This window comes from Lycium barbarum, chromosome 10 (genome assembly GCF_019175385.1).
Source record: "Lycium barbarum isolate Lr01 chromosome 10, ASM1917538v2, whole genome shotgun sequence".
Taxonomy (NCBI): domain Eukaryota; kingdom Viridiplantae; phylum Streptophyta; class Magnoliopsida; order Solanales; family Solanaceae; genus Lycium; species Lycium barbarum.
In genome coordinates this window covers 91,531,359-91,592,306 of record NC_083346.1, presented here as the reverse complement: position 1 = coordinate 91,592,306, position 60,948 = coordinate 91,531,359, and the positions used below count along the sequence as shown (strand labels likewise).

At 37.5% G+C, this 60,948-nt stretch overlaps 1 protein-coding gene and 2 long non-coding RNA genes across 3 annotated transcripts in view; all 3 read left to right on the top strand.

The window, feature by feature from the left end:
• The first annotated feature begins 6,274 nt into the window (after positions 1 to 6,274).
• On the top strand, positions 6,275 to 12,847 carry LOC132615738 (uncharacterized). Its single transcript, XR_009572814.1, has 5 exons — positions 6,275 to 6,451; positions 6,554 to 6,672; positions 11,991 to 12,090; positions 12,279 to 12,375; positions 12,518 to 12,847. It is a non-coding gene; the product is annotated as an uncharacterized LOC132615738 (long non-coding RNA).
• An 8,503-nt stretch (positions 12,848 to 21,350) lies between these two features.
• LOC132615787 (uncharacterized) lies at positions 21,351 to 24,639 on the top strand. Its single transcript, XR_009572842.1, has 2 exons — positions 21,351 to 21,945; positions 24,436 to 24,639. It is a non-coding gene; the product is annotated as an uncharacterized LOC132615787 (long non-coding RNA).
• Positions 24,640 to 55,092: 30,453 nt separating this feature from the next.
• The window catches only part of LOC132613116 (uncharacterized), a 21,618-nt gene continuing 15,762 nt past the window's right edge, over positions 55,093 to 60,948 (top strand). Inside the window, exons 1-3 of the mRNA XM_060327167.1 lie at positions 55,093 to 55,177; positions 55,238 to 55,422; positions 55,874 to 55,987. Coding sequence (XP_060183150.1) covers positions 55,093 to 55,177; positions 55,238 to 55,422; positions 55,874 to 55,987 — 384 coding nt within the window. The remainder of the gene's footprint in view (positions 55,178 to 55,237; positions 55,423 to 55,873; positions 55,988 to 60,948) is intronic.

Below are 60,948 nucleotides of genomic sequence, written 5' to 3'. Positions count from 1 at the left end.
TGTTGATTTACCACTTCGAACGTCCCCATTATCGAACCAGAACACCTCTAACAATTCGCGCGATTATCCCTTTCATTCAATCAACTCAACTGAGTAGCAACACAATAGCAGGAACTAGCCAAAACTAACACAACAGGTAAAAAGCTCTCAACCCTAATCCAACATTAGATGCAACATCCCATAATCCCTTGAGTACTAAAACTTTACACTCGTCCAACACTATAGTCATTTTTATGAATCACCCACTGGCTCACGACATAGCCAAACATACCAACTCAACACTGAACCCTTATGTCTATCCTACCATGTATGACCACAATATAACTCTCAAATCAACTAGCTCTTGATTCTATCAAAACATGGCATGGCATATCAATTTTTCCCTTTTTGATAGTGATAAACTTATAGACAAAGTTCGCCTTGAGAACTAGATTCCTACTTCTTCCCCTTGCGGATCAGTCCTTCACTTGCCCAGCTTGCAGTCCTCTTTCCCTTTATCACGGTTCCTCTTATCTTTCGCGCATGTCTCTCTCACATATATCAATTATATTCTTGAGACTGTGAGATGTATGGAGAGGCTATATTGAGGACCAGATTTCTCGCTCTCTCTGATTTCACCAAGTTTGACAATCATCAAAACATACATATAGTTATTTTCCCCCTTTTTAATGATGACAAACTATCTCTCTCATATCAATCTTTCTCCCTTTCCCACCCCTTTGTTTTCTTCCCCCCTTTGGCATCATTGAAAAGAGTAATAAAAGTAGCATAAGCCAAAAAGAAGTTCAGTAGCATTAACTTATGGCCACTAGGGCAACACAACATAAGCAAGAATAGTAACAAGAAGTATTAAGATCATTGCACGAATTAGAGTAATTGCCCAAATTAGATTAAGCATGTTAAAAACATAGTAGTCTTAGTCAGTAAAAAATATGATGCTTAAACTGCCATGAGTGCCATAGTCATTGAGCGATAGAATACAAAGGGTCAGATATTTAGGGGGACTAGGAGGGGCTCAAGAACTAAGGATTAATAGGTGTCTTTAGCTAAGAGTCAGCTTCCTTTGCAGCACCACTGAGACTTAGTCCCTTTACCTTCTTGAGAATTTTCATTTCTCCATGATTTTCACATCATCCTCAATGTAATATCGTACACAACGGGCAACCAAATGTGCATAATAGGCTGATGGATTCATGGAGACCGAACGTGTGCTCCTTGCATATGTAGCATAGCCAGATCGTAGCTGCACCAGATCCAGTCTCATCAACTAGTACATGGTAATCAGATAGATGGCTAGTACCTTGGGTTTTAGCGTGGCTATACCAGTAAACATTAGGCTCCATAAGGTGGCACATCTTGGTATCTATCACAGTATCTGGCAAGGTGTTTCCATCCTTGTCTGTCATGTTAGGATCGTTGTGATTCGTAGGGAGCAGATGTGCATGATGTCTCTTCTGCACTACCACAAGGATTACTCGTGACAGATACCTTTCTTCCAATGGATTGCATCCATTTCTTCCCTAATAGGTTCCTTCCCCCTTCATTTGTTTCGTCATAAGATCCTTCTGAGTTCCTTCATCATTTTTTTCCTTCATGGCCTCTTCAAACCCCTTAAAAATTGCAGTTTCACTTTCTATGATATTAGATCTGTTTCGCTCCCCCTCATTTAGAGTCATCAAGGAGAATGTCTACACAGGGCTCATAGAGTCCTGTATCTGTTCTAGAATAATCGATAGAAGTGGGACTCACCAGAGTCAGACTATCTTTGGGATCAGGTAGTGATATGGTGGGGTTTGGATTCTGGCGGGTGAGAAAGGACGATTCAGATTTTAGATATGGTCAAAATTTTTTTGGCAAGATCTGAAGAGGAATGGTTTTATTTTGAGGTACGAGGAGGTTCAGAATGGACAGGCATTTAAAGGGCTCAAATCGAAATAGGAAGCGAAAGAGTCTTAATGACATGGCATTCTAGATAGTTCTAGACATATTAAGCACTGAAGAGACTACTAACCTGAGTCATGGACACCAGGTCCCTTGAAAATTTTGCAGATGAAGTAAGAGCTCTGAGATGGCAATGTCACTTATGCTTGCGCTGTCCAGACCCTGCCAAGTGTGTGTACCTGTAACAGTACAAGAGTGAGTTAGATGCTTCCAAAAACACCTTTTAACCTTGTACATTTCCTCTTAACATAGCTAAGCCTGAAGAAGTTTGAGGAAGGGTAACACGTTGAGCTCGATCAGACCCATCTCCTATAGATTGCTCCCTGCTTAGTGCCTTGGTGAAGATGTCTGCTACCTGGTCCTCTATTTTGTAGAATAAGCTTTCAGCAAGTAGAGTGATAGAGGGACCAAGTTCCTCTATGCCTTCTGGAGATTCTGCTGCTTCTTCTGTTATTGCAGGGACCAGGTTTCTCTGTGCCACAGCTTCAGTTCATTGGGGGGATGTCTTACCAATTTTTCCCACAGCCAAGAATGTGACCTTTCTTGCCATTTCAACAAGACACACTCCCTCCTTAGTAGGCCTTGAGTGAGAGGAAACCATCCACTCTTTCAGTTATATGCCTTGAACAGTCACTATCCAAGTAAGCATTATTAAAGTAATTTTTGACTGCCTCATCTCACTTCAGCCTTTTTCCTTTTCCGGAAACTAGGTCGGCCAACTCTTGGCTTCTTCTTAATCGTTTGACCAGTCCCAGATCCACCCCCGCAACTTTTCATATGAACATAAGGTCCATCACAAATGATGTCCCACAGCTTAGATCCTCAGCCATGAAAATTTATGCCTTCTGCCCTTCCACCATCCATGATATCCTTTGTTGGATCTTGGTGGTCTTGTGTTAGATTCTCCTTTCTCTAGGCTTGGTAAACTAGCCATGATGAAGATCCTCTCTAGGTGTTAACCTTTTAGAAAGAACCCATTCTGATACCAATTGTTACAGGCTGTGCGTCCACCAATAGTATGAGGGACCTGGTCGTGTACTAGTCCCCTTATGCAATGCAGTACGAGAATTAACACAAGATTTTTACGTGAAAAACTCCTTGCTTAAGGGATTAAAAACCACGACCTACCCCTGTAGTATTTCAACTCCACTAATCGAGCAACTCAGTTTACAACTCTATCGTAAGCTAGGAATAACTCTCATAATCCCTAACCCTTACAATAACGCTTATGCAAACCTCACACTTGACTACCCCTAGCAAAGCTCACTAATACACCTAGACTTACCCCAGCCTAGTGTACCACTCAAAGACACCCTTTGAGAATTCACCACAGTGACTAACTCTAGCCACACACTAATACAACTAAGCTAACTATAGCCTAGTGTACCACTCAAGAGCTTATGGAAACAACCTTGAGATTTTTAGACACCTATAAACAACTTCTTTCCATGGAAGAGTAGGTTTACAATTTAAGCACAAACGAACAAAGACTCAACAACCTAAAGACCTAAAACATCTTCAGTTCTAGACCTAGTCTTTCGGGTTGTTGTGACATTATTCTTGAGGAACACCTTGAAAGGTGGAGACTTGAACTTTGGATGGAGCAATTTTCGGATTGTGCAAGAATGAATCTTCTCTTGGAAGATAATGTCTTTATATGCACGAAGAGAGAGTAGAGATGACCACTCATGAGATCTGGACCGTTAATCAGTCGGCCTTGATGAGGTACTGTTGTACAACTGCATTGTACTTTTCAGCCACTCACTTTACAGTTGTGGATTTGGACTTTCAGCTTCAGTGACTAGTACTTTTATCTGGAGGAACCTGATTCCTCATCTGTTCTTCGAACATGTTGTAAGTACTGGATACACTGTCAGTAGCTCTACAACTACATTATTGGCTGAGCAGGCTGGAGACCTGATCCCATCTTGTCTTTCTAAATCAACATATATGTTCTCTCATATATGAGCAATTCCTGCAGGCATCTGCTCCTTCAAGGAGCATGTTAGACAAGCAGCATATGAGATATTATAAGGTTAACTAAGTTCAGAAAGATGAACCTAATTGTATCTGGTTCCTTAGGGTTTGTCATGTCATCAAAACATATCATTCCTTATCAATTTCCCCCTTTTTGATAATGACAAAGCGACATCCTTTGTATTCCCCCTAAGGACCAGATCCCTTACCCAGATACCTCATTTGTTCCCCCTGAGACTCATACCTCGTAGTATTCTGGTTCTTTGAGTAAGGTTTGTCAAATCATCAAAACATGTCATGACATATCAATAATGATTTTATTCAATTGATTTCTATAATTGTCATAGGCTATTATTCACTATTCAAAATAAATCAAATCACGTATCCTTTAAACCACAAACAAATCCAACTGTTCTTTTTTTAAGGTAAACAGTTGTTTCCAATGTATTTGTGACTAATCAAGACAAAATCATCGTGATCATCCATGTGATGTTTTGTATCATGTCTTTGGTGATGATTTAACTTTTGTTTGCTTTGGAAATTCTGTCATGTTGTTGATGATGTGCAAACTGCAAATGATGTGTAGAAATCATCCCTTAGCACAATAATTATTCAGTAGTTAAAACATTTCTTATGTTACCCCTTTACATGTGATTATAAAGAAGGCCAAGGCTACTAAACGATGTATTCCCTCCGTATCTCAATTTATTTAAGACTCTTTTCTTTCTAGTCAATCCGAAAAAGAATGACACATCTCTATATTTGGTAACAATTTAACGTACACTTACAAGGTTACCCTTAATGATATAATTTATAGCCATAAAAATACCTATAGTTTATTTTAGACCACAAGTTTCAAAAGTTATTCATTCTTGAACTCCTGCCCAATCAAACATGTTCACATAAATGTTGAAAATCTTATAGAAAATACTCGATGACGAACACTTGTGGGAAATTCTTCAAAGCTTGAGCCCATGCCAAAGACATTGTCCTTAAGGATATTTCACGTGTATCAACAATCTTTTCTAGTATAAAACTAAGAGCCAGAATCTAACAAAGATTTATCTTAAAGAAAACTCAGTATTACAAAAAGAGAAGAGGTATTTTTTCTATGTATTTCACTATACCCATGATGAACGCATAATATATATGAGTACTATGCTTCGAATCTGGTGTCACGTAGACTATGAAATAGACCTAGATAAAAAAAAATTAAGCTTACAAAATAGTTGGTGAACTTAATGACTTCTATGAACCAAGAATTCTTTTGTAAGCCTAGAGTCTTATTCTATCACATTATGCTTGTACAATCTTTATCGTTATTAAAGTTTTACGCTGAAAGGCCATGCGCGTGTCCTGGTATTCATTAGTGATCTGTCACAATTTCATAGGAGCGGCACCACTCCACAGTGATATAGGTCCAATCATCAAGTGTATTCTGCAAAGCAATACACCACCTATAAAGTATATGAATTGGATTAAGAGTTTAACTCAGCCTCACTTTGCCTTACAGCATTGCACTATATTCATACACCATAGAAAGAGACATAATTTAATAGTGCACTTTTGATGCAACTAATGACTTGTTATTACTCATATGAACCTAATTCATGGGATATCCAATCATATAGGTTGGGTTACCATCATTGTTGATCTTCTCAAATTGACAAAAGTCACATCCCCCTCAATGTTTCTTTTAGTCTTGTGAATCGGCCAAATTCACCTCTGACTTCACACAATTATAAAAAGTATCACATCTCACAATAACTGCTCTTATCACAATGTTTCTCAAACAAATATTTTCTATAATCTTCCAGTCACAAGATTTATCTTTTGCAATGTCTATTACACTTGACAATCACAATTGTTTTTCTTACTGACAACAACCACAATTGATCGACACATAAGTGTCAGTTTGATTCCTAATGGAATACTCATCAAGAGGTTTCGTAACCACTCAACCTCATTGTCAGCCAATTCTAATGCCATACACTCACATTTGAAGGTAGATTCACCATGCGAAGCTCTCCGCTTGTACGCAATGGCGAAGCAAGAATTTTCACATAGGGGGATAAAAAATATGAAGAAGTAAGTATACTAAGAAACCAAAGGGGTTCAACATCTACTATATATGTAAGAAAATAATTTTAACTATATATATAAAATGTTATTTTTCACCGAGGGATTCGGATAACCCCTGGAGCTTACATAAGTGTGCCCCTGCCTGTACGTAACAAGAAGAATAAAGGAAAACTAAATTAAAAAAAAAAAAAGAATAAAAATTTATATTTATCGTTTTAGTTTTTCTAGGAGATAAAAAGACTCCACTTTGGAATGTAGCTCTAATGTCATTGATTAATTAAAAAATTAATTGCGACTTGACTCATCATTACTGCAGTGGTAGATGAGGGGACTTAATCTCAATGCCTTTTAGTTTCCAAGAGCAAAAGTGTGTACCAAAGAAGCACAGCAATCGGCGATGGAACCTAATAAGTTCTTCAAGATTATGTTATCTCCTCGTCCCTTCAAATTAGTAAGTTCCATTTCTCTATTCATCCATGCAATGCATTTTCATCTTCTTGCTTTACTGGTGCTTTATCTCTATCAAGATTTTTAATTCCCCTTTTTGATGTAGGTCTTCGTCTTTTTTACTCTTGTTGCAACTGTGCAAAGCTTCGCATTGTGAATCCCATGATGTATCGTGCCCTAGCTCTCTTCCATTGAAGTTTTATTGATTTCCACCTACTGATTCCAGTAAGCAAATAACTTCCGACCTCAATGTGCTGTTGTATGACCTGTATTCTGTGAAAAATGCCTTTCTTTGTTGTAGATCTTGTTGTATTGTGTTTATGTGGTATTGTATCTTGCTTGTTTAGCTCTTCCGGTGATCCTGTGTGTTTGTATGTTGTTGATTTCCATTGTTCCTCATTCTTGTGCTATGTTGGTGCTTTCTACTTGTGCATGTATTTACTCTCAGCATCAATTTATGGTTCTGATCCTTAGATAAGGAATTTGTGTCTTGTCACTATTGAGTACCTTCTTCTTGTAAATATCTAGTTCTTGGAAGCTTTGGCACTGAAAAAACCCTTACCAAGGGCTTGATTTTCCAAAGCACCCGCTAATTGACTCTCTTCTCTCAAAATAAGTGTGAAAGTGACATTCATGTTGCTGCTAATTCTGCAAAACTTCATAGCTTCTAATATTGTTATTATCTCTGCTTCAGTGTTGGTTGTATTACCTATGTCCTCTACTTGTGCATGAACTAAGTCCTCTTCTGAATTCATTAAGCAAAAGTCATAAGTACTTCTTCCTGGGTTTCCTCTTGAAGCTTTATCAGTGTTGCAAATTAGCCAACCTGATGGAGGGAGCCTCCATAGAACTTTAGTGACCAGCTTTATCTGTGCTCTTCCTCCTTCTAGCATCTGTATCAATTCATCCCATCTATTAAGTACATTTCTAATTGAGGGATGCCTTATCGAAACCAATATCGTTATGGTAGCAAACACCTGATATATGACTCTTCCAACTGATCTTTTTTTTTTTTTGATTAAGCACCGGGTGTCCGGGTCTCTTTGAGCCCCGACTAATCCCGGGGGTGCACAGGCCCTTGGCAAGGAGTTTCCCGCAAGTGCACCACGGGTAATTCAGGGTTTTACCCCAGTCCGATGGCCCTCAGAAATTGTTTGCACCCAATGGGTTTCGAACTTGAGACCTTGAAAGGGAGCACCCCAAGGCTCAAGCCAATTACCACCAGGCCAACCCCTGAGGGTTCTTCCAACTGATCTTTTCTCTCCATGTTTTATGCAATTCCATCTCTTCCACAATTTCTAGGGGATAATAGCAGGGACTACTTGATAGATTTGTTTCAATCTCCCTGTTACTGGTGTTTTCCACCATTTCACTATCAATTGATGTAGTTGTAGGCCCTCCAAATTAATATCTGCAAAAGAACAAAAATAGGATCAAGTCCTTTTAGCGGTAAAAGAGGTGGTAAACAAATGCTAAATTGTCTCCTCCTTAGGATTTGAACAACGACAACATCTGGACACCATGTTTTATTTAGTTCTCCTGAAATATCATCGAATGGCAACTTATATTTCTAATATCTCCATAAAAGAATGATATTTGTATGTGTCCATCTGCTGACCTCTCAACCTCACAAACTCCTAGGCTGATTTTACTGAGTACTCCCCTTAGTATCCAATAACCACCATGACTTGTCTATCCCTTCTCCCACATAGGAGGTGTTACTGTACTTGTAGCATGCTGAATAATGTCCTCAAGTAGTATTTCTATTAGTCTATTAGTGTTCCATCTCCCTTCCTCCACTAATTCATGAACATTTTGTATACTCTCATCATATCCTCCTTCAGATATTGCATAATAAAGGGCCTCCAATCCTGTCCAATTTTTTTTTTTTTTTAATTTTATTTTTTTAAAACTGAGAATTTCACATCCTGGTTTGTCACCATATTTGATATTCTATCAAATCCCTTGCTTGTAACATCTTCTTCCAAGTTTGAGAACCATACCTCCATTGTACTACCATCATTCTCCTTCTTACAATATTTGTTTATGAGAAATTCACTGTATAAAGAAGGTTTTATTCTAACGTTCCACCACAACTTATAATATAAGGCTAATGAAACATCATGAAGTGACCTGAAACCAAGACCCCTTCCTTTGTTGGCACACAATAGGTGAGGCCATGAAGCCCAATGCCTACTCTTTCCTCCAATACTATTTCTCTAAAATAAATTGAGCAAATATCCTATACATCTGCTTGATGACACAATCAGGTGGATTCACTGCTGAAAGCATATGAATTGTCATACTCTGCAAAACATGTTTAATAAGAACAACTCTTCCCCCAAATGACAACATGTTGCCCTTCCAACTCTACAGTCTGTTCATTATCTTGACTAATATAGCATTGAAAAGTCCTTTCTTCTGCTATGATGGATTGGACACCCTAAGTAGATAAAAGGAAAGTCTTTTCTAGCAATATCAGTAGCAATTTCCATAGTAATGCTGACATTACCTAGAACATTTTTATGCATGTATATTGAACTCTTCTCTCTATTAATCTTCTGGCCTGATATTTTTTCATACTTCCTAAATATCTCCATGATTAACTGTAATGAAAAAACATCTGCTGAGGAGAAAATAATTATGTCATCAACATAGGCTAGATGATTCACCTTAGGACTCCACTTAGGCATCTCAAACCCCTTGAACTGTGGCACTTGATGTAATGCATTTAGGTTCCTTGTCAGCACTTCAGCAGTTAGAATAAATAGAGTAGGGGATAAGCGATCACATTGCTTTACTCTCCTTGAAGATTGAAAGAAACTTTGTTATTGCCCATTAATCAAGACTGAATACCAATTATTGCTGATAATTCTGAAAACCATATCTATTAATCTTTCTAAAAACCCCAATTTCCTCAACACCTTGGTTAGGAATAACCAAGATACCATGCCATATGCTTTAGCCATATCTAGTTTCATAACTACATTGGCTGTCTTAGTTCTCAGTCTTATATCTGAAATAATCTCTTGGGTGGGCAATACATTCTCAACTATACTCCTCCCTTTCACAAAACCAGCTTGGTTTAGTGAAATAATATCTGATAACCCATCCACCAGTCTTTCACGAATTAATCTTGAGAAAATTTTGTTCACAAAATTACTCAAAATAATTGGTCTCATATTTGAAAATGTACTGATCACATCTTTCTTTAGTAATAAGACCAAGTTAGTATGTGTAAAGAATTTAAGGAGCTCAGCACCATAGATAAAGGCTCTTACCATGTTAGTGACATCTTTTGCTATGATTTCCCAGCATGTTTGGTAAAACAAGCCAGTGAAACCATCTGGTCCTCCTATGCTTTCTCTATTTAGACTGAAAACCACCTTTTTTACCTCTTCTTTGGTTGGCATATCAGCAAAAGTTATTCTGTTCCTATGTTATCATCCTTGGCACATGATCCGATATTTCAAAATCATTAGGATTCTCTTCTTTAGTGAACTGCTCCCTGTAGAATTTGATAGCTTCTTCAAATATCTTTTCATTTGTTTCTACCCAGTTTCCATTGTGGTCTTGAATTCTTTTCAGTTATAGTCTTTTTCTTCTTCCTTGCACATATGTATGGAAAGATTTTGTGTTTCTTTCCCCAACCTGGAACCATCGCATTCCAGCCTTCTGCTTCCAAAACTCCTCTTCCAAATGTAAGTATCAATTCAAGTCTGCTTGCACTCTATGTAAACCTCTCTCTTTTTTCTGGTGTAGGTTGCAACTCAAACTGAATTTCATGTACTTTAATCATATCCTCAAATGTCTCTATCTCTTGAAATATGTTTCCAAAGTATCTTTGCTCCACTGTATTAAGACAACTTTCACCTTTTTCATTTTGTGATGGAAAATGATGAAAGGATTTGCCGTGAAGTCTGTTATCCATTGTGCTCCAACTATGTCCAAGAAGGCCTCATGTTTCACCTATAAATTGAGAATTTTAAAAGGTTTCTTAACTGGCACAGATTCCCCTAAGTAAGATATCAATAATAAAGCATGATCAGAACATGTTCTGATTAAATGTGTGATATCTATACCAGGATATCTATTTTGTAATGCTTGATTGCCCAAACATCTATCCAAACTTTTAAAAATGCAATCCTCCCCACTTTGTCCATTCCACCATGTGTATTTGCTTCATTTGAAACCCAAGTTTAACACTCCACAGTTTTGAGTACATCCTCTAAAATATTGTATTTCATTTATTGTTATAGTTAACCCCCCATATTTCTCCTCATCTGAAGTAATAACATTGAAATCCCTATCATCCATGGTTGAACCATTATTGTAGCCATATCTTCCAAAGATTCCCATAATTCCCTCCTTTCTACTTGAGTGCATTTTGCGTAGATCAATGTTACCACCATTTCTTCCTGATTGCCCAGCGTTTTCAACTTGAGAGTTAATTGTTGTGGATGATCTATAATTATATTTACTTCAAACATTTCATCCAAAAGCCTAGATCTTTCCAGATATGTTTACTACATCAGTTTGTAATCCAATTCTCCTCATGTATGTTTCAATTTTGTTAGCATTCTGAAAAGGTTCCAGCAATCCTATAAAACCAAACTGATACTTTTGATGCATTTTTATCAATCTTGTAAAGCTTCCATTGTATTAACAGATCTAATGTTCCATGTGAGCATTCATCATAGATTATTAGATTTATTAATAGTTCTTGTTTGAGCTGCTGGGGGAGCACTAGTATCCCTCATGTTTTTCTTTTTGCCCCTTCTTACGCCTTTCTTTCGATGATAGATCTCCAACTTTGACCGTTGCCTTCAAATTTTGATCTATTGACTGAACATCTAGATCCTTTGCCCCTGTTTTCCCTAGTACCTTCTCTTGAGTTCTTTCTTCAGTAGGAACTAGTTGTCCTGTGTTCGGATCTGTGCTGACCACTTGTAATGCTTTCTTTTTGTTGGTAGGACATGTATCTGTCTCATTGCTTTGATCTCCTGTATTGACTCTTTTTTCTCTTTGTATATCTGCTTCTGCTGTTGAGCTACTTCCTTGTTTGGGACTACAGTAGTACCTCCTTTTCCTCTTTGATCATCTGTTTCTACTTGCTTCTCCTGAGTGTTTCCCATATCAGCTTGTTGTTTCTGCATTGATGAGATCCATTTTAATTCCCTTGGTGCTGCATATCTTCTTCATCAACTTGTGTCTCCTTGAGTGTCTTTACAGTTGTATCTTTGGATTGCTGGTTGTTCTGTAACTCAGTGTCATTGTATGCTTTATTTTTTTCTTCTTTGTTTGCTTCTTGAACTGAATTGTTGCTGCATCTATCTTCTATTTCCACCATTGACTTATTTTTGGATGGGTTGTTCTCATTGTTTACATTAAACTTGACTGAGCTGTTCTCCGTTCTTTGTTTGATACCTCCACTTTATCTACTTGACTACTTGATGATTCACTTCTGTCAAAGTTCTTTCTATTGTTGCTAACTTGCTTCTCCCCATTCTTCTCCTCCCTTTGTATCTCCTTTCTTTTTGCAGATCTAGCATTATTACTCTCATCCTTCTTATCAGTGTTGTCTTCAGCACCCAGGATGGCAAACGCATTTCGTGTATGGACTGTATTTCTAGCTCCTGACTAGTATGATCATCTACTTCTCTCTGTATTACTTCACTTTTTTCCTTGATGTATTTATTTTTCCTTCTTTTCATCCACTCCTGCTTGGCTTGTATATTTCCCACCACTTTTCCACTACTTAAAGTTCTTCTTTGATTTGCAGCGGTACCCATCTGATTTATGTTCTTCATCTCACTACTTTCTTTTTTCAGTTTTTCCCTATATTGCTTTTCTAACTCTGGATTCAAAGCTCTGTACTCATCTTCTCTATGGCCTTGTAACTTGCAATGTTTTGCAATATTTGGAAAGGTGATCCTCCTCTGATATTTCCCACCACTTTTGATGCGCTTTAATTGCAGTTTGCCTGTCTCATCATCCTCCTCTGATATATGGATCCTTTGTGGATGTTTTGATAATAAATCTACTTTCACCTTTACCTTGGCACAACTAGGTCTTTCCCTGTTTGCAGTGGTCAAATCAATTGTCAAGGGCCTTCCTACTACTGATGCCATTGAAAAAATAGCATCCCTTGCAGAGAAGTTTGGAGACAATTAAGGGAAACTTACCCATGCTACTGCTATTGATGTTTCTTCATCCGACTTGAACCAATGGTACCAAATCAATGGTCGCATCTGACAATATCTAGCATGAATTTTTATGTAATATTCATCTTAACATAATCTTCCAACAAAGTGTGCTAAATCAATATATGTTTATCTTCAATTAATCCAATTGTACACGGACCTTTAATTGAACATTGATCAGGTATAGCTTTTCTTGAGTTCCTTAATGTCAATTATATCATAAGAAAACCTACCCAAATAGCATATTGTAAATTCTCTTAAATGATTACTTGTTTGACCTCCGAAGATTTTCATGTCACATGTTGTTCACCATGTAAATACAGCACTGGTTTGGGTGTTACCAGTTGTATTATAGCATTCACATTAGGTTTCAAAAGATTGCAGGTGGAACAATCCTAGTAGGAGGATGTCGACCGGCCGGATTGGCCATGGTGGCCGGTGAAAGGCTAGGTTTTGCATAGTTTTTGTTCGGCTAGGGTTTTTCTCTAAAGAGTGTTTGTAGGTTTTTCCCTAACTCCAAATCACGACTTCTTTGGAAGAAAATCAAAAATTATACTACATGATATACAAGTGATAAAAAATTCAAGTTGTTTTAGGTTATGATTCCTCGTATAGCATAAGAACACCCCCCCCCCCCCCCCCAACACACACACACTTATCCGTCTCTTGTGAAAATGTTTAGCAGAATTATCCTTAGAATTGTTTTTTATTTCAATTTTAGGTAGGTTATTCCCGTCCTCCTAAGAACTGCATCAACATTTTCAGTATTGTGGCACCATAAACAGGCTGAAATATGAATTTTAACGACCATTTCATAACTAAGGAACATGAATCCATTGTTATATATATACTTACAATGACCAATTTTTTCAATCATTAAAGCCAATTTTTAGCTCAACATTAGTGATGGGATAATATCCTATCCTTAAAAAGCATAACCATCGATGTAAAAATAATTAATCAGTGGCGGAGCCAGAATTTTCACTTTGGGGATTTAAAAATATGAAGAAGTAAATACACGAAGAAGCCAAGGGGGTTAGAACATTTATTATATATACATAAAAAAATAGTTTTAACCTTGTATATAAAGTGTTATTTTTCATATCTGAACCTCTTGGAGCCTACTTAAATCCGGTCTTGCCTGTACGTTACAGGGAGAAGAAAAAGAAAAGAGAATTAAAAAAAAGAATAAACATTTATATTTCACGGTTTTAGTTTTTCTAGGAAATAAAAAGACTCCACTTAGGAATGTAGCTTTAATGTCATGGATTAATTAAAAAAATAAATTGTGACTCGACTCATCATTACTGCATTGGCAGATGAGGGGATATAGAGCCCGTTTGGATTGGCTTATAAGTTAGCTTATAAGCTGTTTTCAACTTTTTTGAGTGTTTGGCTGGTCAGCTTAAAGTCATTTTGTGCTTAAAATAAGCTCAAAAAAATAATTGGGCCCATTTGACTTAGCTTATCTAAAGCAGCTTATAAGCTGAAAACAGCTTATAAGCCAAAAAAAATAAGTTAGACTACCCCAACTTATTTTTTTTAGCTTATAAGCTGCAAACAGCTTATAGGCATAAGCCCATCCAAACAGGCTCATAATCTCAATGCCGTCTAGTTTTCAAGAGCAAAACTGTGTACCAAAGAAGAAGAGCAATCAGCGATGGAACCTGATCAGTTCTTCAAGATTATCTTATCTCCTCATCCCTCCAAATTAGTGAGTTCTTTTTCTCTATTCAGCCATGCAATACATTTTCATCTTCTTGCTTTACTAGTGCTTTATCTCTATCAAGATTTTAATAACCCTTTTTGATTTGTAAAAAATGACTTATGAGGTCCCTATTATTTCATTTTTTGGAAAAAGTTAAATGGGATCGATACATTTTCCATTTTTATGTCTGGATTTAACTTATATTCACTGACTGACACTGGGATGAAAATTTATTTACTATTATAACAAGTTCACTTGTCGTACAATTCATTTGTCTTTTTCTTTTTTTTCATGTTACTAAATTCTCTTGTTGTGAGCAATTACATGTAATTTATGTTGTTCGGACTCTTAAAAAATGTTGAAGTGATCAGACTTTGTAAAATATAAAAAAATGGTATTGTAATATATCCTCGGTCAAATACCTAGATAGCCTCTTAAACTTGGCATGATTTGTAAGTACAACACTCTAACTTAACTAGTCTTTAACTTAACTAGTCAGATCCCCTGAATGGGATGGCAATGATGCGGATGCGGTGCCGTTTTGTCTTAACCCGCAACATTACAACCCGCCCCGCCCCGCAAAAATATTATTATTTATTTAACTGATCTTCATGCCACAACATCCACATCAAGGGTGAACACATAACCACTTTTGGATTTTATTTCATCTGAATCAGAGATCCAGTTTGCATCACTGTATCCTCTAATACAGTGGAAAATCGACTACATTCAATCTCATAATTGTGGTACCTTTAAATCATATTTTCTAAAATTAGAAATATTTTGACCATCAATGACTTCTTTCCAAAAGAATGCATGAGAGAAGAAATATCATTAGAAAGTATTTTGGACTCATTTTCAACAAGATCAGTAGAAAACTCATGATCATTTTTTTTTTCTCCTCAAATATTTATTTTAAAAAACATTTTGAATAACAAGATCAAGTGAAATATTATAAAAAAAAAATAAAAAAAAAAAAGAAAAAGAAAAATACTCTCGACATATCTCTAGTAAGACAATGTGACCCCCACACTTTCAAAAAATTTAAGGTAGGGGGATAATATTTCACAACTCATAAGAAGTATTACCAATTTCTCATAAAGCATTTCATTTTTTAAACGGAAAAGGGCCAAATATACCCCTGTACTATCAAAAAAGGGCTGAATATACCCCTCGTTATACTTTGGGTCCAATTATACCCCTACCGTCATACTTTAGACACAAATATACCCCTCTACCGTTAAAATTGACCAAAGTTACACATGTTATTAATATTTTAATGAATTAAATACATGTGGCATGCCACCTCACTAGTCAAATCCAATTTTACCCCTCCACTCCCAATCTTGTTCTGCCCCACCTCCCCCTCTATTCCCTAAGGCTCTGATGTTCCTTGATTTTGGTCGGCCTCCCCTAAGGTCCGGGGTTGGCTTCGGGTTCAAATCTTAAGAAGCCCAATAAAACAAGTTGCCATGAAATTTATGAGGGGAGGCCATGGAAGTTAATTTTGAGAACTAAAGCTCCTTCTGAAGTTGCTTGTTTTGGATCAATTGCTGCTAACGATGCTTGTCTTACCCAGACACTCTCCAAAAGAGGGGTTTTCATTATATACTAGGTGTTTCTTCTGTGAGAAGGCATTGGAAACAATTAACACCTACTACTACTACTACTACTACTACTACTACTACTATTACAACACCGTGGTTGGTCCTGGTAGATTCGGATAATGTTTTTCAAACATTTTTGGAGTTCAATTGGTGATGCCTCCTAAGGATGTGAAGAGTTTGCTCGTATGTTGAGTTGGACAGAGAGTTGGAAAAGAGCTGAGACCGATATTGCACCCCTTCCTCCGCGAAATTCGTCCACTTTAGTAGAATTATTGGAAGAAAATTTGAGTTTGTGAAAGTGGTTCAATGGTGGCAGTAGTAAAGGGGAGGTGGGGTGGAAGAAGATAGGGAGTGGAGGGGTAAAATTGGGTTTGGTTAGTGAGGTGGCATGCCACATATATTTAATTTATTAAAATATTAATGCTATGTGGAACTTTGGTCAATTTTAACGGTGAAAGGATATATTTGTACCTAAAGTATGACGGTAGGGGTATAATTGGACCCAAAGTATAACGAGGGGTATATTTGACCCTTTTTCGATAGTACAGGGGTATATTTGGCCCTTTTCCGTTTTATAAATACAAGCTAATAATGTAGCTTCACCCAAACGATTATGTATAGTTCCTCACACTATGTCATCATCAATAAATATTTTAAGAAAGCAATATGAATATGAGAAAAGTAAGTATCAATAACATTTTCGTCATTTATTTTAAAAAATAGTAGGCACAAATGAACTATGGTTACGATATCCATTGCTCACAAAGATATTAATTTAGTTGGCATAACCTTATCATATTCAATTAGCCTTCACTCCATTTTTTTTTTTCAAATGTGAGTTTAAGAAGAACTTTTTCTTTCTAAGGACTACTCAAGTTTTTGAATCACCAAGATAAATAAATCATTCTTCTTCTTCTTCTTCAACTTGGTGTAAGATGCACAATTAATTTTGTTAGCACAAATATGCTTAATAGCAGCAAAGTCGTTTAACACCCAATGTCTCACATTAGCCAGAAGATTCCTTGAGAAATGACCACAACAATTTTGTTATTTGCTTAATCAAATTTATTTTTACTTAGTGGGATTATCATTTCTCCGAATCTTCGTCTACATTAAGGAATATGATGATTTAGTTGCCAGACACAAAACACTAATTATTCCCACTGAACATTTAATAGTTAGCGTTTTCAAGATGAATCAAAAACATAAATACTAATATAGTACCCTCTTGCACGTCACCACAATTTAGAAAAGGGTGCATATGTCCCTCTTGTTACAACTAATTGTATCACAATTTCAAACTTCATCGAGTAAAGATGTCTAAATTTGAAGTTACCAAAAATCAAGACTTTCAGATCTTCTATTTATTAAAAAAACTTCTAGTCTCTTCCTTCAATTTGCCGTTAGTAAGACTAAAGAGTTTCTTCAAGATACTGGCATGGTGGAGCTCAAAACCATTGAAAGACAAAATACATGGACTAACAATACTATACACCGCAGGATTGATTGGATGATTGTTAATGCGAGTTGGATGTAGAAATGGCCATACCTGGACTTGTCAAGGATCTTATGTTTTCAGACCATTGCCCTATGTGCCTCAAGATGGACGAACCACTCCTCAACTTCAGAAGACCATTCAGGTTCTACAATTACCAGGCAGATCATCATAAATTTATGCAGGTTGTTACTGATTGTTGGAGAGCCTCCCTGCATAATACAACCATGAATGGGGTCTGGATGAAGTTCAAGAGGTGAAGCTTGTTATGAAAATTCTAGATCCGAAGGAATATGGTGGAGTGGAATTGACAATCCAAAATTTCGAGGAGTTACTGGGATTGCAAGGCATAATGAGATTACCTTCCCAGCGCCAGATACTTGTGCAAAGGGAAAAGGAACTAAGACAGAACCCGGAGAAGTAGCTACAGGTGGAGGAAAGCATTGTTAAACAACAATCTGAAGTACAATGGTTTAAGCTCGAGGATGCAAATACCTCCTATTTCCATGCATGTTTGAAAGACAGATAGTGTCATAATCTCATAAGAAGTTTATTCAATGGGGATGGAGAACTGCTGCAAACACCTGAAGACATAGCACAAGTGGTTTTGAGTTTATATAAGCAACTATTAGGGACCTTAGCAGCTGAATTACCTGTTGTTCAACCTGAGATTATGAAGAGGGGTTATGTTTTGAATAGAGCACAACAATTACACCTCATTCACCCAGTTACTAAGGAGGAGATTAAGAGAGAAATGCTAGACATAGACGATAGTAAAGCACCAGGCTGTGACGGATTTAATGCTTTATTTTTCAAAAGGACTTGGTCTGTTATTGGAGAGGATGTTACCAAAGCTGTATTGGATTTCTTTGATACTGCTAGTATGTGTAGAGCTATTAATTGTACCACCATTACCTTAACCCCTAAGGTGAAGAATCCTTCCCCCATAAGGGATTTTAGGCCTATTTCCTGCTGCACCATGTTCTATAAGATTATCTCCAAAGAGTTGACTGCAAGGATGCAATCTGTGATGCCTGATGTTATTGATAATTGTCAAAATGCATTTGTTCCTGGTAGATTGATTGGAGACAAGATTATCATGAGCCACGAGCTAGTAAAAGGTTATGCAAGGAAGAGAATATCCCCCAAGTGCATGATCAAGTTAGATACGCAGAAAGCATATGACTCTGATGAATGGATATATGTTGAGCAAGTATTGAAATTATTTGGGCTCCCTGAGATATTTATCAAGTGGATAATGGCTTGCCTTAGTACTATGTCTTACTCAGTCACTTTGAATGGACAACCTACTACCCCATTTCAAGACAGGAAAGGGCTTAGACAAGGAGATCCTATGTCTCCTTTCTTATTTGTCATAGCTATGGAATACCTAAGTAGGCCCTTGGTGTGCTAAGTTGAACTTGGTGCAACTAGGTTTTCTTGATAATCTTTTATTGTTTTGCAGAAGGGATGTACAATTTGTCACTTGCTTGCATGACAGATTCCAACTCTTCTCCGAAGCTTAGGATTCGTTGCAAATACCACCAAAAGCTCAGTATACTAAGGTGGAGTTGAGAGAATAATCCAGGAAAAATACTTTCCATCGTGGGCTATGTTAAAGATGAGCTCCCATTAAGATATTTGGGAGTAACTCTAAGGTCCAAAAGATTTTTTGTTGTCCAGTGTGAACCACTAATTGAGAAGATGGTTAGTAGAGTTAGCTCTTGGACAACAAAATTCTTATCATATGCAGGGAGGGTGGATGATCAAGAGTGTGCTATTTGCAATTCAAACTTTTTGCGGACTAGTGTTTGTACTCCCTAAGAAGATTATCCAATTCATTGAGGTCATATGTGAAAGATTCCTGCGGACTGGAAAGGCTGAATTACCAAAGAAGGCACTATTAGCATGGGACAGAACATATGCTCCTGTCTCAGCGGGGGGATTGAACATTATCAACATAGCCAATTGGAACAAAGCTACAGTTTGCAAACTATTGTGGAACCTTTGTACGAAAAAAGATAAACTTTGGGTTATGTGGGCCCATACATACTATATAAAGAATGGCACTGCCTGGGATACCATTGCCAAGACTACCTCTTGGATGATCCAGCAAATTCTTAGAGCTAAACACTACTTTGAGGAAGCAGGCTACAATATGGATGAGGTGCAGCAAATGAACCATTTCTCAATCAAAAAAGTCTATCAAGCTATTCAAGGGCTTAGTCAGAAGGTGCCATGGAGTAAAATTTGTATGCGCAAATAAAGGAGCTGAGAAATGGATATTCCAACTAGGAGTAACAGCACATGGTTGAATGCTAACTAGAGACGGGCTGATTAAATGGGGCATGGATACTGTGTGTCCATTATGCATGTTGGAGGACAAATCCATACAAAATTTGTTTTTTCAGCGTAGAGTGGCTGGCAATAGTTGGAATAGAGTCCTAGTTTCAAAGAAAAAGTTTTGGATGGCGGGAAGAGTTGACATGGGTGGTGAGGCCAGGGGTGGATTTAGAGGAACACCCTCGGCAAAAAATTACAGTGCATATATAGGGTAGATTTTCTGTGTTTATGTACATATATTAACTTTTGAGCACCCTGAATAAATGCCAAAGGTTAGCTCAAGCGGTCCAGGGCGTTCAAAATTATCATTGCGTCCTAGGTTTGATCGGATTGACAGCATTATTTTTTATATTTAGCTTTTGTTGTTTTTTTGAACCCCCTGAGTGAAAATTCTGGATCCGCCACTGGGTGAGGCACGGCAAAGGTAAAAGCAGAGGTGCACAAATCTATAAGATCTCTTTGGCAGCAACAGTTTATTATGTATGGAAAGGGAGGAACCATAGGTTGTTTCAGAAAAGAACCGAAGAAGTTATACTCAAAAGAATTATCCAAGAAACTTTCTTCAGAGCCAACATGTTCCCCAAGTTAGCATTATATGTAGCTCAGTTTAATAAGTATCCTGTGTAGAAGTAACATGATAATGTAGTTAGAAGGCATGGCCTATAGCAGCTAATGTGCCCCCTGGTCTTGGAGCAATATGTCCAGACCAGCCAGTTTTCCATGTATTACTTTCTTGTTTCTTGAGCTGTAAATTTTCTTACTTTGGTAAAAAGTCTTTATTAATCAAAAAAAAAAAAATATAGAATCAATTATTTTGACCAAAATTAATAGCAGATGGTAGAGAAATATTAATGTCTTTTGTGTGTGTGTGAGGGTGGAGGAAGAGAAACTTCTAGTTATATGCCAAATTTCCTTTGTGTGTGTGTTCAACACAAAACTTCAGCTTACAGTTGATGCTTTGTGAGTCCTAAAGTGTTCCCCAGTCTATATTGCAATTGGTCTTTCTTACCATTTTCATTACTAATGTCTTTTTTTTTATGTGTGTATTGTTGACACCCAATTTTGTCCCTCATTTATTCCAATTTATTTTCCTGGGCTTCTAATTTTATTGATAAACTAAATACTTTCTATTCACTACTACGTTATTACTATTACTGCAATTATTTAGAGTATCGTTACTTCATTATTACTATTTTAATATTACCCTCACATTACTATCTATTTACTACTTATTAATCATAAAGTTAAGATAGATAATATTTCTTACTCTATTATTACATTGCCTATATATTTTTAGTTTTGCTATTATTAGTAACTTAGTATTATTGAATTATAGCTTATTATTATTAATTATTAATTGCATGATTATTCCATATATTTCCCGAGTTGTTATTATAAACTATAAAGAAGCTCAAAGTAAATTAATTTGAAGAAAGAAAGACCATAAAATCCGGCCTTGTGGTAGCCTAAATAAGGTCCAGGTCCCGTTAATTATATTCAGCCCACTTAGTTAATTAATCATCAATATTGGAGACCAGCCCATAATATCTTCTATCATATTTCCTAAACCTAATTCAAGAACAGCAGCCGCACCTTTTCTCTGTTCCCATTCTTCTTTTGGACAACAGTCCAACTCTTCTTAGCCCTTTCAGAAGATTGTTTCTCCATTTTGGTGTAAAAGTTTGAATCCTCTCTCTTTCCTCTTTAACTCTCTCATCAAAAGTCAAAGGTCATTAAAGAGTATCTGTGCAAAAATCACAAGAATCCTTGAAATCCCACATGCAGACAAAGGAAAGGTGAAACTTTTCATCCTTGCTTGCTGCTACTTCTGCCATGACCAACTACTAAAGACAAATGGCTATTTTGAAACTCTATTTTTGATTTCCCGCTCAAGAATCCACAAACCCTAGTCTTTTGCTCCTATAAATATTAACTTATATCTTCAGCAAAGGGGGAAGGAATTTTGAGCCGCCTTGACACATTGAAAATACTCTCTTCATCTTCCAAGGCTTTCTTTTCTTTCTAGGTGAATTTTATCCACCCCAAAAGTACTCGAACTGATCCGACTCTAGTTTCGAACCTGTTCATAACAAGAGAGTAGATTCGAGACCCCGACGTCCTAGTTCACTGCACCCACAAGAGGTAAATCCATCGCTATTTTGGGTTGTCTCTGTTAAATGCTCTATTTTTATTAAGAATAACTATGTTTTAAGGCCCTATTGTAGTTAAATTTTGCAGTTGTTATAATGTGTTTCATCTATGGTCTTGAATCTCCGGAAATTGTAGCACTGAATAAAATAGATACAGGTTCCTTGGTGTTCTATGTCTAACATACACCTATTTTGGATCATATTCTTGATTGGAGTCTAATGCGTTAAAGAATCATGCTGGAAGTTTCTTCCTCTAGTCACTAAAAGTTGAATGTTGTTCACGGACAACATGTTTTAGTTTTTTCCATGTGTTAAAAATCATATTGGTAGGAGATTTTCACTGTTAGAAATTATGTATTAGATTATGTGTTAAATGAAATATCCATGGGTTCCGTGTAGTGTATTTCATTCTATTTTAAATTAGTTAACTTGAGTACATCATCGGATATCACACTATAGATCTTATGACCTGAAGTGAAAGTCCTTATTAGTTCACAATGAATATTATAAGTTTAAAGTTGTTTAGAGTAGAATCAAAACTTAAGGACCCTTTTGTTAACAAAGAATTAGACTTTTATGATTCTGGTTACCGTGACATTTGTAAATATTTGTTTCGGTCTGAGTTTGCAAATTGTGTACTTACCCTCTAATTTTAATATTCGTTAAGAAGCATATGTTCCCTTCTATCTCCTTTTCTTTTCTTTTTCATGGAAACACCGGAGTCGAAGAGTCTTACTTTAAGACTCGACATCACCCCCCGAGATCTGAAACATGCATCTACATCTTCAATCACTCCTATCTCTCGCTCTCTCTCGAAACTCATACAAACAAAAACCCGAAGAGAAGCGAGAGGAAATGAAAAACATTTGGCTATACTTTTCCTTTAGTTACTTATTATGGATATTATACTTAATTACTTTTTTTAGCTGTTACCACGAATACTTGATTGTTTGTTCTGGTGACTTGTTTAAAGTTTGAAGCATTCTGAAGTTAGTTAGATCTTTGATCTAGACACATATGAAAACATTAGTTATTAATCAAGTTATTTGTCACATAGCATCATCACACCTAAGTTTACAAAGTTTCTACTCATTCTATCACATGGAACATAGTATTTAGATATAAAGTTTTTAAATCCATATCTAATTTGGAGTGGGAATGGATGTTTCTAAAATAACGAGGTTTAAAGTTTCCCTTCTATTATCCCGAGGTTTTCGAAAAGGAATATCTTACACTGTTTTTTCTATGCCAAAAAGGAGCTATAAGCTAAAAGTTTGAAACTTTTCAAAGCCGTATTTGGTTTCTTTACCTAAAAATATTTTCTTTCCTTTTAAGTTTTGATGTGAATCAGTTTGGTCAGATCCACTATTTCTTACTTTCCAAGTTCAAACATTACCTCTTTATTCTTTAGTCTATTTTTAATCAATTTTCTACGAGAGCATAAAAAAGAGTAGCTATTTTACTTTAAAAAAATGATCTGGATAACTTCTTAAGTTAATGTATTATTCTGTCATTTATTTGTATCCTTAATACCCCTTTTTTAATAAGTGACAACCGCGAAAATCATTTTTTTACTAGCCTTAATTAAATAATTAAGTCCGGACGGTTAACCATTTTTAATGGATCTTAAAGGGTGTTTAATTCCTTCCCTTTAGATTAATAGAACTCTTACCTAGAATCTTAAGTTAGTAGGCTTTAAAACAGAGTTAACTTTGGAAAATCACTTTATTAACTTTAGGTGTCCTAATTCACCACAATAATTAGGTGGCGACTCCTTAACTGTAATTAAACCCGGAATTACCGAAATGTTATAAACCATTTTGACTCCGGTTCAAATAGGGTATAACAGCTTGGCGACTCTGCTGAGGACATACTTAGGTTCTAACCATAACAGATTTAGTTTAAATAGGCTTTGTGTGCTTGCTTTAATTAATTTATTTGTTGTTAACTGTTTTTACATGCTATTAATTGTTTGTTTGATATAAACTGCTTAAGTGTTACTGTTTTGATATAAACTATCATCTCGTATCACTTCTCTCCACATCTGGAAATTCACATTATCACACGTACACGCGAGGTGTGTTTTGCGCACCCGCAAATTTCTTTCAAAATCCCAAATTTTAGGAGAGTTGGCATATGCGCGGGGTGTCCGGATTTTCCGTATGACCGCGTAGCCTTCTCACTCGAGTTGTCCGCTCGGGAACCTTGCGTCTAGTGAACCCATTCTTAGTCAACCTAGAGTAGAGTTAAACCAACACCTTTTATTAGGATCATACATTTCATGACCTAGGAGGTTTAATACCCTTGGTGTATTAAGCCCATTAGATGACTTTACCCAAACGTCCAAGTGGGTCCACGACCCCAAGTGATACTAATAATACTTTATGTGCATGTTTGAAGGATAATTGTGCCTAAATATTGACCATTTGCTCTAACTAATTAAACTTTATGAGGGAGGGAATGACTAACGTTTCTATGACAGGTATGGATTTTACATTGGAGTACGTCTGTGATCAACAATTGACGAGAACCAAGGACATCACAAAATGGAGCCAGACATTTAGACATGACAAACTGTATTTACTTGACTTAGATCAAGAAGTACTTTATATTGTATTCATTCGATATGTAATAAATATTACATTACTTTTGTACTATATTTTGGGAAATAGAATTTGTTTAATTAGCCAAGAGCAGTGGAATGACATATTATGTCACATTTTACACTTCAAACAAACGTTAGGCCTATCTCGGGCACAAAGAGGTCACATGCATATTAGGACGCGTTTGATGAATTATTTGCTACATGTCTTATTTAACTCGACGTGATCATGACTTTATTTAGATATTTTAATATGAGACTAATATCATTTGCATTTTATGTTTCTTCCTTTTTTTTATATATATTCCCAAGAGAGTTGATTCGTGTTGACATTCGAGTTGGCCGACCATCCTTACTTCACAAGGTCAAAGACGTCAGCATTACCTCGACGTAGTTGGATTGTCCAAGGAAGGAGAACTACTATATCTAATCCAACCGCATCTATTTCAACTGGTTTAGAAAACATCGTGATCTCTAGTGATCCTCCCGAGACTTCCGAACATAGAACTACTATTCAACATGATGAACATATCGCCCGTCTGACTCAAGAAATTGAGGATCTACGTGGAGAACTGAATCGGGTTAGGGACTTGACCAATTTGTCCATCACACTCCAAAGTCCACCTCCTGAACCTAGAAATGTCACACCAAACCCACCTTGTTTTCCATCACTTGAATCTCCAGTTCCTGAACATTTCCCTTCACAAAATAATGCACCTATTGACAACAACTTACCTCCAATCACCCCCGCAAATCCACCAAATCCATCATCCGTCTATACTCCTCTCCAAAGTCAACCACCCACCTACACTACCTATACTACTCATAATCCACCACCCGTCAACCCATCAAGTCAATCGCTAGTTCACACTACTTATGTTCCTTTATCCACTAGCACTAATCCACCACTTGCAACTACTTCTCTAAACCCACCAAACCAACTACCTATAAATACCACTTATAACACACCACCTCCAATCCAAAACACTCCCACCGTCCAAACTTATCCAACCCAGCATATACAAGGGGCACATTTTGTCACTCCTAATGCGCAATATGTTCCTCCGGTATATGCAGCGGAAACACAAGCCTTTACCAACTCAGTAACGGTCAGGTTCCAACCCGAGATGGATCAATATGAGGAAATGGAAAAGGATGCAAAAGCAAGGGTGGATGATATATTGTTAAAAGAGATCCACAGTCTCAAAGAAGCAATGAGAAACCTTCAAGTTGCTAGGGGAAGCAAGAGTGTAGAGTATGAAGATCTGTGTGTTCAGCCCGACGTTGATTTGCCCGTAGGCTACAAGCCGCGTAAATTTGATACATTTAATGGAACACGCGACCCTCATACGCATTTAAGGGCTTACTGTGACAAACTGGTTGGAGTAGGTAGAGATCAGAATATAAGGATGAAGCTATTCATAAGAAGCTTATCTGGTGAGGCTCTTACTTGGTATACGCAACAAGATGTCCGTAAATGGCGTGGTTGGAGTGATATGGCACAAGACTTCATGGACCGATTCAGTTTCAATACTGATATCACACCAGATAGAGTCTATATGACTAAGGTAACCAAGAAGTCAACGGAGTCGTTTCGTGAGTATGCGCTACATTGGAGGTCAGAAGCAGCCAGGGTTCAACCCCCGATGAACGATAGAGAAATGACTGCTACCTTCATTGAATGCCAAACTGGCATATACTATGAGAAAATGATAGGCATGATGGGACAAAAGTTTGCAGAAGTTGTCAGAATGGGAGAAGCCTTAGAAGAAGGAATCAAATCGGGAAAAATTCAGGATCTCACTGCCTTGCAAGCTGCAAGAAAAGCTATTCAATTTGGTTCTATTAGCGGGACTAAAAAGAAAAAAAAAATGTAGCTGCAGTCCTGAATATCCAAGGACGTAAGCCAGGCCAAGCCATTACATACCTTAACCATCCACAACAACCTTTCTACCCTTACTAATATGTTGAACCCTACCAAGATCCATTAACTCCTTACCCTGTCTACAACGCCCAAGCAAACTACTACCAACCCCGAGCACCTCCCTACCAAAACCCACGTCCATATAAATCCGTTCAAGCTCCAACTTACCAAAATCGACCACATGCTACACCTAAAGCCCGTTTAAACCCTGAAATAAAAAAATACCCGTAACTACACTCGATTCGCTGAACCCTTGGCTCAATTATTTGAAAGACTGAAAGCAGCAGGCGTGATACAACCAATTGAAGGAAAAATTCCCAATCCTATTCCGAGATGGTTTGATGGTTCCAAGCGTTGTGCATATCATTCTGGAGTTGCTGGGCACGATACTGAGGATTGCTATGGTCTCAAAAACAAAATCGAAGCCTTGATTAAGGAAAGAGCGATCCAACTTACTGGAGCTCAGCCCAATATGGACAACAACCCTTTACCTACTCATGAAAATGCCAATGTGAACATGATAACTGTTGAGGAAGATAGGGATTTGAAAGGAACCATTATGCCAATTGGAAAGGTGGAAAAGGGCCCGTTATCAACCTTTGTCGCTCCCGTGGATACAGTCCAAAGACAAGCACCAATGAAGGTTACTTCTACAACTACTCACAACACCAAGACACCGATCATCTGGGGTGCCGAACCAGGATAGACTTTGAAGAATTGGACTTGTACTCCATCCTTGGTTTGCTGGGAGTCTTGGTAGATTGAACATGTAGTGAACTTTTGAAATAACACGATTTTAAAAATTGAGGCCTGAATCGTGCCCAAAACTTTTATTGCTTTGCCTCATCTTTTGGAAGCTTAATTGCAAAATCTATGAATGCATTTCGTATTTTCCTTAACTGTCTATTATTTTTATTTTTTTATTTTATTTAGTATATAAATTATCGAATCTGCCAATTTTATGATTGTGACATATGATAAAATGAATGAATAATGTTTATGTGCCGAACATAATTCTAAAGGACGGGAAGACAACATACATCTTGAGAAAACAACGGAGAATTTTGAGGACAAGACAAGATTCCACTAGGAGGAAATTGAAATAACCAATGGATGATGACACAAGCACGAAGGCTATCAATTCAAGAAAAATCAAAGGATGACATTAGATTAGATTGCTTAGTTTGTAACCTTCTCCTTAAGGTAATTATGAACTACGCTGACCTGATTCCCTTGGTAGGATACGTAGGCAATCCACATCGGGTTCGGTCCCTTTATTAGAAAATTTTTAAATCATTTTTATGTACCTTATGAACTACGTTCTGACCTGATTCCCTTGGCGGGATACGTAGGCAACTTATATAAGGTTCGGTCACACCACAACACAAGTTTAGTGTACCCTCCCAAAGTCAAAACTGGGGCAGATTTTGAAAGATATAGACAAGAGAATGGTTGGACATGGACAAGATTAAGGCTACCAGACAGGAAGTATTATAGACAAGACGTTTCAATTGTTCCGGAAGTGTCACAATCTAAAAGTTGGCAGAAATTTTTACAACTTATATACATATATTTACATATATATCTTTCCTTATATACATATACTTACATATATATCTTTCAAATGATACATTTTCTTTCAATTGTTTTCACTACTATTCATCTACCGAGGCTGGAACGAAGATCACAAGGTCCAAACAAACAAGACGAACGAAGTGCCAACAACGTCAAGCTTCGAGTCAACACGAATCTACTCCCCCCTCCCAAACTAAGAATTTTTCTTTGAGTGCAGGAATAAAAGACTGCGAGATCAACAGTCAAGTCTATCAATCATGGCCGAAAAACGCCATTTGGCTCGTCATGGCCTCGCGTTAAAAGCCAAACGACTTTATTTCTAACTTTATCTTTAATTTTATTTTTGACCAAAACAACTTTATGACTTTATTAACAAATACACCTATTTTTTGCAGGTTGTCGAGATCAAAGGCGAATTAACATCAAGATTATATGTCGAAGATCGAAGACGTCATTAATTTGGCTTGTCACGATCTCGTCAACATCATTAGCCGAGGGAATTGACTCTTACTTTACTCTCCATTTTATTATTTACTTTTATTATTCATTTTAACTACTTTAATGAATTCACCTTAAATTTTGTAGAAATCAACGTCACACTCTGAGGACAACTATAGAAGTTAGGATTGTCCGCCTTTAATATGACATTTAGGCTCATCCGCCTTCAATAGGATATTTGGGAATCATCATTAAGTCCCCGAAGACAACCAGAGACATCATATGGCTATACAACCTCATTTTCATAAGCCAGATGGCTACACTCTTACTTTACTCTCTACTTTATCAATTACTTTATCATTCACTTTACCAACTTTAACGACTTTACCTTTAATTTTACAGACATCATTTACCATCAGTCCCCTCAAACAACCGAAGACGTCTTTTATCATCAAGTCCCCGAAGACAACCAGAGACATCATTTGGCTATACGCCCTCATCTGCATATCATTTACCATCGAGTCCCCGAAAACAACCGGAGACGTCATTCATCATCAAGTCCCCGAAGACAACTGGAGACGTCATTTGGCTATACAGCCTCATTTGCATAAGCCAAACAGCTACACTGTTACTTTACTCTCCACTTTATCAATTACTTTATCATTCACTTTACCTACTTTAACGACTTTACCTTAAATTTTACAGACATCATTTATTATCGAGTCCCGGAAGACAGCTGGAGTCCTTTTTTATCATTAAAGTCTCTGAAGACAACCGGAGAGATTATTAAGTCTTTTGCATAAATATCACTCATCATTCAAGTCCCTGAAGACAACCAGATACAATATTAAGCCACACGGCTTCATCCTCATTCTCACACTTATAATTATTATCATTTTTACACTCTTTATGAATTTTACACTTTCAACTTTACCCCAAACTTTACTAATGATTTTAGCATGAATTTCAGGTAAATTTTGCTTGAGACATTACAACACATCGTTTGTTGAGGAAACCACGTCAACATTTTAGAGACATTATTTCGACTTGTTACAACTTCATTATATTATACTTTATGTACTCCATTTGCTAATTATTTACTTTAAGTTTTGACAGGAAATACAATCTACGCGAGGCGTAACACAACGTGGAACTTTATCTTATGCAGTGAATTGGGGCAAATTTGCTGAAGAGGAATATCAAACTCACAAGCAATGGTCACGGATCTACTCTCGAACTCAACTCTGCTTACGTTCACAAACACGTGATATATAGATTATCCAATTTTTCTTTTATATCCTAAAACTCTACTCAATCAACTCTTTCAAAATCTTGTATCCTTTTCTATATCCAGTGTCTCCATAATTCGACACTGGGGCAATTTCTTTAGAATTCGCATCGTGTCAAGTAGAGTCCTATTTATGGGTGTGTTGCGCGCCACATTTACAAGTAGAAGGCTATAAACATACGTTCCATTCTAAAACATTCTTATCACCTGTGTTTAACCCCTCGAGTATAAAAATCACGACTCATCCAACACCTTTCTAGAATCATTACGATTTCTCAATACTCCATCAACTTTCACAACACCTTAGACTTATCATGATTCGAAGTGCAAGGTCGATATCAACTTGCTTCTCTCGAGCTACATATGGCCTAATTCTCATGGAACCCGAGATATGTAGGCAACTCGAAATCGAGGTTCGGTTATAATTTTTTCAACAACCTTTCTACCCCCATAATCTTTTCCACCATTTCTTCTACCCGTATTTTCTCAAGTTCTTCCAAGTTCATATTTATTGGTCGGGACAAAATTAGGTACTACGTCAACTTCTTCGCCCAAAAACTCTTACATCGTCTCCGGTCGAAGAGGGCCAAGTTGTTGACACCCAATTTTGTCTCTCCTTTATTCAATTTATTTTCTGGGCTTCTAATTTTATTGATAAACTATATACTTTCTATTCACTACTACGTTATTACTATTATTGCAATTATTTAGAGTATCGGTACTTCATTATTACTATTTTAATATTACCCTCACATTACTATCTATTTACTACTTATTAATCATAAAGTTAAGATAGATAATATTTCTTACTCTATTATTACATTGCCTATATATTTTTAGTTTTGCTATTATTAGTAACTTAGTATTATTGAATTATAGCTTATTACTATTAATTATTAATTGCATGATTATTCCATATATTTCCTGAGTTGTTATTATAAACTATAAAGAAGCTCAAAGTAAATTAATTTGAAGAAAGAAAGACCATAAAATCCGGCCTTGTGGTAGCCTAAATAAGGTCCAGGTCCTGTTAATTAAATTCAGCCCATTTAGTCAATTAATCATCAATATTGGAGACCGGCCCATAATATCTTCTATCATATTTCCTAAACCTAGTTCAAGAACAGCAGCCGCACCTTCTCTCTGTTCCCATTCTTCTTTTGGACAACAGTCCAACTCTTCTTAGCCCTTTCAGAAGATTGTTTCTCCATTTTGGTGTGAAAGTTTGAATCCTCTCTCTTTCCTCTTTAACTCTCTCATCAAAAGCCAAAGGTCATTAAAGAGTATCTGTGCAAAAATCACAAGAATCCTTGAAATCCCACATGAAGACAAAGGAAAGGTGAAACTTTTCGTCCTTGCTTGTTGCTACTTCTGCCATGACCAACTACTAAAGCCAAATGGCTATTTTGAAACTCTATTTTTGATTTCCAGCTCAAGAATCCACAAACCCTAGTCTTTTGCTCCTATAAATATTAACTTATAGCTTCAGCAAAGGGGGGAGGAATTTTGAGCCGCCTTGATACCTTGAAAATACTCTCTTCATATTCCAAGGCTTTCTTTTCTTTCTAGGTGAATTTTATCCACCCCAAAAGTACTCGAAGTGATCCAACTCTAGTTTCGAATCTGTTCATAACGAGAGAGTAGATTCGAGACCCCGACGTCCTAGTTCACTGCACCCACAAGAGGTAAATCCATCGCTATTTTTGATTGTCTCTGTTAAATGCTCTATTTTTATTAAAAATAACTATGTTTTAAGGCTCTGTTGTAGTCAAATTTTGCAGTTGTTATAATGTGTTTCATCTATGGTCTGGAATCTCCGGAAATTATAGCACTGAATATAATAGAATACAGGTTCCTTGGTGTTCTATTTCTAACATACACCTATTTTGGATCATATTCTTGATTGGAGTCTAATGTGTTAAAGAATCATGCTGGAAGTTTCTTCCTCTAGTCACTAAAAGCTGAATGTTGTTCACGGACAACATGTTTTAGTTTTTTCCATGTGTTAAAAATTATATTAGTAGGAGATTTTCACTGTTAGAAATTATGTATTAGATTATTTGTTAAATGAAATATTCATGAGTTCCGTGTAGTGTATGTCATTCTATTTTAAATTAGTTAACTTGAGTACATGATCGGATATCACACTATAGATCTTATGACCTGAAGTGATAGTCCTTATTAGTTCACAATGAATATTATAAGTTTAAAGTTGTTTACAGTAGAATCAAAACTTAAGGACCCTTCTGTTAATAAAGAATTAGACTTTTATGATTCTGGTTACCGTGACATTTGTAAATATTTGTTTCGGTCTGAGTTTTCAAATTGTGTACTTACCCTCTGATTTTAATATTCGTTAAGAAGCATATGTTCCCTTCTAACTACTTTTCTTTTCTTTTCTTTTTCATGGAAACACCGGAGTCGAAGAGTCTTACTTTATGACTCGACATCACCCCGCGAGATCTGAAACATGCATCTACATCTTCAATCACTCCTATCTCTCGCTCTCTCTCTCGAAACTCATACAAACAAAAACCCGAAGAGAAGCGAGAGGAAATGAAAAACATTTGGCTATACTTTTCCTTTAGTTACTTATTATGGATATTATACTTAATTACTTTTTTAAGTTGTTACCACGAATACTTGATTGTTTGTTTTGGTGACTTGTTTAAAGTTTGAAGCATTCTGAAGTTAGTTGATCTTGATCTAGACACATATGAAAACATCTAGTTATTAATCAAGTCATTTGTCACATAGCATCATCACACCTAAGTTTACAAAGTATCTACTCATTCTATCACATGGAACATAGTATTTAGATATAAAGTTTTTAAATCCATATCTAATTTGGAGTGGGAATGGATGTTTCTAAAATAACGAGGTTTAAAGTTTCACTTCTATTATCCCGAGATTTTCGAAAAGGAATATCTTACACTGTTTTTTCTATGCCAAAAAGGAGCTATAAGCTAAAATTTTGAAACTTTTCAAAGCCGTATTTGGTTTCTTTACCTAAAAATATTTTCTTTCCTTTTAAGTTTTTGATGTGAATCAGTTTGGTCAGATCCACTATTTCTCACTTTCCAAGTTCAAACATTACCTCTTTTATTCTTTAGTCTATTTTTAATCAATTTTCTACGAGGGCATAAAAAAGAGTAGCTATTTTACTTTAAAAAAAATGATCTGGATAACTTTTTAAGTTAATGTATTATTCTGTCATTTATTCGTATCCTTAATACCCCTTTTTTAATAAGTGACACCCGCGAAAATCATTTTTTTACTAGCCTTAATTAAATAATTATGTCCGGACGGTTAATCTTTTAATGGATCTTAAAGGGTGCTTAATACCTTCCCTTTAGATTAATAGAACTCTTACCTAGAATCTTAAGTTAGTAGGCTTTAAAACGGAGTTAACTTTAGACAATCACTTTATTAACTTTAGGTGTCCTAATTCACCATAATAATTAGGTGGCGACTCCTTAATTGTAATTAAACCCGGAATTACCGAAATGTTATAAACCATTTTGACTCCGGTATAACATGTGTGCGTGCATTTTATTAGTCTACGTGAATATCATCCAGTATTGTGTGTGTGGAGATAGAGAACCCTTAGTTACGTACTAAATTTCCTTTGTGTGCGAGGGTGTGTATATATTCAACACAAAGCTTCAGTTTACATTTCATGTTGTGTGTTCCTGAGTGTATAGTGTTGCCGAGCTCATATAGTATAACTAAATGTTACTCCCACTATCCCGAGGCACCGGTTGGATCTCGAGAGTTAAATTTTTTAATTTTGACCGTGAAATCGAACATGAAATATTTAAGTTTTTTGAAATAAAATTAAATATTTGGAAACAACATAAAAAGTACTATAAGTCACAATAATTGATAATTTAAAATATTTAAAACACTTGAAAAAATCGTGGTCAAAAGAAAAACTCATTTAACTCTCAAAATCCGAGAGGGAGCATAAAAATAAAAACAAACTTAAAGAGAGAAAATGTCTCATTTTGTACACATGGTTTGCCCCATCAGACTTTAGACCCAATATAATGATGAAATTCCGCAATAATCGAAGGTACAATGATAAAAGGAACATTTGAAACTTACCCCCTCGAAGAATCTTGAAGAACCCTTCCAAAATCTCCCAAATCCGAGGTCTAGAGCTCCAACGATGGTGAAAATAACCAAAAATCCCGATTCTGCCTGATTTTAATACCTCAAGCCTGATTAGCGCTTTTGCGCTCAACCCGAAAAGATTTGCACTGCGCAATTGCGCTGTGGTACTCCCTCCTGTACGATTGCGCTGACCATTGGGCACTCCTTTGCGCGATTGTGCCATAGTAGCGTGACTGCGCTGCCTTGCTTTATTCCTTCAGCGTGATTGCGCGATCGCGCTCACACCAGATACCAGAAAAATCAGCTATGTTCAAGTCTTTGTTTTAGCACCCGAAACTCATCCGGATTTTTCCGAACACAAATCATATATGCATTTTGATCATAAAATACGTTACGAACTTGCTCACGCACTCGAAACACCTAAAAGAGGTCGTCTTGATCGGAGTTGACTCCAAATCCCTTCGTAACTAGTTTCTCAACCAATGACCCAAATCACATCCGAACCTCTCGAGACTTGAACCAACGACTCAACTAAGTCATAAATTACATTCCAGACCTAATGGAATCGACGAAACTTTGAAAAAGGTGCATTTACGCCCGATGTTGACTTTGGTCAAACTTCTTCATTTCTTAACTGAAGGATTTCCAACATATATTTTTTCTTACTCAAAACTCATCCAAAAGCCTCGGGAATCACGTCACTCATCCCCGCAAGTCATAAACATCAATACAAAGCTAATGGAACTAACAAATTTCTAATCTGGATCTTATTTCTTCCCGTGACCATGTTTTCACCATAAATAGGCATATCAAATACTAAAACCAACTTAATTGTCAAAAACCAACCAAACGAACACTAAAATTAGCTTCGTCAATTTCTACAGGTCATAAATAATATTAAAAATCTAACAAAATCTTCAGATCACCAATCAGAGCATGTTTTCCCAAAACGAATAATTAATCCAAATAATTAAATAGCGAGATTTCCAAAATGAAACCTTCTCCCAAACTGAACCAAATGATATCTGTTTGACATCAAATTTTTCAAGCAAGTCAAAATAATTATTACGGAGCTTCTAGAATAGATGTCACGCAAAACAGAGCATCAGTTCTCAAAACAACCGTCCGGGTCGTTACAAGGATGAGTCCATACAACATTTGTTTTTGGGATAACTACATGATATAACAAACATATAGTGGGTATTGACATTTAGTAGCTATATTTTAACTTAATTACTTCTCATAGCAAACATTTGTGTATTAATACCATTTAGTAACTATATATATATACACACACACAAAATAGAATACTCATCCCACCATTCACTTCCAACCCATCCCTCCCATTTCTCTCCCCCCTCTTCTCCCCACTGCTCCGCCGCTGGTCACCACTGCCGCCTGAGCTCCAGCCAAAATGTCGTGCCCTTTTTTCCACTGCTCCGGCGAAAATGCCGTGCATCTTCTCCGACGAAAATGCCGTGCATCTTCTCCGGCGAAAATGCCGTCCATCTTCTCCCCACTGCTCCGGCGAAAATGCCGTTGCTATTCTCCGGCGAAAACGCCGGCTGCTTCCACTGAATCCATCAGATCTGAAGCAAAGAGCCTTAAATTCAAGATGGAAGCCAAAAAAGAGATCTGCTCACCGGATCTGAAATGATTATTAGATCCCGTCAGATCTGCTCACCGGATCTGAATCCACCCTAAGATTTTTTTATTAATATTTTAGATTTTATTCATTTTTTAGGGTGTATTTGTTAAATTTTGGAGTATCTATGTTGTCATGTATTTAGTTTTACTCCCCATATTCATGAATACAATGAGCCCGTTTATGAATACAGATAATCATTTCATGAATACAGTGAAAAAAGAAAAAAATTAGTTGTATTCATGAATACAGCAGAAAAAAATTGTATACAGCGGAAAAAAAACGAATATAGCAATTATTGGTGTATATGTATTCAGTTTTTACTCGTTGTATTCATGAATACAACAAGCCAATTTATGAATACAGATAGTTATTTTATGAATACAGTTAGAAAAAAAATATTGTATTCATGAATAAAGCTAAAAAATATAATTGAATACACATGTGGGAGCTGGGCTGATTTGCTACAGAACGTAAATATTGAAACATTAGCTATGCAGCTTGATTAACCCCCAAATGTTTGTTATTTATGTAAAATGCCCTTTGTTTTTTCAATATAGGATGGCTGGCAATATTTGGGATAGAGTCGTGGCATGGGAAGGAGTTTAAAGAAGAAGTTATGGATGGCAGGAAGAGTTGACATGGGCGGTGAGGCACTGCAAAAGTAAAAGCAGAGGTGCACAAATATATAAGATCTCTTTGGCAGCAACAGTTTACTATGTATGGCAAGAGAGGCCCCATAGGTTGTTTTAGAACAGAACCAGACCTGAAGAAGTTATACTCAGAAGAATTATCCAAGAAACTTTCTTCAGAGCCAACATGTTCCCCAAGTTAGCATTATATGTAGCTCAGTTTGATAAGTATCCTGTGTAGATGTAACATGGTAATGTAGTTAGAAGGCATGGCCTATAGCAGCTAATGTGCCCCCTGGTCTTGGAACAATATGTCCAGACCAGCCAGTTTTCCATGAATTACTTTTAAAGACTTCTCTTTTCTAAGAAATTTACAGAAGATTCGTTCTCCTTTTTTCTTATTTTCTTTTTCTATTTTGCTTCTTCTTTACTTTATTTTCCTTGTTTCTTCTTTTCTTTTTATTTACTTGCTGATGGTTTTTTTCCCTAATGAGTCACATTGACTTTTTAAAATTTTATAATTCCTTGCTTCTCTTTATAGTTCATAGTGTTTATTCATTTTTTATTTTGATATCTAAATGTGCATCTAAGTTGAGTTCTAGTTCTAGTTAATTAGTCTTGAGTTAGCTGATAGCTTCAAAATATAACTCTCAATTATAAATGAATAATATATTTTTTGTTGGTATTAGTAATACTATTGAATTTTTATGCTTTGTTTAAAATAATCATAATTATTAAATTATTTCGTTTAATCGATGTCTATATAAATCGAAAATATGAATAACCCGAATTGCGGCAGTAGAAAAAATAAATCAAGTTGAAATCCAAAATAGTGTGACAATCGGTTTGTCTATATAAACGGACGGAAGATGCTTCGTTCCCCTACTCGTTTAAGTCAACTGATGCATTGGGTCATTCCCTTGTTTGCGGAACTGGGCTATGGAACGCGTCGAGAAAGCCGACGCTTCTGCCTTTCCACGAGTTAAAACTTGTAACAATAGAAATACTTGTAGCAAAGATGAATAGCTCGAATCGAAGCTCAAAATAAATCAAGTCAAAGGCCAAAATAGTGTGATAATCAGTCGGTCTATATAAACTGGAAGGCTGAATAACCAGAATCGAAGCCCAAAATGGACCAAATCGAAGCCCAAAATAGTGTGGCACCCGAAATCTCAAATTCCTGGATCCACCTCTGTGTGTGTGTGTGTTCGACACAAAACTTCAACTTACAGTTGATGCTTTGTGAATCCTAAGTGTTCCCCAGTCAATATTGCAATTGGGATGTCTTACCATTTTCATTACTAATGTCTTTTTTTTATGTGTGTGTGTGTGCATTTTATTAGTCTACGTGAAGATCATCCAGTATTGTTAAGGCTAAATCTTCTTTCTTAAGGCATGATTCCTTTGTTGTGAACCTATACGTGATATCTTCAATAACCCTATTTCTAAAAGAACCAAAGCTTATACTTCCCGATGTTCTTATGATATCATTGAGCTCGTTTCATGACTATAGATGTTATTCATTGTTGTTAATCTCATCTTATGATCTTGTTCCTTCAAGGTGAGATATGTTCGTAATGATAGTTCCATAATGTTAATCGGAGGTTTACCGACCTTATGTCACTCCGATGCGTTTAGAAATGTGTACTTAGGTAATGTTTTGTGGGACATGAATAAGGCGTTAGTAGAGGATCCTCAATAAGGTATTTGATGCTAGAAGAAAGGCTTATGAATTATCTCCGAATTTAGTTAATGTTCAGTCAAAAGGTAAGAGGTCCTTATGGCCCAGAACTATGTTTCGAAGACTTATGTGATCACGTATGCTATAACGGACAGGTGATGAGCATGAGAAGTGCATAAAGATTACTCGGGGGGGGGGGGGGGGGTCAGGTCATGATGTCGATTATGTTTACCACTGGTCTATGACCAGTTGGGAAGCTATGTATTTACCACCATGCTACGGCTAGTTGGGCAGTTGTTACCACCGAGCTATGGACGGTTGGGCAGTTCCCACTGATCAGTCGGGTAGTTACGCTCTACCATCAGGCGATAATCGGACAGGTGATGAGCATGCGAAGTGCACACAGATTACTCGGGGGGGGGGGGGGGGGGCAGGTCATAATGTTGATTACGTTTACCACTGGTCTATGACCAGTTGGGCAGCTATGTATTCACCCTATGCTATGGCTGGTTGGGCAGTTGTTACTACCGAGCTACGGCCGGTCAGGTAGTTACCACTGGTCAGTTGGGCAGATAGCACCAGGATGAGATATGATATGTAGATCAGGATCACAGTATTATATATAGACGTAGTTAAAGATATGAAAGTATAAAGAGACATGCGTGCTAGATTCTCATTAGTAAGTCAGATGTGCCAAGTTGATTCTTATTCTTCTTCTTTGCGGCATATATTTATTATGTTATATTTCCGCCTTACATACTCAGTAGAGTACTCGTACTGACGTCCTTTCTTGTGGACGCTGTGTTCATGCCCGCAGGTGTAGTCAGACAGGACGAGGATCTTCCCCAGTAGGCTGCTTTCAGGAACTAGTTTTGATTGGTGGGCTCCACTTCTTCCTGGAGCATTGCCGAGTCTGGGTCATATATGTAGTTTGTGTTAAGAGTATGTCGAGGGCCCTGTCCCGACTTGTATATTCCAGTCATGTTCATAGAGGCTTTGCAGATAGTTTCTTATATACAACTTAGTTATGTTTTGTCGATAGTTATGTCGGCTTCGTGGGCCCATTGTATATATATACATACTTATGCACGATAGTATGTTTGTATTTAGCCCCTTCTTGAAACATAGAGGATGCGAGTTATAAGTTGGTTCGCTTGGTTTCTGTAGGATGCCGAGTGCCAATCACGCCTCACCAAGGTTGGGGTGTGACACCTTTGATGTTTGCTAATTTTCTGCTAAACTTGCTTTCTCATGAATAATTTTCTTTAAAAGTTATATAATTATATGACCTAAGAACTTTAACAATTATGAATACTTATCAACGAAATATAATTAAAGTACCATTCCATTAAAGTAATTATGCAGTTAAAATATAACACAAATTTAATTTCTTTAACAAAATTACAACTTTTATATATTGATAATAAGCCCAGGCCTCTTGCAACTAGCTATGGTTTATAGTTGCAATAAGTCTATTTTTTAACCAAATATTTTGGCATGACTTTATGGTTTATAGTTGCAAAATTGTAGAGTAACTCCTGTCAGTTCAAGCCTGTTATGTAGATGTTCTACGTGAAGGTGATTTTTAACAGAAATTGTAGACAATAACAATTAGCCTTTTAATAGTTTCATATTTTTTAAAATTTTCTTATATTTGTATAAGAATAAAGTGAAGCGAATCGCTCTAATTGAACTCACAAAGTAAAATGAAGATGCTAGCACTAAGAACCGGTCACTTTGGTACTTGAGGGAAATCCCCTTTCATTGTTTGTGAAGAAGCTTATATATGTTGATCAAACTGTGGAGCTAACTCACTTTGCTCTGTTCTCTAATCAAGTGTTTCCTCTCAGTACTTCTGTATAGGATCAGGGGCGGACCCAACGTGTTGGGTTGGGGGACACGTGCCCCCCCCCCCCCTAACTTTGAAAAAAAATCCTATATATATATATATATATATATATATATATATATATATATATATATATATATATATATATACATCTTGAAAAACTATGATATATTTTAAAAGGATCCCTCAAACATAATTGCAAAAGTAGTTCAGTTGGTAGGAGTGCCCCCGCCGTATTAAAATTCTGGGTCTGCCTCTGCATAGGGTGCAACTGGTCAGGTTCATAAAAGGAGATAATCGACTCTAATGTCGTCGATAGTTAATGGACAATGCTATTGTGTTGGATCTCGGACATATGTTCACGAAAGTATTTACGATGAAGTTATTGAAAAAGACATGGCACGTGCATTGAAACGCAGTGTTTGCAAAACCTAAGCATGCATCTAGTTGCTCTTAACTTTTTTTGATGTGGAAACTGTTTCTCCTGCCACCCCTTCCTAAAAAGAAAAAATCCTAGGACAATTTCAAATTCTTTGATATCAATACCATGGAACCTTTATGAAAGAAATACTAAAGAAGCATATGACTTGCCTTTTTATTTTTGGGCTTTTTTCATTTTTGGCCCATCGGCAAATTAATTACGAGTTCTGGCCAAAATATACAAAACATAAACACTCATTGTGTATATTGTATGTACATTATATGTATATTTATACATAATATACAAACCCTATACATTTGCTGACTATTTCTTTTTTTTTAGAAATCCAAAAATGTAATTATCCCTTTTACCCCCCTCCTATTTAAGATTTTGAGGAAATACTAAACAAAAGAATTCCATGACACACCAGATTGATTCAGAACAATAAGTCTCCACTGCATTTATAACTAATCAATATCATCTTGATTATCCGTTCTGTATCATGTTTTTGGTGATGATTAACTGTCGTTTGCTTTGAAATTCTGTCATGTTGTTGGTGATGTGGACACTGCAATTGAAATGTAACTGAAAGCAAGTTAGTCCGGCCGTCCCAATTTATGTGAAGGTGTTTAATTGAGCACGAAGTTTAAAAAATAAAAGAAACTTTTGAAATTTGTGGTCTAAAATAAGTAATAGATATTTGTGTAGCTATAACATTAGGGTAAAATAGTATTTTAACGTTAATAATTACTAAATATAGAAAGACGTCATTTTTTTTTTGTCTGATTATAAAGGAAAGAGTGTCACATAAATTGAAAGGTGTGAACATATTTTATTCTGTACTTGTTTGAGAGCCTAAGAGACCTGAGAATAGTTCGTAGAAGTTAATGTACAGGGGAAAGATACTTGACAGGAGAAAAAAAAAGTAAATTTATTCAATCACCGGTAACAACCTGAAGTAGATTACATTAAATTCTGTGCGAAGCATGCCGAAAACAGTACAAAGAAACAACAATACAAGTGAATGATTTAACTAGAATACAAATGTGAATAGACAACTGATAATCCAACTATATATAATATAACACAATGTATTGGAGATCACATCTCATCAATATCAATCATGGTTATTACCAGGATTGATTTTCTTTTTGTTGTTCTTGACAAGGGAAACAATCTTTTCACCCATCATGGTAGAAACATGCTTCTTCTCTTTAGGAATTACACTTCCGTTTTTGGGCTTGAACGGGAATACCCCGTTGCTGCTGCTTTCTCCCTTGCCTGCCATATCCGCTTTTCCGTTATCTGCCATCTCTTTTTTCACTCTCTTCTCTCTGTTCTTTCAGTAGTTAAGATGAAAACTGAGTTTGTTGTGTCTATCTCCGCAAGGGATTAAAGGTTTTTTATAGGCCTAAGAAATCCATTCCCTCTTACAATTTTCAATGTCTTTTGTGTGTGTGTGTGTGTGGAGGAAGAGAAACTTCTAGTTATATGTCAAATTTCCTTTGTATGTGAGTGTGTGTGTGTGTTCGACACGAAACTGCAGCTTACAGTTGATGCTTTGTGAGTCCTAAGTGTTCCCCAGTCAATATTGCAATTGGGATATGTCTTTACCATTTTCATTACTAATGTCTTTTTTTATGTGTGTGTGCATTTTATTAGTCTACGTGAAGCAGTGGCGGAGCCAGGAATTTGGCGAAGGGTGTGCAAATTTTATTCTCACTTGTGTTAAGGGTGTGCAAAATTAAATATGTACTCATAATAGCTAACATTTAACCTATGTACACTGCGTAAGTTTTCGACGAAGGGTGTGCACCTGACCACCCTTGGCCGAAGGTGGCTCCGCCCATGACGTGAAGATCATCCAGTATTGTGTGTGTGGAGATAGAGAACCTTTAGTTACGTACCAAATTTCCTTTGTGTGTGAGGGTGTGTATATATTCAACACAAAAGCTTCAGTTTACATTTCATGTTGTGTGTTCCAGAGTGTAAGAGTGTTGCCGAGCTGATATAGTATAACTAAATATTACTACTCCCAATCCTTGGTAGGGAGTGCTTCCCCCCGAATGGGGCCCTACGCGGCGCGAATTCGGATATAGTCAGGCCCCAATGCGGGTACCGAATATCGGGTGAGAAACAAAAAAAAATACTACTCCCTTTTGTCGGTGTCATCGTTCGGATCTCGGGAGTTAATATTTTAATATTGACCGTGAATTCGGACATAGAATCTTTGAGTTTTTTGAAATAAAATTATATATTTGGAAACAACATAAAAAGTATTATAAGCCATAATAATTTAAAATTTAAAATTTTAAAACACATAAAAGCTCTGGTGGCACATAAATTGGAACGGAGGGAGTAAAAATAAAAACAAAACTTAAAGAGAGAAAATGTCTCATTTTGTACACATGGTTTGCCCCATCAGACTTTAGGTCCAATATACAAAATAAACCTTACATTACATTGGTACAGTGTACACGCCCTTAATTCGCATTTTAGACATTGGTTAGGCAAGAAGAAACCAATAAGGAGAATTAGTGCACATGGTAGAAACTACACATAATACGAAGGAAAATGTATTTTTGAAATTGAGTAAAAAAAAGAGTTATTTGAATTTCCAAATAAGTCAACCTTCATATAAATTGAGACGGATGAGTACTATTAATTTGCACGAATGAAAAGCGTGGTTTTCTAATCCGATTGCTGGAAAGGATTTTAAGAGGATCCTAAAATGATTATTGCGAAAGAAAAGACCAATGAAGGGAGAAACTCATTAAGATACTAGAATAATTCTGCGACATTTCTATCAACTTTCCCCTGTTTCTTTCTGTCAAATTTCATGGCGATCCATGGCATGTTTCTACGAAATCAGAAATATGAAAACAAACAGACTCACCTGGAAGATAACAAATTAAAACTTTTGACAAGTTAAATGAAATTAGCAAGTTTTATTGTTTTAGATTCATTTCTCAAAAAACTGGGCATGAAGAAAACTTAAGCGAAACAGGACGAGTCTATGCAACGATAAAAATTGAACTAAGCAAACGCGAGGTGAAGACAAAATCGAACTTCTCCACACAAAAGCTTCACTGGCTCTACCCCGCGTTCTTTGTTGGAGTCCGGAACCAAAATGACCCCAAAAAAATCATTTGAATCAAATTACCCCAACAACAAAAAAGGTAACCATACTGCCTTTTAAAGGGGTCCCTTTTTTTTTTTCCTTTTGGTTTACTCTTCTTTCTTTACACTTTTTAACGTAGTTTAGTCATAGATTAATCATGTTTCGGGACTCTGAAACTTCAATATTTTATATAGAACCCTACTTATTTTTGTGCGATTAATAAGATAGGCTACATCAAGGATAAGCAAAACTTCGGATTGTCGTTTTAGTAGTTAAAAAGTACTCGAACTCCATTTTTATTTGAAGACTCGATGTCATTAGCTTTATGTTCTTTATGTTTTAGGGTTTAGATTTAAGCATGCTATTTTTTAATCAAAGTTGTAGCATTCATACTAATCTCAAAATAATTAAATTGCATCATTCATAACAATATGAAAATACTCAAACTTGTTCATTAATAACAAACTGAAAGTAGTAAAAATACAATCATAAAAAAAAAACCTTAAAAGACATTCATCAATTCATGTCCTTGAGTTGATCTTCCGCCACCACCACGAAAGTTTCCTCCGCCATGAGAGGTACTTCCACCGCGAGATGTATTTTGACCACCATGCCGTAAGGAACACTTACGCTTATCATGACCAAACATAATTGCAAAATGAGCATTTTTGAGTGTATCTCCCTGGTGGAACATCCATTTCATTAGGAATACGGGAGTATGCTTTCTTTTTGAATTTATGGATAAATGCTTTATTTGCAACCATGGAAAATGGATCCGGTGGCTAATAACTCTCACTACCAAGTGAGTAGAACCTTCTAGCATACGTTTTTGCATAATTTTCAACTCTATATTCCTTAGCCACGTACGGGGAGGCATTCTTTCCTAATGTAATGTCCATTTGTCTTTATCAATTGTATTCAACAAGTGGAAGGCTTCCTCATCCACCCGCCTAATAATCACCATCTGCAGTTGAAACTTCTTCTCCTGATGCTCTGTTGTAGCCGCTCACATCCAACTGCAAAGTGTTGGGCTTCGATATGCCTTTTGGAAGTTTGTCTTCAAATGCCTTAAACAATAATGATGGTAGGCAAAGGGTAGCTGCCACCCATGCAAATTAAACATATTGTTCAATATGCTAGCATTTCTGTCTGATATAACACATATGCCCATATGATGCTTAATAACGTGTTGCCTCAAGTAGTTCAAAAATAGACCTCACGTATTAGTGCTCTTATTAGCTGCAATTGCAAAAGCTAGCGGGAATATAGATCCATTTGCATCCATTCCAACTGCAATTAGCAGCTTTATGTCGTATACCTTGCAAACCTGTGTTCCATCTATTGATATTACTGGCTAACAATGAGCAAAACCATCAATGCATGGTTTGAATGCCCAAAACACAACTCAAAAATATTACCGGGCACACCAGGATTCGATTTGAGCTTCCATTCAACAACAGTACCAGGATTGAAGTGTTGTAGAACCGTCATGTATCTCGGCAACGTCCTGAAAGAGCCCTCCCAATTTCCGTAGACTATGAAAGAGCTCTCCCAATTTCCGTAGACTATCTCATGTGCACGCCTACGCCCAAGATACCCCTTCCGCCTACTAACAGTTTTGCGATATACTTTCAGGACAGCTGTAATACAATCTTTATAGGGTACCTAAATAAGTTCAAATACCAGCATAGAGCAACGAGGAACATCTTATTAACATCAAAATTAATATAAACTTAGGCGAATGGGATACCTTGGGCTTTTTGCAATGTCGCCAACTAACACAGCAGCAATCATATTGGTATCTAGATTGCAATGATCATCTGGGAGGTCACCCATATCATAAGTCTGCCTTGTGTAGAACTTTGAAATAGTCCACATCTTTTCGGCAATATCCTAACCATGGAGCATCCATTGGCAACCTTGATTTTTTCGCTTGCATCCATCCAGACCAATCGCCAATGTTTTAGAGTGGAATCGTCAACTTTGAAATCCCTCATCCCTTGGATACAATAAATCTTAACAGCCCTTTGCAATGATTTTTTGGAGTTGAAAATCATGCCTTTTCAATGTGAACCTTCTGCTTTGCAAGATCCACTGACTCTTTCCACAAACTTCGCCGAATATGATCATCATCCCTAGTAAAGACAAAGGCATCGGGGCGATCTTGAAGATGATCAAGATAGGGGATCTCATCGAAATGCCATTGAATCAGGGTAGACTCTTGCTGTTGAAATTGGCTTTGCGGCATAGGCGCTTGCTGGTCAAATGGGTGCTGTGAATTCAGTTCTTCCTGGTGTGCCGGACTATTCATCATGTCTTGCAACAGTTCTACTTGATATTGAGGAGTAGTTCCAACATTAACCTCATCCTCACTTTCTTCATCTTCACTTTTCTCCGTATTAGGTATTTTCTCACTATCACTCGATGAACACAATTACCCTAACAATCACCCATAAAATTTGTGTAAAATATGGAAATTGGATGAAACAAAAACTGTGTTTTCCTTTCATACAAAATCCGTATTAATAAGGTTTGAATATTCAATCAATGCATGCATGCAATTAGTGTGTCTTGCAGTGTTATGTCAAGTCAAATTAAGTACGGAGTGCTGCAAAATGCTTGAATTTACCACATCATTTCAGTATAGCGCATCATTTTAATGAGCTTTTCCGACATAAAGCAGTAATTTATTGCGTTATGCCAGGATAACGCAGTAAATTACTGCATTACACATTAATAACGCAGTAATTTACTGCATTATCCTGGCATAACGCAATAAATTACTGCTTTATGTCAGAAACCCTGTACTGTCAATCGCAATTGTCATACAAAAAAAAGTCATAATTCGAATCTAAAATTTACGTTTGATGCTAGCGAGTGTTATATAAAAGTAATTGACGAAGACCTACCAACCACACAAAATTGAGTTAATATGTCATTTTAAAACCAATTTGGAGATATTAGTCGTGTTACAACGTTCTCTCCAGGAGACATATTCGACGTAATATGTAGGACATGGGAATTGGGTGAAGATTTTGAATACTCGAATAACCCGAACGAGAGATACAATCAATGTTACAACAATATGATAGCAGACGAGTGGAATTGGTGTGTTAGGGAGGCTATAACACTGGAACAAAACTTGAGGTCACTGGGGCTTAGACGCCCAAAAAGACGTGCTATGTCAATGCCTCGTGGAACTCCACAAGAGTTGAATTTTGCTCATAACCGTTTTCGCGAAGAGAACAATCAGATGAAAATACGTTGCCTCAGGATAGAAAATGGTCAAAATAGTTATGTCAGATTCAGATCTAAGTGGGATTCGGACTGTGAGATGTCCGATGACGATGATTCCCCATGATATTATTAATAGTTGTACTTTATTAAATAAAGTTAGTGGGGCCATAGTCATGATCCCACAACCTATTGAGTTTGATACCTATATAAAGAGCCTTTTGCTTATCTACTTAAAATTCAATATCGAATAGTAGAAATATAGATTGGTAGGTATTTTTTCCATGAGATTCGAATAGCAGTGGTGATGACAACTCAAATAAAAGCAACTCTTTCGGTGATTCCTCAACCGATAACAGTGAATTCGTGCTAGACGATTTCAAGCCCCACCTTTTAATAGAGTGTAATGGCAATTTTCGAGAGCTGAAATATTCAGATTCACGTGAATATTATTGTGGTTTACGTCGCTAATGGGCATATCGGTACGCCGAATCACAACGTCTTGTTCATGACTTGGAAAATCTCAACGCTCAAATCCCAATAAGGTACTCAATAACCATGCCTCGAGTAGGTCCAGAAACTTGTGAGCTTGTTGTACAAAGGATTAGAAAAGAAAATAACAGAATGCTAGCAAGACGTTGTAGATTTTACATGGTAAAGTTGGCCGAAGAACAAGCATCATCAACAAGTAGAGAATTAACATCTACAGAAAAAATATATGTCTTAAGGAACCCAAAATATTGTTCTGAGGACGATATTGAGGACTTTGATTCTTATGATGATTAAGAATATTGTGATTTTAATTCTATGTTTAATTTATGATGATGTTGTTAATTTGAAGAATATTAGTATGTTTAGTTTTGCATCAACTCAAGGGCATGAATTGATGAATGTATTTTAAGTTTTTTCTTTCTTTGATGATTGTATTTTTACTTCTTTCGGTTTGTTATTAATGAACAAGTTTAAGTATTTTCATATTGTTATGAATGATGCAATTTAATTATTTTGAGATTGGTATGAATGCTGCAATTTTGACTAAAAATTAGCACGCTTAAATCTAAACCCTAAAATATAAAGAACTTAAAGGTAATGAACACCAAGTCTTCAAATAAAAATGGAGTCCGAGCACTTTTCAACCACTAAAACGACCATCTGAAGTTTTGCTTATCCTTGATGTATTGAGCCTACCTTATTAATCGCACAAAACTAAGTAGGGTTCTATATAAAATATTGAAATTTCGGAGTCCCGAAGCATAATTAATCTATGGCTAAAGTACGTTAAAAAGTATAAAGGAAGAGGAGTTAACCAAAAGGAAAAAAAAAAGGGACCCCTTTAACGCAGTAAATTACTACGTTAAAGGTAGTATGGTAAGCATTTTTTTTTTTGTTTTTGTTGGGGTATTTTGGTTCAAATGGTCTTTTTTATGATCATTTTGGTTCCGGACTCTCTTTGTTGTACCTAGATGAAGCATACATAGTACTCCCTCTGTCCCAATTTATGTGACACCATTTCTTTTTTAGTCTGTCCTCTATATTTAGAAACAATTTAACTTTATGAAATAATTTATAGTCACACATTTGTATAAGGCTTGTTTTGAACCACACATTTCAAAATTTCTTCTTTCTTTCTTAAACTCCGTGTCAAGTCAAATGGTGTCACATAAATTGGGACGGAGGGAGTAGGTAGAAAAATAGAGAGATTTTTACGTTGCATAGCCATACATCAAAATAATAGCTTTGGGGGGGGGGGGGGGGGGTAAGAAAATTTCTTTCCATTTTTTATAAATTATAAAAGTAAAATATATAAAATAGAAAATTCGAGAAGGGGAGGTGGGGTTGGGGTAAGCAAAAATTTTCCACTTCTTGTAAACTTTTATAAAAATATGATAAAATATATGAAATAGAAAAAGGGGAGGGGGGGGGGGGGGGGCGGAGGGTAAGGTGGGTTGTGGGGTAAGAAATTTTTTCCACTTTTAATGATTTTGTTTTATAAAAGTAAGATAAAATATATGAAATTGCAAATGTGTGTGTGTGGGGGGGGGGGGGGGGGGGCAGGGGTCAAGGTGGGAGGTAAGAAAAAAAATTCTCATTTTTTATAAATTTTTTGTAAAAGTAAAATAAAATATATGAAATAAAAATTTCGTAGGGGGGAGGATAGGGAGTAGGGGTAGATGTAGGTAGTGGGGTGGGTGGGGTGTTGTGGGTTGGGGTGCGTTGGTGTGTTTTTTATCGATCCAGTAAATGTTTTCCCTTAAATTTTTAAGGAAAATATTTTCTCCTATTTTAAGGAAAATGAATTGTTATAGGGTCTAGTGAGATCATATATAGATACACATATTTTATCCATATTTACCCATTTTATGGGTTAATAAGAGACTTGAAGCTCATATTTACCCAATTAAAATAGAAGTGATCCTCACTAAAATATGAGTTAATTGGGATAATTTTCCCAATATGGGCTGAAATTGCCAGCTCTAGCCCCTGTATATATAAAAGATGTATTTGGTATCATAACCAAAAACCTGATAAAATTATTAAAATCTAAGGCTATTAACTCTGATACCAAAGCGAAATATATATATATATATATATATACTACTTTTGTAGTCTTTACAGGGCTAGAATTGTAATTTCAACTTTTTGTTTCATCTTCTAGAGGTGTTGCATGCGTTTGAGGTTCTTGTCCTTTGCGCTACTTTTGTCCTTTGGTTTTACACTGATGTTATATCATTAGTGCCAAATTTTCATTTAGTTCTTACTGAATAGTACTGTACAAAAACGACGAGTCACTCTAAACAAAGTCGGTGATGGATTTTCTTAAGCTCCAGGGCTTTCCATTTCTCTCATCAGCAGCTTCTTTCATCTCAACCCAAGGTAAGTATATCTCCTCCGTCACTGCTCTTGTATGGCTCTTTCTATGGATTTTTTGCAGTCGACATCCTTGAACATTCTGACTTTTTTAGGTTCTTCTGATTTTGAAGAGGACAAGTTTACTAGAGACATCTATTAATCGTGTATTGATCAATTTATCAACATTCTTTCGGTGCTTTCATGATTATCTCGCATTTTATCATTTTTTAGGCGTAAAATGTTTTCCCTTTCATGATTTTAAATTCTCTTTATGTGCCCACATGAGCTTTTATATTGAAATCCAAGAAAATGAACAAATATTTGACTTTCATTTAACGAGTTTAGATTTTTCCTCAAATTTCATTTTTAGCTAAGCATAGATCACCATATTTAATTAACATAAACCATTTCTATATGAAATTAAGAGTGAAAAAAATAATAAATACATAAAAGAAAACTATTTCCTTTAGTAACTAAAGAAACTATATGCTCAAAAAATTATTATAATGCCAAAATGATTTCCAATTTATGATCTTCACAAATTTGTAATTATTTTTATGTACTAAATCATGTTATTGCTTATGCCCCTTTGATGTTTGCTAATTTTCTACTAAACTTGCTTTCTCGTGAATAATTTTCTTTAAAAGTTATCTAATTATATGACCCAACCTAAGAACTTTAACAATTATGAATACTTATCAACAAGATATAATTAAAGTACCATTCCATTAACTTAATTATGCACTTAAAAATATAACGCAAATTTAATTTCTTTAACAAAATTGCAACTTTTATAGCTTGATAATAAGCCCGGGCCTCTTGCAACTAGTTCTCGTTTATAGTTGCAAAATTTTTCTAGCCAGAAAAGTCTATTTTTTAACCAAACATTTTGGCATGACTTTATGGTTTATAGTTGCAAAATTGTAGAGTAACTTGTGTCAATTCAAGCCTGTTATGTAGATGTTCTACGTGAATGTGATTTTTAACTGAAATTGTAGACAATAAAAATTATCCTTTTAATAGTTTCATATTTTTTAAAATTTGTTATATTTGTATAAGAATAAAGTGAAGCGGATCGCTATAATTGATGTCACTAAAATTAAAATGAAGATGCTAGCACTAAGAACCGGTCACTTTGGTACTTGAGGGAAATCCCCTTTCATTGTTTGTGAAGAAGCTTATATATGTTGATCAGACTGTTGAGCTAACTCATTTTGCTCTGTTCTTTAATCATGTGTTTCCTCTCAGTACTTCTGCTTAGGATGCAACTGTTCAGGTTCATAAAATGACATATTCGACTCTAACGTCGTCGATTGTTAAGGGACAATGTTGTTGTGTTGGATCTTGGACATATGTTCACGAAAGTATGTACGATGAATTTATTGAAAAAGCCAAGGCATGTGCATTGAAATGCACTGTTTGCGCAAAACCTAAGCATACGTCGAGTGGTCTTAACATGAATTTAATAATGGGAGGGATGCTTTTTTTTTTTTTTTTTTTTTTTTTTTTTTTTTTTTTGCTGTAGAAACTATTTCTCCTTCCACCCCCTTCCGAAAAAGAAAAATATCCTAGGACAATTTCAAATTCTTTGACCATGGAACCTGTATGAAATACTAAAGAAGCATATGACTTGCCTTTTTTATTTTTGGGTTTTTTTTTTCAATTTTTGGCCCATCAACAAATTAATTACGGGCTCTAGCCAAAATATACAAAGCATAAACACTGATTATGTATATTGTATGTAAATTATATGTATATTTTATACATAATATAAAAAACCTATACATTTTCTGACTTTTATCATTTTGAGAAATCCAAAAATGTAATTATCCCTTTTACCCCGCTCCTATTTGAGATTTTGAGGAAATACTAAATAAAAAAATGACATGACACACCAGATTGATTCAGAACAATTTGAAAAGGTGCTGAAGTATCTGGTATTGAAAGTGGAGCTACCCTTGAAACTATAGGTGACATACCTGGTACACAGGGCTACTTTATTAAACCCACATTTTTCTCCAATGTTAAGGTAGATATTGCTGTAATTTTAAAAGATAACTGATTTCCAGCATCAACTTCATATACTATCATTATACACATTGTGAAATTTTAGGACGATATGTTGATTGCAAAGGATGAGATCTTTGGCCCAGTGCAATCAATCTTAAAATATAAGTACGTACAAGACAATCTAAATATAGTATATCTTTTGGTATTTTCTCATTTTTGACCCGTCGATTAAAATTAGTTATGGGCGCTAGCCAAAGTATACAAAACATAGACACTGATTATGTATATTATGTGGAGGAAGAAGAAAATGACTTTTTCAGATTTCTTATGTGTAAAAAATGAAAATCTCTTATAAAAGGGTCATAAAACTAAAAAAGTTTGCAAAGGCCTAAAAACTCATTTCTTCCTATGTGTATTGTACGTAAAGTATGTGGGGAAAAGAATATAACTAGGCAATAGTTAGAAAATAATAGAATAATCGTAGCAAGGTTATTTAATTTTTCATTTCATAGCACCTAAATATTAAACTTCCAAAGAAAAATACCTATAATTCAGTTGAACGTGAATCAATCCCAAACTAACTCTTCCTATTTTTTTGGGCAGAATATTTATCTTCCATATACAATTGATACAATCATTCAAAAAAATTGTTTTGTTAAGCGTTTTTCCCTATTTTCTTAATACATGTAAAATTTCTATCATGACTATAGATGGTATTTTTCTAAATTATCTATTAATACCATAAATATACTAGGTATTTGGCCGAAAATATATTTATAGCATATACATGGTATTTTCGAAAATAATTTATAGCATATACATGGTATTTTCGAAAATATGTATTTATACCATAAATATTCATGGTATTTTAGCAAAAATATATTTATCGCATAAATATACATGGTATTTTTTCAACTAGAAAATGAAGGAATGGAGGGATGAGTAATAGGATATGGAGGATATATATGTTGGAGAAGATTGATACGTAGTAGAAGTTTATCTTAAATCAGAGAATAAATGATGTGTTTATCTCTTAAATGATGAGTAAATGAAAATAAAGACTAAAAGATATGATCCCTGATTTTGGGGATATTCCCATTCTTCATGTACTTCTTTTATTGTGTTATATATATAATAAACAGTGTTGTTTTTGTAGAATATGAAAAGTTTTGCTATTTATGTTCTTATTTATGGTTTCGTGACTTCTCACGTAATTTTTCCAAGTATGTATATATATGTATATTTTGTTTACCCCAAATTTAGATAATCAATTAAATTTGTGAGTAGGTATATGATATGTGGTTAAGCCTCAATCTACTTGATGAAAAAAAAAGATATATATGGATATGATATGAAGAGAGCAATAATGATCAGAGATTCGCTATAGATTTATGTGTCTACTAATATATGAGTATCACTTGATTGGACAAATTTAAGAGATGAATACAACGAATTCGGATCAAAATACGATATTGAGAGAGATTTGTATATATTTTCTAGTACAAAATGTTCTTGATATGAGGAAGCCAACCCCTCAAAAGTAGGGCAATGAGCCCTATTTATAGTATTGCCTCATGAGCTCCATACAACATGAGAAACTAAAAAATAAAGAAAAAACTCTGAAATGGATTAGGTTGTGTTAGGTTGGCCGTACTGTCTGACACCTGTACGATTGGCAGTTGAGCATGGCAGGACGTTATCGACACGTGACAATCGCATAACGGATCTCCCGGACTAACGACCACGATCAAACGGACTAACGGCCACAATCAAACGGAGGAACGGCCATGATCAACTCGGTTATGGGAAAATCGGACCAAACAATGTTCTTCCCTTTCCTCGATTCAAGCACTCCTCCGATCTAGAAAGTAAATCTCCATACCCATGTTGATCTCTTTCTTCCCTCGGTCACCGGTCTAACATATATTCAATTTTTACCGTATACAGATAGTCCCCACACTTTCCGGACCGAAGTTTTATCGGAGTAACGGGAAGTGGATGAATCAAGAAACCGGTGACTCCATTTATCTGTTGTTATCTTTTCATTTTGGCGGGAACGGTTGCGTCACGTCCCTCTTCCATCGGCCACTTGTCTCACCCTGGACGGTCCGCTCTGACAACCGCCGCAACGCACGTCGCTTCAAGTCATTCCTCATTAATGATGGGAAACGTGGCACTCCCCGATTGGCCGGGAACTGTAACCGTCTCAACCCTATGTCTATATAACGTCTTCCAACGCTCCATTTTTCCATTTTACGATCCCCTTAATCTCATCTTCAATCCTTCATTTCTTACAGCTTCAGTTCTTCATTTCTTCTCCTCACTTACCATTTTCCAATTCACATCTCTCGTTGATTTGTTGCTTGTAGTACGTAAAAAGGAACGATTCTGCCAACTTCTCCACTTTAACCATTTTTGTTGAGTAGGCTGCTGCTTCTCCCTCTCGTTTTCTGCCATTTTTGAATTCTCTGTCTGTTCTCTTACTTCACTTTTTAACTTCTCTTTCGAATTTTTCCAAATCTTTCTTCGCAATCTCCAAATGTCTGCTAACACTGAAACCACTTCCCACGATATTCCCTCAGTTTCGTCTCAAGGAACCGAGCCAATTTCTCCACCTAAGGCAAAAATCACCTTCGAGCCCACTGCCTCGCACATTATACCGGCCAAACCTAACTTCAACAAAGATTTTGAGGTCGAAAAACCTTCTCCGGTATCCGATAGAGGGTTTGATGTGAGACGATATCCCTCGTCCATTACCGAGGGAAAACTTGACTTAGTCCGGGCTGATTGCGGGTGGGACACCCGTTCAGTTCAAGTTTTTGCCCCCGGGCCAAGCGAATCAGTCACTGACCATCGGGAAGGTTTCTTATACGTTTATACTTACCCTTTCACTCTCAAGCTCAACCCCCCGGTCGATCCGGTCATCTTAGACATGTGTCGGACCTATAACGTAACCTTGGCCCAGATTGGTCCGATTGTTTGGAGGGTCGTGGCGTGCCTCCGGCTGTTGGCCAATAATACCAGGAAGGTGCTCACGCTGGCCCACTTGATACGCTTATATTCCCCGAGGTTGCTCCGGGGTGGCGTAATAAAACTCGCAAAGCGTAGTCGGAATCCATTTTTCTCAAAATTTGACGAAGATAGAGACAGGGGCTGGTTGGAGCGATATGTCCGGGTGCGGACCTCGGACATTATCCCGAACAACTTCATGCCTTTTCTGGAAGGTGGAACAATAATCGTAAGTCTGAACTCTTTTAATAATTACTTGTGCGTTTTGTTGAACTTCAGTTCATCCACCTTTTCACTACTCTTCTTATTTGTGTTAGCCGTGGGTTGGATTCCTCCGGTCGTCCGGGATCTCAACGAATGGGTTACTACTCTCCTCAGCCAACATGCCCACGACGATCGGACGTGGGGACACCTGTCATGTGGCCGATGGGTTGCCCAGAACCACGGTAATACTTCGCTTCTAACCGTATTCATTGCATTTTCTACCTTTTGTAACATCTTCGACTTTCAAGTTTACCTAAGGGCTCGGTGGATCCAAGGCCGGAGTCAGCAGCAGAACCAGCAACTTCGGCACCCGAGTTCGATTCAGCGGGTGACTCTCGTATCCTTGATGCCGCCGCCAAGAGAAAAAGGCCCTCGGACAAAGGGCAGAAACCGAAGAAAAGGGCGAGGAGCGTCGTTAGGACTTTAAGGGACGAAGCAGATCCCGAGCTCCTCGTTCGGAGGATCAGCGAGGCCTCTTCCATGGCTCCCATTCCGGAGGAGGATATCAGCGTGTCACCACTTCCTTCAGCCGGGGAAGGACCTTCGGCTCTTGCATTACGCACAGGTGGGGAAGAAATTCATTACCCGGCTCCTTTAAGGTCGATTGAATTCGTTGATATTTCAGGTGATGCTTCTTCTGAAGAAACCCCTCTGCAAAGGACAAAAAGATCCGGGGAGGCACCTGCTGCCGGAGCCGGTCAAAGGACTGAGCCGGTCCCTGAGACTGAAGCCCCCATGGATGTTGATCTGCTGCCCCACTACGAGACTGCTGCAACTTCGGAGTTACCTGCCTTTGCCGAAGCTGCTGAAGTTCCTCCGAGTTCTCCAACTCCGGCCTCAAGACCGGATGAGTTTGATAATATGTTCTCGGACACTCCTCCGGCTACCGGCCAAGCTGCTGGATTCAGACATCTCCCAATCCCTCGAGCCACGAGGGCGGCTAGTCGGACCACCAAGTCTGGGGCCAGGGACAGCTTGGTGCGCACCTTTCCGGCCCCAAGTGTGGAACCGAGGAGGACAAGATCAGCTACGATCACCGTTCCCGAGGATTGTAGCTTTCTTTCTCGCCCGGTGGGTATGGCAAGCTATCTGAGGCCCCTTGTCTAGGACTCGGATAAGAGAAAGATGAACGGGGTCCCTTGGCAGTGCCTCATCAATGAGGGTATGCACGCGGGCAACCGGGTAAGTTTATCAGCTATCCTTGTATAATTTCACTGAGAATTTTAGCCTCGTTTGTTCAAGTTTTTGACTTCATTTGAAGAGTGTGGTGCTTGTCAATGAAGCCTTTGTCCGAGCTCAGCAAGAGGTGGACGATCTTAAGGGTCAACTGCATGCCCAAGGCCGAGAGACGGAGAAATTTCAGCACCTTCTGCGGGTGAAGGAGGACGAGCTGAACCGAGCAGTTACTCTTTCCAACCTCCAACCCGAGCTCGATGCAACAAAGGCTGAAAATCATCGATTAAAGGGTGAGCTGGCCGAGATGGTCGAATATAACCGGAGTCTCAAAGCGGACAAGATCGGCCTTAGCCGAGATAACACTCGTCTTTCTTCAAAGCTTGGTAATCTCGAAACCACCATCTCTCAACTCCGGAAGGAGCTGGACTCTGTCAAGTCTGAGGCTACGAGCATGGCCGAGAGGCATCGGCTGCTCGAATCTGAAAGTGCCCGGTATGAAGAGCGTATGAGGGTGTTTGAGGAGAAAGCGGAGAAGAGGGCCCAGGTATGTGCTGACCTAAAAACCGAGCTCGAAGAGATGGTTGATGCTAATGACATTCTCAAGGCTGAGCTCGAGTTGGCTACCCAAATGCAAAATGTCCTTGGAGAGGCTCGGGATGTTCTGGAGCGTGGAGGCCGCCGAGACTAATGCTACTATTGCTGCTGAGTATGAAAAGTGGAAGTCTCGGAGGATCACTCTTGAGCAAGCCGAGCATGGCTTTGCAGATCTTTCGGCCCTAATACTCGAGGCTAAAAGAGTTGAGGAAGAGGCTAAGGGTGCCCTCGGGGCTGAGTCCGACGACTCCAAGCGGACAGTGTCCGAACCCTTCGGAACCAGGCATACCGGATAGATTAGGGGCTTTACTTAACCTTTTATTTTTTTGCCTTTGTAGGAGTCTTTGATGTAAAATCCTTTGTATAAATAGAACATGTATTTTCCTTGATTCTTTATTTTGTTTGAATGTTTGTTATGACTTCCGCCCGAATTGTCGGTCCGTTTTAAGGAGTCATTATTTCTGACTGTGCCTGAATATCGGCTTTTCTCTTCATCCGGTACATTTTGTTCGGGAATTTTTTTTCCCATGGGACTTATCTTATGCTTTGTGAATTCAGACGTCTCCGAATCACGATGGGCGTTTTTAGGGCCGTTATTTTTCGGCTATTTTTTAGGGCCGGTATTTTTCGGCTATTTTTTAGGGACGGTATTTTTCGGACACCTGAGTCTCAGCCTTAGCTAAATTTGACGTAAAAGTCCCCGTTTGTGGGGTTAACGATTTTGGCTCGGTTCGCTATGACCTTGTTGCCTTTGTCGAATTTCGACCGTAGTGCCGGGTATAGGGTATATGAAGTAGTGCCGAAATACGGCGATTATCATCGGGGTAAAGTGTTTTAACCGGAAGACATCCGAGATATCGTTATCCAAACTTTCAATAATTTTTGCATTGCAAGTATTTATATACATGAGAATGAATTTTTTCCTTCTGCCTTTGCCGTAGCAAATACTAAATGGACACGATTCATTCTGATCGTTTGGTCCTTACATCGGAACCTAATGCAGAAGGTCCGGTTCTTGGTTTTTCTATAGCAAATATTGCGTGGACACGATTCATTCTGATCGTTTGGTCCTTACATCGGAACCTAATATTAAAGGTCCGGTTTTGTCTTGTTTGAGGGCGGCCTCCGGTTTCCGCTAACTGGGGTAAACTTCGAAGTGTGTATGATAGTCCCCTAGCGCTTATCCGAGCTGCAAGATCGGGTGAGTGTTATTAAGTCCCCACTCGTTGGGTGTGACCCCGAGTTTCCGGGCGTTTATCTTCGTCTTTGTCGAGTAACACGTTGTACTTGTTGCCTCATTAAAAACCTTGTCGGAAAACCCATTTTGGGACAAAACCTACTAAGGAAAAGAGTGCAACACGTGTTTTCAGGCCTAGATTCTAACTTTATCCGGCACTCGACTTCCTGCAAAAATGAAAGGTTAAATAGAAAAACACGGGGAGTTCATACCTTAGCAGTAGTGTGATCATTTGCCTGTTATCTCGGTTATATTATACGGTCCTTCCCAGTTCGGACCCAATTTTCCTTCGTCAGGATTCTTGGTGTTCAAGGTAACTTTTTGAAGCACCAAGTCCCCAGCTTGGAAATGTTGAGAACTAGCTCTCCGATTGTAGTACCTTTCTATTCTCTGTTTCTGGGCTGCAATACGGACCAACGGGTTTTCATAAAGTTCATCCGTGAAGTCGAGTTTTACGGCCATGGCCTCCTCGTTTGACTCCTCGGTGGTATAGCTGAACCGGAGAGTCGGTTCACCAACTTATACGGGAATAAGGGCTTCAGCCCCGTAGACCAACGAGAAAGAAGTTTCCCCCGTGCTAGATTTCGATGTGGTTCTGTAAGCCCACAATACCTCCGGTAACATTTCCCTCCATAGATACTTTGATGCTTCGAGACTTTTCCTCAGATTTTGGATTATTGTTTTATTCGTGGATTCGGCCTGTCCGTTCGCACATGGGTGGTATGGGGTTGATAAAATTTTCTTGATCTTTAACCCTTCGAGAAAATCACTGACTTTTCTGCCCACGAACTGAGGTCCATTATCACAAGTTATTTCGGTCGGGACGCCGAAACGACAGATGATGTGATCCCATATGAAGTCAATGACTTCCTTCTCTCTGATTTTTTCAAAGGCCTGCGCTTCAACCCATTTGGAGAAATAATCAGTCATAAACAAAATAAAACGAGCTTTACCTAGTGCCCATGGTAATGGACCGACAATGTCCATTCCCCACTTCATGAAAGGCCAAGGTGACACCACCGAATGCAGCAACTCCCCGGGCTGATGAATCATCAGAGCATGTCTCTGACACCCGTCACATTTCCGGACGAAATTTTTCGAATACTCCTCCATCCGGTTCCAGTAGTAACCGGCTCTTATAATTTTTCGGACCAAGGCTTCTGAACCGGAGTGGTTGCCGCAAGTCCCCTCGTGGACTTCTCTTAAAACATACTCCGTTTCTCCGGGACCTAAACACTTGGCCAGGGGTCCGAAGAAAGATCGTCGATATAATTGGCCATCTACCAAGCAGAAACACGCAGCTTTTGTCCTTAGCTACTGGGATTCCTTTGGGTCACTCGGGAGCTTTCCATCTCTTAAGTAATCGACGTACTTGTTGCGCCAATCCCACGTTAAACCAGTTGTGTTTATTTCGACATACCCGTTCTCTATCGCCGTATTCATCAAGCGCACCGTAGTACCGGGGTTAATTTCTCCCCCTTCGAGCGAAGATACCAAATTGGCCAATGCATCGGCTTCGCTGTTCTGTTCCCTCGGTATATGCTGCATGGTCCATTCTTTAAACCGGTGTAGTATCACTTGGGTCTTCTCCAAATACCTTAGCATCCGTTCGTCTTTGACCTCGAAGACGCTATTCACCTGGTTAACGACCAAAAGCGAGTTGCACTTTGCTTCAATTATTTCGGCCCCCATACTCCGTGCTAATTTCAAACCTGTAATCATAGCCTCATACTCAGCTTCATTGTTAGTCAATTTAACAGTTCTAATGGATTGTCGAACGGCATCCCGGCCGGGGTTCTAAGGATGATTCCTAGCCCAGAACCTTTGAGGTTCGAGGCTCCGTTGTTGTGCAGTGACCAAATACCCGTGGCTTCCCCTGAGGTTAGCAGAAGTTCTTTCTCCACCTCGGGGACCATAGCCGGGGCGAAATCCGCTACAAAATCGGTCAAGATCTGGGACTTGATGGCTGTTTTGGGTTTGTATTCGATATCATATCCACTAATTTCTACGGCCCATTTAGTTAGTCTACCCGATAATTCCGGTTTATGTATGACGTTTATTAGGGGGTAAGTAGTCACTACACATATTGGATGGCATTGAAAGTAGGGCTTGAGTTTTCTAAAAGCACTTACCAATGCCAATGCCAATTTTTCCAAGTGGGGATAACGGGTCTCCGCATCCCCCAAAGTTTTACTTACATAATAAATAGGGAATTGCGTACCTGATTCATCTCGGACCAAAATTCCACTTACCGCTATCTCGGAGACAGCAAGGTAGAGAAAAAGCCGCTCGTCCGCTTTTGGTGTGTGCAGCAGCGGTGGGCTGGACAAGTATCTTTTTAATTCTTGTAAAGCTCTTTGACACTCCGGTGTCCAAACGAAGTCGTTCTTCTTCCTCAGTAAGGAGAAGAAGCGGTGACTCTTGTCCGTGGACCTCGATATGAAACGACTTAGCGCCGCTATCCTTCCGGTGAGCCTCTGCACTCCTTTAACGTTATTCACTACCTCGATAATCTCAATGGCCTTGATTTTATCCGGGTTGATTTCAATACCCCGGTTTGACACCATGAAACCCAAAAATTTACCGGACCGGACGCCGAAGGTACATTTCTCCGGGTTGAGCTTCATATTATACTTGCGGAGTACATCGAAGGTTTCCTGCAAATGCATTAAATGGTCCTCTGTTTCTAGGAACTTAACAACCATGTCGTCAATATAAATTTCTATTGTTTTCCCTATTTGTTCTTCGAACATTCCATTAACTAGGCGTTGGTAAGTTGCACCGGCATTTTTTAGTCCAAAAGGCATGACATTATAACAGTAAGTCCCACATCGGGTAACAAAGGATGTCTTCTCTTGATCCTCCGGGTGCATCCGAATTTGGTTATACCCGGAGTAGTCATCGAGAAAACTTAACATCTCATGCCCGGCCGTCGCATCGATCATTCTATCGATGTGAGGCAACGGAAATGAATCCTTCGGGCATGCTTTGTTTAGATCCTTGTAATCAACACACATTAGAAATTTATTACCTTTCTCCGGCACCACTACTACGTTAGCTAGCCAGTCCGGGTACTTTACCTCCCGGATAGAGCCTATGTTCAAAATCTTTGTTACCTCATCTTTTACGAAGGCGTGTTTTGCTTCTGCCATGGGCCTTCTCTTCTGCTTTACCGGGGGAAACCTCCCGTCCAAACTGAGCTTGTGAGTTGTTACTCCCGGTGGTATACCTGTCATATCTATGTGGGACCATGCAAAGCAATCGGCATTAGCTCGAAGAAATTCAATTAACTTGTTCCTGAGCTCCGAGGTTAACCCCGTGCCCAGGTA